The 56,172-nt window shown below is 42.4% G+C and overlaps 5 protein-coding genes across 6 annotated transcripts; 1 reads left to right on the top strand and 4 right to left on the bottom strand.

Moving 5' to 3' along the window:
* Window positions 1–3,806: 3,806 nt before the first annotated feature.
* Window positions 3,807–6,449, top strand: ch25hl3 (cholesterol 25-hydroxylase like 3). Its single transcript, XM_047592239.1, has 2 exons — window positions 3,807–4,439; window positions 5,321–6,449. Exons 1-2 carry the CDS (start codon window positions 4,009–4,011, stop codon window positions 5,694–5,696), a joined length of 807 nt encoding a protein of 268 aa, XP_047448195.1. The 5' UTR covers window positions 3,807–4,008; the 3' UTR covers window positions 5,697–6,449.
* Window positions 6,450–9,290: 2,841 nt separating this feature from the next.
* bmp10 (bone morphogenetic protein 10) lies at window positions 9,291–12,891 on the bottom strand. The gene is made up of 2 exons (XM_047591031.1): window positions 11,846–12,891; window positions 9,291–11,571 (listed from the first exon to the last, which is right to left on the bottom strand). Exons 1-2 carry the CDS (start codon window positions 12,252–12,254, stop codon window positions 10,496–10,498), a joined length of 1,485 nt encoding a protein of 494 aa, XP_047446987.1. The 5' UTR covers window positions 12,255–12,891; the 3' UTR covers window positions 9,291–10,495.
* Window positions 12,892–14,807: 1,916 nt separating this feature from the next.
* arhgap25 (Rho GTPase activating protein 25) lies at window positions 14,808–25,273 on the bottom strand. Of its 2 annotated transcripts, XM_047590786.1 has the most exons (11): window positions 24,781–25,273; window positions 22,004–22,206; window positions 20,606–20,693; window positions 20,373–20,486; window positions 19,201–19,405; window positions 18,048–18,180; window positions 17,870–17,943; window positions 17,592–17,713; window positions 17,041–17,195; window positions 15,843–16,381; window positions 14,808–15,383 (listed from the first exon to the last, which is right to left on the bottom strand). In XM_047590786.1, the coding sequence occupies exons 1-11, from the start codon at window positions 24,839–24,841 to the stop codon at window positions 15,182–15,184; spliced, it is 1,896 nt and encodes a 631-aa protein (XP_047446742.1). In that variant the 5' UTR covers window positions 24,842–25,273; the 3' UTR covers window positions 14,808–15,181. The 2 variants fall into 2 exon arrangements, with proteins under 2 accessions (XP_047446742.1, XP_047446741.1); XM_047590785.1 differs by lacking the exon at window positions 24,781–25,273 and having other exon boundaries at window positions 22,004–22,307.
* A 207-nt stretch (window positions 25,274–25,480) lies between these two features.
* On the bottom strand, window positions 25,481–42,195 carry cds2 (CDP-diacylglycerol synthase (phosphatidate cytidylyltransferase) 2). The gene is made up of 13 exons (XM_047592416.1): window positions 41,963–42,195; window positions 36,330–36,472; window positions 35,893–35,989; window positions 34,802–34,899; window positions 34,168–34,307; window positions 33,184–33,242; window positions 32,492–32,574; window positions 32,232–32,319; window positions 32,063–32,131; window positions 30,831–30,983; window positions 30,131–30,250; window positions 29,851–29,954; window positions 25,481–28,880 (listed from the first exon to the last, which is right to left on the bottom strand). Exons 1-13 carry the CDS (start codon window positions 42,032–42,034, stop codon window positions 28,745–28,747), a joined length of 1,362 nt encoding a protein of 453 aa, XP_047448372.1. The 5' UTR covers window positions 42,035–42,195; the 3' UTR covers window positions 25,481–28,744.
* Window positions 42,196–49,199: 7,004 nt separating this feature from the next.
* Window positions 49,200–55,166, bottom strand: zgc:65851 (uncharacterized protein LOC321113 homolog). Its single transcript, XM_047592198.1, has 4 exons — window positions 54,281–55,166; window positions 52,010–52,327; window positions 51,723–51,847; window positions 49,200–51,161 (listed from the first exon to the last, which is right to left on the bottom strand). Exons 1-4 carry the CDS (start codon window positions 55,025–55,027, stop codon window positions 50,783–50,785), a joined length of 1,569 nt encoding a protein of 522 aa, XP_047448154.1. The 5' UTR covers window positions 55,028–55,166; the 3' UTR covers window positions 49,200–50,782.
* Between the last annotated feature and the right edge of the window lie 1,006 nt (window positions 55,167–56,172).

The following is a 56,172-nucleotide window of genomic DNA, read 5'->3' as shown; positions in this document are numbered from 1 at the left end:
CTGTTACAATGCAAAAAAAAAGTTATTAACTTTTAAGTACTGAGATCAACTTAATATTGTGTGCAGTATAAGCTGATATTTCTGCATCACTTTGCACTGAACTGGTTTCAAGTTCTGCCAACTTAATAAAATTCACCTGATGACTCAGTATTTTAAGTCGCACTGAACATGCGGTAAAGTCAACATGCAACACAAGCGACATGTATCCTGAACAACACTGATGAAAAGCACATTTCAAAGAAAGTCTAATTTCTTTCATCAATTAATTATACTGGTGTATTTTGGGGCGTTCTCAGTTGTGTTATGACTCGCAGTGCAATAGGCCACGTTATTCATCTTTAATTTGTTCAGCATGTTAATAAAAATATTTGACTGATTCTTGCAAGAAAGAGGACAATTTGCAGCTAAAGAGGATGTTTTTTTTTTTTTTTGAACTATTTTAGGTTATTTGAGGAGTTAATTAACTACATCTTTTGAACATGTTTATTGTTTCCATTCAGGAGCACTCGCCTGCATCATTTGATGTAACATAAGTAGTTTTTTGTTTGTTTTTTTGCCTTTTTTAGTTTCACAGTTGAAATACATTCTACTGGTTTTATAGTTATTTCTAACAGATTTTGTTGTTACTCTTACTCTAAAGTAGTGGTATGAATTAATTCAGCATAGCTGACGGTCTGCAACATTTGATTCTTCCCTTTGTGTTGTCTGCAGAGAAATAAAAAATTGTAATGTAAGCCTTGATAATATCTTTATGGCCAAACTCGATCATTTCACTCCCAAAGATCATTTGGAAAGTGATAGCGATTGCCATAGCTGGTCACCACACCCCAGGATCTGACTTCAAAACAGCAACCACTGACCACTGTTGAAGAGACAACATTCTTGGAGGGAAATGATTTTCCAAGATGCTGTGCTCTGCTGATGGGCATAATGTATGCTGTGGGCCTTGATACGATTTTTAATCACGAATTGCTGATGTTGAATGAGCATTCAACTGGAGGGTCTTTACTGCAGTTTAACAAATTGTTCATGAAAGTTTTACACAGACAACCAAAGAGCAGTTTATAAATACAGCTTTTATAAGTTCGATACTGTGCTTTTCAAAATGTTTGTATTTCAGTTGTTTTTTTGTAAGTATTGTATTGAAATACTGCACTTTAATAATAAAATGTTAATTGCCTGAAAACCTTGCAATTGAATCAATTTATTAATTATATTTATTCATTTGTCAATTTTACCCCGCTCATAGAAAGGCGGTGATCCCACCCTATTGAACAACCACAGACCCATTTCTAACCTATGTATTTTGGTGAATGATCAGATCAAGGAGTTTTTGAGTTTGGATAATATCTTGTCTCACCATCGGTCTGGATTTTGGAAGCAACATAGTGCACTTACTGCTTCCATGAAGGCTGTCACATATAGGTCTGTCAGACCAGACCAAGCCATTGGCTGGTTTTCAAATTATGTCTCCAACCGTAAGCAATGTGTGCAACTCAGTGGTCTCTCCTCCGCCTTCCTTGATGTTACTAAAGGTGTGCCACAAGGTTCTGTCTTAGGACCCACTCTGAGATTTATCACAGGCCACAATCCCCTTACGCATTATTGCACTTTGTATTCCTTAGTTAACTGGCCTTCACTGTCTATGCGCAGACTTTTCCACTGGTACAGTTTTATCCTTGGTCTGCTACCCATGCGCCATCGTATGACACGTGAACAGCCTATGTTTTCAGGACTTACTTTCATTGTTCCCTCAGTCTGAAAAGAGCTTGGAAGAATGGTATTTTCTTACTCTGCCCCATCAACTTGGAACTCATTGCAGCATTATTATAAGCTCTAACACTTGATTCCCCCTGGAGACTTCACATTATTTCTTAAGTGCCTGAAAAGATCTTAGATTTAGACTAAGCCAAACTTTAATGATCCACAAATTGCTTGGTCATAGTAGCTTAGTTGTTACAAAAATGTGAGCTGTTTTATAGCTGGATAGAGTAAAAGAAGTTCTGTAGTGTTCACTATGGCAGTGGCGCTGAGTCTGCTGAAGAATGAGCTCCTCTGTCCCTCTAATGTATGGTGTAGTCATCTTTCTGTGTTCCTACACACTCCACTTCAGTACAATTATTCAGTGGAATTTAGCAAACAGTCAAACAACTTCCCAGAAACGAGTCTTGCCGTTACACTAAATATATTCGAAATCAAGCAGACACTGACATGACCTGCATTACTAAAGGATAGATAAAATGCACCGTCACTGGCAATGGTCCGCCAGCTGTGGTTTCCTTCTGATCTGCTTGAAAAGTACGGGCCCTGGCCACAAATACAGGCTTGATACAGGGATGAAGAATGTACTGTGGTAGCTGCTGACTGTCAAATGTAATATCATCACTGCATTTCTATGTATGTTTTTTTTTTTTTTTTTAAATGACTTCTAAGCACAGCTGATCTACTGAATGTTCACTGAATTTGTACAACTGTATTAAGTTGGACCACATTTTCTGTATATGTGTGTGTAGCACTTGTTTCATTTTTTATTCACGCAGGGTTACATGTCAGGGCTACATTTGAATGATTTCAGATTAAGACTAAGGCTGGGTTTCATCGTTCGTTTTGATCATTCAAATCAATCTCCGTTTCAAAGATCTGTCATGGGATTATAAAACCCTCTGATCAATTTGAAAAGGAGAGAAGAAGAAGAAGCCATCTCTGCCTTCCCTTGTTGGACATCTCGCTGCAGTTTCGCAATGTTGCTTTCACAAGGTGGGCCTTGTGAGACCAATACACTGACATTAATGTAGACTTGAGGGACATCCACAACATGACGAGCTCCAACTCTGAGAGCACCGTAACAATACCAAGCCCTGATTATGACACAAAAACCTGCCTTTATGGGCCAGCTTTCATAACCAAACTATAGCTTTCATAAGACAGATCTTAGCTGTGAAACTGTATCATGTAAGTAACATTTGCGGGATGCGTATGTGGCGCTGAATCAGTCTGCTGAAGAATGAGCTCCTCTGTCCCTCTAATGTTTGGTGTAGTAGATGGGATGGTCTGTCCATGATGGAGAGCAGTTTATCCAGTGTCCTCCTGCCCCTCACTGAGACAAATGACTCCAACTCCCTACCAATCACAAGCGTGGAATGTATACCTGTCCTAATCTCGGCACTTTCAACTCTGTGTTAGATTTGTAATGTTTATTGGGGGAATGTGTGTCTGTCTGCATGAATAAAGGTCTATTAATAATAATAACAATAATAATGATAGAATTACTGGGCGGCACAGTGGCTCGGTGGTTAGCGTTGATGCCTCCCAGCAAGAAGCTCGAGCCTTTCTGGGTGGAGTTTGCATGTTCTCTGTAGGTGAGTGGGTTCTCTAAAATGGACTAAATTGACCCTAGGTGTGCATGTGAATGGTTGTATGTCTCAGTGTTAGCCCTGCAATAGGCTGGCAACTTGTCCAGGCTGTTCCCCGCCTCTCGCCCAGTGCCAGCTGGGATAGGCTCCAGCAACCCTAGTGCAGGGTTAAGTGGTACAGAGGATGAGGTGAGATAAAATGATTCTAATAACCCATATGTTTCCTGATGAAGACATATGCCAAAATATTATTAATTCAAAATAAGGAGTCACATTTAAATTATGTTTGATTTGGAGGGTGATCCTGAAGACCTTAATGGTTCCTGGAAATTCCCCATTTCGGAGACACAGGGGCCCTCAGAGCTGTCCTTGGCTAAGCCACTCCTGTGCCCACATAGAAATCCCCGGCATTTCCACACGCCCGGTAACACACACCGTTCTTGTGCGTGAAGCTACATTCGAGGAGTTTGCATATGTTAGGTAACACAGACGATTTCAATTAGCCTTGTATTAAGAGGGATGCGGAGCCCCTCCTACCCATGAACAATGAAGAAAACTCGATGAGTGTATGCAGGCAAGATCACTGTGGAGGAGTACTACGTAAGTAAGAAAGTAAGAAAATGCTGGCGACGGTAGAGAGGAGGTGAACGTCGTGATGAACGAAACTACCACAGAGGATGCAGCACCTATCCTGCAGGGACTATGGGAGTATGTGAAAGCGGGGCAGGAGGACGTCTTATGCTCCCCTTACCTGCCCGCGTCCTGCGCCTTCTTGACGCACGTCCTGCTCTGCGCGCCTTTCCTCGTGCTGGACGCGCTGGGCAGCGTCTGCCAGCGCATCAGGTCGTGGAGGATTGCAGCAGGATCGGGACCACCGCCGTCTCTCCGACGATGGTTTAAATGTTTTTTGAGAGTCCTGTACAAATACACGTGCGCCGTGCTCCCCGCAACAGCGTTTTTTCAATCTTTGCGGAGCCCCAAGTTGCCGGAGCTCGCTCCGTCCTGCTGGCAGCTCTGCGTAGAAGTGACAGCATGTTGTCTGCTTTTTGACACGTTCTTTTTTATTTGGCACTACACCATGCACAGGTTAGCAGCTTTGTTGTGTTGATAAACTCACTCTCTGGCGTGCCTTGCCCTCACCTGTACTGCGTACTGTTGAACCGTGTTGCTGCACTGATGGAAGTCTTATTGAGTTTCCTTGGAGTTATATTCTTCAGTTTTACACTGATTCCTATCCTGCCAAGAGCAGAAATATGTTGTTGTATTTTGGCATCTTAATGTTTCTTGTTCATAACATTTCAAGTTGAGTGTTTTGTAGAAAGCAATTTGTGCTTATTTCAAGTACTGCGTATTGAAGGCAAAAATTAGTTAAACTAATATGAGGACATTGTTAAGGTTTATAGACAGACAAAAGTTTACAGGTATCATTAAATAATATGAAATAACGTTGGTATTTATTAAAAGAGTCACTGGAGTGGCTTTTAATTTTGACTTGTGGTGAACAAACTTTAAAAGGAATACATAAGCACCACTAATGCAACTCAGCCTATGTTTTAGCAACCCACACTGTGACATCTGTTCAAAATATACAGTTTCAGTCTGAACGCTGACGACATCATCAGGCACATGAGCTGCTGTCCAAAATTGTCCTGACAGCTGTGCCAGTAGTAGTAGTTGCAGTTATAGTGTTAGGGGAGAATAGAATAGAAAAATACTTTATTCATCGCCTGGGAGGAAATTCAAGTGTCCAGTAGCTTGTACACAAACATACATGTTAGATACATCCCATAATATTGCAGTACACGCCAGTTTCCCATCATTCTTAGTTTGCCTTCCCTCTCTTCATCCATTCCCCACACTTATGTAAAGATCTCTGGGCACTTTGAAAGGCTTAGAATCTCAAGTTCTTCTTCTTATTATTGTTATTACTATTATTATAATTCGAGTGTGTGTGTGTTCCTTATTAGGACTCCAAGGTTGTACCGCAGCATCCACCAGGAGCACCACCAGCACCATGTTCCCTTCGCTCTAGCTGCCCAGGATGCCAGCTCAGCCGAGCTTCTGTCTCTGCTGCTGCTGGCTCTGAGCAGCGCCTGGTTGACGGGCTGCCACCCACTCAGTGAGGTCCTCTTCCATCTCCTCAACAGCTGGCTAGCAGTCGAGGGCCACTGTGGCTACAACTTACCGCTGGCTCTCCACAGGTTCCTGCCCTGCGTGGGAGGAGCTCCACACCACCAGGCTCACCATAGTCTGCAAAGCTGCAACTACGCCCCCTACTTCACCCACTGGGATCACCTCTTTGGTACATACCGTCCATTAGTGCCGCCTTCTCGTGGAAAATAGGAAGACCTGGCAGGATACAGTGAAGGATATTTTTTCTGGCATTCATCTGTTCACTAAAAGCTTTTCATGCACACACGTACATGTGTTTTGAACTTCAAATCCTAGAATCAAGACCCGGTGAAAGCAACACAATAAGAATAACAGAAATTAAGTTGATGTAATTCCATAGTAGAATGCATACTGAATTGTCTTAAACTCAAGAAGGTCTTGTGAAAGTGCTCTGGCAGCAGAAGCAAGGGTTTACAGTTGGTCCCACTACAAGTGAATGAATCACAAGAGGAGGAATAATCTAAACATCGCCTGAACTATTGTGCAACTGCTGTTCCCTCCTAACATAAATGTGGACTGTTTTATATGCTTAACATTGCTTTTGTAGAAGGCAGTTACATGCCACAGATTTATGTTGAAGATATTTGCATGTGTGGACATTTCTGGAAAAATGCACTTTTTTTTCTTTTTTTTTTTTTTTGCTTTCCTTCAGGGAGAGGATTCATAAGACTGACATGTCTAAGCACTAATTCTGAAGTACAAGCTCACAGCGGCTCAGTGGCAAACTCATTGATATCAACCTTAGCACTTAGTTCATGTAAAATGTAGACATTTCAGGACAGTAATCTAGAGTGTGTAATAATATAAATGTTTGAAATGAGGGTTTGTCTTTGAGTCACATTTGATGTATAATTTCTACTGTTTTGTTTACATTGGGTTATTCGTGTTTTAAACTAGCCTGAGAATATATATATGATAACAGGACACAGGCTTGGTGTTTTATTGTTGTCTGCTGTGCGGCCGTGTTTAGAGATGTTCTGTTCTGCCACAGTCATCTGTTTCCATTTGAAATATGACTGAGATGTCAAGGTCAAATGTGAACAAACGGCTTTGTGGCCATAACTGTCTTACCTTTTTGTTTTACGACTTGTCATCAACACCCGTGAAATCCAGTAAGAGCACCGCTCTTCAGCTGTGACCCAGCCAGGCGGTTTTACGACTGCCTCTCCTCCGACCACTCGTCTTCTGCTCGTATTTAAAAACAATTTACAGAAGGCGTCTCCTGCACTTCATCACAGCGGTCTCACGCCATGTCAGGTGGATCCAGTTTATTTGTCCCATTATCACAAAATTGCCTCAAGGGGCCTCGAAAGAAATCTGGACAGGGACACATGCAATGTCTTGAAAAAGAAACCAACAGAGAGTGAACGATGAGGATAATTTTAGCTTGTAAACATAAAATATGATCTAAATTTAGACCAAGGAAACTTTCAAACAAAACTTGTAGCGCCGGAACCTTTCGTGAGTCGGAGGGAGAAGAGATATAGATGATAAATATGTATCTGCTGAGTCTCATGGAGAAGAACGAAGATCCAGATCCCAAACATACGTAGCGGTATAGAGAAAACTATTAATCATCTAGCACAGGGAAAAAAAAAAGAAAGAAAAAAAAAAAATAATCATCTAGTACAGAGAAGCCTGAATGAGAGGACATGGCTGAGGACAGAACATGGGGGAGGGAGTTTGAGAAAAAAGAGAGAAAAGCACACAACTTGGACGCTTGCGTGCTCGAGGGATACACTAGTCACTTAATGACTCAGCAGGAAGTCAAATGCAGCACGGTTACAGAGATAAAATTGGCTGCTACCTGTGAGAAAAGTCAAGCAAAACAATAGTGAACAGTATAAACCTGCTAATTGTTAATACTATATTTTTTGAGATTACTTGTAATGAAGAATGACAGCTGAGTCCTTGCTTTTGTCCTGGCTTTCACTCAACTCATTTTCCTGAGAAATCTCTGAGTGCACTATTCCTTGGCATGGACTACGCTACACATCTGTTCCACATTACAGACTCTTTCAGTGCGCTCTCTGAAGTTTTGCAACACCGAATGCAAATTGTTAAAGGGTGCGCGGAGATATTTTTGAATGTGAACATCAAGCAGCGGTTGAGCAAGCGACGCTCTTCCTGGGAAATGAAGAGATCGGAGGATTTGTGCTGGGTGGTGGAGATGCTTAGAGATGGAACGATAAACATGTGACCCAAAACGGAAACAATCAGGCCCCATTACAGACCCCACGTCAGAGTAAGGGCGAGTCATGCAGCTTCGGACGCCACACACCAAAACACACGTTCACAGCGTCGTTCAGCAGCCGACGCCGTCGTGATGTCAGTCGGTGGAGACTCCAGGATCCTGAAGCAAACCGTCTGTACATTGGGAACTGCGCAGATTGTTTACTCGCCGGTTTGGTGCACTCACGTAGGCTAAATCCTTCTTAAACTGCAGCATGAAAACGTGTTCTGATCCAAATGCTTCTGACAGATGAAGCCAAGTCAAAATAAGCGAGAGTGCAGTAAGTATAAGTACAGAGCGCGCTCCAGCAGTTCTTATCACCAGAGCAAACACTAAAGACTTCCCATTTCATCATATTCCCTGAGAGTCTGCAGTTCGGTGACAAAGGCCAGATTCATATTTCTTCCACAGTTCTGTAAATATTCAATTAGTGAGCTCTACATAGCCGAAACCGCCCGTTGTCACAGTAACCTAGGTTTTTGCTCTCTGGTCTGCTACCATTTTTAGACGACCTCAGCTCTCATCTTAAATGAGAGGTCAGTCAGTGTCCAACTTGTTTGCTCTCTGGAACCTCAGTGCACTTGTCATTAGTGGGCTGTTGCCAAAGACTTATTTTAGGAGGCGGTAGTATATTTTTCTTATAAAAATAGCACAGTAAAGGCTATCAGAATCATTGCATAATTATTATTTTATAACAGTATATTATAGGTTATACGCATCCCAGTCCTTTTACCTTTCTCATGCACAAAGCTATTAATGATTAAAATAACTGCGCTTATATTTGTCATTTGTTGCAGAGGCTTCTCAGATTGATATTAGTCAAATGAAACAGCTAGATTGACTCTGTTTGGGTGTTGTTTTAACCAGTAAACACACACTTGCCACAATCCCGTCTTTATCCTATTCGGCTCATTTTGATACACAGCTGTGCGCCACATCAGAGCACCAGTTTAAATGTGGGCTTAGTTACATGTGTACACTGGTTCATGAAAAGAACAACACAGTGCTCTTGGCACATCCAGAGACATTCAGCTGAGTACAGAAGAAGATTGTTGAATCCATGCCTCTGTTTGCCTTTTGCATATTTTCTCTTCGACAGGTTTTCCATCGCAGCTGTCTGCAGCCTGGTAGACGTCAATGTGTGCAGCAGGCCATCCATTCCGATCATTAGCCGGCCTTCCACTCATTTTCCCATGGTTCTTTGTTTGTGTGTCGTATATGAACTATGACCCGTGAGCTGATACTGCTGGCCTGAATGATTTGAATGTCAGCAATGCATTGTGTCACTGGTCTTGCAGCTTCTTCCTAAAGTGATGGAAGGAAAGATGCTCTGACACACTGTCTGTAACATGGAAAATAGATCGTGCACAATTAGCAGTGAAAAACAATGTCAGAGAAGCATTTTGACTCCAAATATTTACACTCATCTTGATATGAGATAATCCTTTTTGACAGGATCCATTTGACTTTTTTCATAACACGGTGTGCAAAACCAGTGAGAGCCAGTGATGAATTCATGAGCAGACTTTTGATTTATGAAGGAATTGTTCTTTATTGTTTTAGAAAATGTTACCATTTCTCTTCCCAACAAAATTCATTTTGTGCTGCAAATGCTTTGTCACGGTTACAAGACCTGGTCTAGACTAACTTAAAAATGTACATATATAGTTATCTACTCTGTTGTAAAAATCAATAAATTAGAACAATAAATAGTCTTTTATTTGACGGAAGCAGCAGAGGTATCAAAAGGCTTTAAACAAAGGAAAATAACTATATTTTCTTTGGGTATCTGCAATGCAACAGTGTGGCCCCTTAGAGTCAATGTTCCAAAAAGACCATTTTTACCATAAACGTGATGAATGACTCAAGGACATATGTCACGGGCAGAGGGTGCTAGGTCAGTGAGTTGAGCCCGTTAAGGTTGTTTGTTGCCCAGGAATGTGAACAACCCCTGCCCCCCTCTTGTCCTGTCCCGCTACCCCCTCACAAAAGTTGCCCAGAATGGCTTCAAGTTCTCCAAGCCTGAGCGGTGGCACTCATGTTTCTCAACCCCCAACACCTCGCTATCGCTGCAGCTCAGGGGAGTGGAAAAGAGGCATGTGAAGTGGGAAACAGGGTTGACAGATAACCCCGCCACTGGGAACCCTGCACAGCGCCCACGTATCAGGGGGCTGCAGGAGGCAGGAGGTGGGCCTGGAGAGTTCATGTCTTGTCAGGTTGCCTCAGGGAGGTCATTTCACTGCGCCACGGCACATGAAGTGCTGATTAGTGTTTGCATCCAGCGGGGAGGCCAGAGATAAGTGGAGAGGAAGACAGATGTCAGGGGAAAGGAGAGGGAGGGAGACAACTGGGCCCACTAGTTCCCACCAGGCCGCGCAGACTGCAGAATGGGTCTGGCTCTTTGGAAAATCTCAACGCACTGATGTTACTGTAGTTCTGCTGCACACCTCTACAGCCTCCCCACTGTCTGGCACTATCACTGCATGTGTTGTATAAGTTGCAATATTTGTTTCTGTCTTATGGTACAAAATATATATTTGTCCACACTCATTCATATGGAGTGCACATAGTTTCATGAATAACGGATGCACACTTCCAGTATCACTGAATAACGCCTGCAGAGATTCCAACAATTGTCCTTCTCTTATGGTTGATCTCCTTTTTCAGCTTCATTAGTTTTGTGTCCTTCCTCTGACTGTAAGACTTTACCAAGAGGTTAACTCTTTGAAAATATGGACTATCTGCAGCCGCACTCAGCCACCACCATGCCTTCAAACTTGTACTTGTACGTGACCACTCCTGTGTCATCCAGGTACAGCAGGGAGATTGGGTCCAGCTTGGTGGGCACACAGCAGGCTCGCGCTGCCTTCTGGGGACTGTTGATGTTGACCAACGTCTGGACAATGGCGTGCTTCGTGGGTGTGACATGCTTCGTCAGCGGGAAGGAACAAATGCCACTGCACTCAAAGGCATCGTAGCCAGTGGGGGCCAGGATCCAACTGTCCCATCCAATGTCCTTGAACTCTACGTAGAGGGATTGTTTTTTGCAGTGGTTTCCTTTGGCATTGCGACGAATCCGGGCTGCTGTGTCGTAGATCAGATTGGAGCGCATTTGGATAAGGTCTTCTTCATCTGGTTCACCATCGTCATCTCCCTCCTCCCTGTTCCTTCCAAGTTCCCCCCACAGCCCGTTCAGGCCAGTCCCCAAGTCCCCAGCCATGTTAGAGGTTTCATGGTCAATCATCTCGTTCAGCTCTCGCTTGTCGTCACGATGATCACTACTTTGATCATCAGAGAAAACGATAAGCAGAGGTTTGTGTTTTTCCTCTGGGCTGGTGTCAATCTTCATGTCACCCTCAGGTGTAATCCTGTCTTTGTTATCTTCTGTCATACTTGGGACACCGTTATCATTAGCAATGCTGGCGATATGCACTTCTAACCGATGCGTCGTGCCGGAGTCAGATTTGCGCCAGCGCTGGACTGCAGCCGTGAGGTCAAAAGCCTCCCAGCCGTTATCGGTGCCGTAGACCTGCCGTGAGGCCAGTTCCACCAGCTCTATCTGTTCCTCTGCGTTGCTGAATGCGTCTCCTCTCTCTGTGTTCGCATCACTCATGTTGCCGTACTCATTGTGTGATTCCAGTTCATAGATGGTGACCTTGCGGTCGACACCAGCGTAGAGGTGGCGGTCAGTTTGGACCAGAGTGTAGAGGCGAAGCTCAGCCGCTGTGACGCGTTCATGATGGGGGACTGACACGTTGAAGAGGAGTGGGTGGCGCCTCACCCCTCCAACACCAACAGCACTGGGAGACAAATCTGAAGAACAGAAATACGTTTTCAGTTTAGAGTTATGCAATAAATCCTCATCCCAAAATACAGGGGATATTAAAGTATCATCTAAATCATAAAGCAATTGAGACTGAGAGAAGTGTCAGAGAGTGTCATTTCTCCAAAATCCTTCATGGATGCTAGAAAACCGTTATTCTCCACTATCTTAATACTTTAACCTTGCGGACCAGACCTTGTATAACATGTGATTGCATTTTGATAATTAAAATGTCATGTGAAAAAAAAAAAAAAAGAGCTCTACCTTCATTTTTGAAGCTGCGGATGATGTTAGCGGTGGGCATGGCAGTGCGGTCATTAGCAAAGCGGTTGTAGAGCTCCATCATGTATTCAGGCGGCTCCTCTCGTGTACTTCCAGGAGCCATGGGCGGAGGGCCCAAGCCAGACAGGTTGAAAGTGCGGAGAAACTGTTCCTTCAGACTCTCCACCAGGCTCTGCATGTCCACGTTGGTGTCCTGATTCAGGAATGAAGGATCCACCACCCCTCCATGACCGTCCCCGAGCCCTGGAGCGGGGCGATATCTCTGATGGGAGCTGGATATGGGGCTGCTCTCTCCACAGAGAGGGCCCCGGAGCAGCAGGGTGGAAAACAGTAGTAATAAAGTCTTGAAGCTGCAAATGGTCCACAGTTGAGCGGCCCAAATGCTCGCCATGGGAGAAACAATCAGCAGCACTGTAATTTATGCACCCTGGGGTTATCTGTGGATGAGTTCATGCAACAGTAACAGAAAACTATTATAATCTCTGCTCGCCTTAATCCAAAATTAATTTTAGTCGTATTCAGTTCATCTGTAGCCTAAGAAAGTCCTGGTATCCTGGCCGGAGCTGCGACAAGTTTCTGACCCTTGCACTGAAGAATGTGAGTCTCTCTGAAGGTGTGTGTAATCCTGATGCTCTCCTCCAGTTCTCACAGCATTTATTTTCATGCACACCTTTTGATGTCCTCGGCGACAGGGCTGTAGTTCCGCTGGCAGGGTGGCCGATTCTTGTCTTTGTCTGTCCGACTCATCTCTGTTGTGTCCTCTCCTCTGTCAGTCTCTCTCTGTACCCTGCTCTCTCTTCCCAGCTCTTTCTTTCTGTCCCTTATCTATGATATGGTGGTGCTTATGGTCTCTTTGCTGGTGTGTGTGTGTGTGTGTGTGCGTGCGTGCGTGCTTTCCCTTCAACTTTGTGTGATGCACATGAGCGTGAGTGTGTTATCTCACAACTTCCTTAATGAGGATTTTGTAAACACTGTCCTGTAGTCTCTTCCTTGTGGAAGGGCTATTTTGTTTGGGTGGGTGCTCCAGAGTTGATTTTCTTCATTTGTTTATTTGCTTTGGAAATGGTGGAGTTCTGCGAGCTGCCGCCTAGGCTCAATGACCGTTTCTTTTTGACAAAATACACCACGGGTCTGTTGATATCGTCGAATGTAACAGGATACATCTATTAGTCGACACTCGTCAAAATGAAATTGAAATGCAATGAGGTGTGAGGCCTTAATGATAGAGGATGAAAGATACTGAGTTCACTTAGAGTCTGGAGAACATTTTAAGTAGTCCATGGAAATGACAGGGCAGTACAAAATAACCATTCCTGTTCATTTCACAAATTAACAATCAACCAGAGCGGTTATGCTAGCTCAAATGTGTTTCCCCTGCCATGTTTAATAAAATGCATGAACTGGTCACCAGAGGCTTCTTAAACGTAAGAAGAGATGAGTCACGTTCACAAGGTCACAAGCGGGGGCTGACAAAGCTTTATGGAGACATTCCTCTCAGTTAGGTAGACAGTAAGAAGTCAAAGGTGACGGCTGCGGAAAGTGGGCGACCCGTGGCTTCAATCCAGAAAGTCATCCTCGAAAGTATTTACATACTCTACATAGTGACGCAGACTATCACAGCTCTGAGGCGACATTAATAAGACTTGAATAACTGCTCCGTTCATCACCTGAGACTTAATCCCGCTCCACAGCCGTTCTTCATTCCTGAGCTTCTTTGTGTGACCTGCAGATACACTCCTGATCCTGGTGCCTCACACAGATGGGAAGGAATGAGCTTTTCCTGCCTCTGCCACTCATCTGCCAGGCTGACAGTTGACAGACGTGCTGTTATCTGTTGCTTTGTTAAACTGCTGCTGCAACTATCACATCATCCTGATGGCCTTTAGAAGGCTTGATAGTGGCAATGTCCTTCTGCACACACAGCCAGGCCCCTCCATATGGTCTGCATTACGGGCCTCTGGGAGGATTTATGAAGGCCACAGTTCCTATTTTTGGACTGAACATTCTAACAGATAGACAATAGTCTTTGTCAATATACAATTTCCATAATTGTATGATTTCCATCTGTTTGGGCAACAATGTTTCGTTTTGTTTTTTGTCCTTTTTAGGATGATAATACATAGAAAAAGAACACACTCCCAGACTAGATGTCGCAACAAAATCCTAGTTGTGTTTAAAACCCAATATACCCGAACTGGACTTCTTTTCAGCTGTAATCAAAGCACAGTTGATTCGTTTATTGGACATTCGGGTTCAGAATCAGAAGTCACTATGGTGACACTGTTAAGCAGCAGATCAAACAGCAACATTAACACTGATTTGTATTTGACTTAAGTCCCATAATTCATCTGTTCAACACTGGTTTTCTGGTTCTAAATGCACATCTACGGTATATTCAGCTTTCTCTGTGATACTGGATAGTTAATGTACAGTGAGTTTTTAGAGGACAGCACTAAACCAGAAGAGCGTAGGACGGACAGTGAGCTGCAGCAATATGACCGCTACTATGTACCACACCTCTCTTTTTAAAAAACTGAAAGCTACGTGATTTTTGTTGCTGTTGGTGTGGCTCTAATGGAGTGGCCCTTTTTGATTGCTGAAATACCTCCTATCTGCTGTCAGTCAAACACAGACCCTGTCCATCGTGTCAGCTGAGCATCTCTCATATTCCGACCATGTGCAACTGTTCTTTCCTCCTCTTAATAATGACACATTTATTAAATATATATCTATATATATATATATATATATATATATATATATATATGTGTTCTGCTGTTTCTTCTCATGGGTTTCCATTTTCTACCCGTATCTCAGCTTTTGATTCATAGTGAGATCAGTTCATTTAGATCTGATATACTTTAAGAAGTCATCTATTTGTATGTGCTGGCATAGGAAGTTTGTTGTACCGAATTTTTTTTTTTTTTTGCATTGACAAAAACACTCAGATTTGCAGTTTTATTAAGTTACCACTAAAAATGAAGCCTCAGATGATGTTGTCCATGTGACGCATAGTATTTGTATTGTCCAACATTATTGTTATAAAGCCCAGTTGTCCTCTGGTCACAGCGTTTGAGCACAGCTGACATTGTAGTTCATTCACTCCTTTTAACTTGCGTTCGATGCCCATAATGTGAATAGTGACATTGAGGACTATTCTTAACAGACTTTTCTCATACAACAGACACAAACTTGCAATAATTTATCCTCTGAGGCCACACAGAGCTCAAACGCAAACAATCCAGCGTCAGGAGGGTCACGATAGTATTTTCCATGACCAGCTCCTCTGAAAATAACTACAGAGACAGACAACGGCATTTAGGTGGGAGCCTGTTTCTCTCTGGTGAGGAACCGTTGAATGTCTGTTTGCAGCTCCTTGTTGCGTTTCTGGGCCTCATCACGGCTGAGCTCAGCATTTTTAAGGCAGATCTCCAGAGCGGCCACACGGCGGCGCTCCTCTTCCAGAGCAGACTGGAGCTCAGCCACAGCGGCCTTCAACTCCTTGGTCTCCTGCTGCAAACTGCAACAGACAATGAGACACAGAGGGTTCCGATTAGAGCAAAGCTGGCATGTTGTTTAGCAGAGAGGCTGCAGACCAAATAAACATCCCTTCCTCACCATTCCCTTTCCATGCATGTAGAACAATATATTATAACCACTGCTTCAAAGAAAAAATGTAACGGGCCCTGTCTGGATCCAGTGTTTGATTCATATGTTCTGGGAATCACGAAGGAGCAATATGTCAGACTCCTCCTATGCAAACATCAAGGACGACACCAGACATTTTCCAAGAATAAAGCTTAAATTAATTGGTTGAGTAACAATACATTGACTGGAGGCTTGTCTTTAGGTTGCAAATAACAGCATCTACAAAACCTGGACACAATGAGTAAAAGAAGCACATTTAAAGCCTTATCATTTAATGTGTGACACTGAACGGTTGGTTAGTGTCTTCACAGCAGTCCTGAGTTGAACTCACCTTTCTACAAGCTGCTGGTTGTCCTTCTTCTCTTCTGATTTGCTGTTGACCTGTGGACCTGAAACACCCAGAGCGCCTGCACTCCTTTGATGAAGCAGCATCCGGATGGGCGGGAGGTCACTTTCAGGTTTTGGGGAGCTAGTGGTAGAAGAACCTGTGTTGTCGCTTCCTCTTCGGGCCGTCAATCTATTCTCTCCCTCCTTGTTACTCGTCTGGGACCCCCCAAACAGCGACCCCGAACTCTTCAGGTCCAGGAGCTTAAAAATGTCCTCGGAAAATGTCCCGCTCTTCTCCTCCGTGCTCTCCTGGATGCGACTCCACCTGTTGAGGGCTTCGGCCTTGGCGGCCATCCCGGTGAGGGGGCAGTTGAAGGTGGGCAGGGTCTGAGTGCGTTTGCGTTGACCCCCGAGCCAGTCGTCTGTAGTAGGAGACTGAGGTTCCTTCACGGGTGTTTGGGGGCTGCAGTCTCCTCTAAGGGGACCTGGACTCTCAATATCCTCCTCCTCTTCCGGAGACTCAGACAAAGATGCATCACCCATCTGATATGAACACAGATGTGAAGATTAATCACAGATAAAGGTGCAGAGGTCTTTTGTGTGTAAGGGGGAAATTTTGAGTCAGAAGAAATGGAGGCAGAAATTAACCGATAAGGAAAAACCAACAGCTGAATCAAGGAGGAATAAATGAAAACTGATTCTGAACAGACATTAGACAGGTTGAACACAGTGCTCATTGTCAGATGTGTCTATTTAATAAATTGTAAATAATATTTTCATGAATATATTGTCCATCCTAAGACCATGTCACCAAAACATTAAGCTCAAATACACTATAGTTATTCAAAGTAGTACTTAATTTGTACTCAGTGCTTTATTTAACACACATATTTTTGCATATATTTGCTGATTCACTTTGTTGACTTGACTTTCTTGACTTCTTGATTTAGGTGATAGGACTGATGACAGTAAATTTAAGTCAGAAGCCAGTTTAGCTTCTTAGCATATAGACCGGAGATAAACACTCTGAGCTGTTTTGTGTCAACCTAGCCTGGCAGTTTAATTAGTTCAACTGTTACTTTTGAAACCCTGGTAACTATACTGTGTTAGGCTGGGCTGACAATAGATGTTGTCAAATCAACACAAACAGGACATGAAACAGCACATTGCAGAGGGTGTAGTACGTGGTCAAGGACTCGTACCTCTGCAGACTCCCAGCCCACGAAGCTTCGCGGAGTGTTCTTTTGGCTTTCGGACTTCTTGGAGGGAGGGGAGTGAAGCACGTCTTTGGAGAGAGGGAACAGAGCCTCGTGCTGTCTGATCAGCACTGTCATCAGCTTCTGGATCTGAGGAGTCGCTGCAAAGAAAAACACACACAAATGTGAAAAGAGGTTCAGTGGAAATTGTTGGTTTGCTTGTTATGGCTTTTAGAAATTCAGTAGGGCAGACATACAGGGAGGCTTTTATTAATGTTGCTCTCCCAAAGCTGTCGATCAAATAAAGTGACTCAAATACAGATTGGATTGTAATTCTGTGCTTAATAAAATTAATAGCAGATCCAGGATGTGTGAGGAGTACAACCCTACTGAGGAAAAATAAAGAAGTAAAACGTGGTATTTTAATACGGTACTTTTATGTCTTTGCGGTGTCTCATGTGACATTAGAGGGCCCAGTATGTTTGATCAGCTCTTAGAAGGCTGCAGATCTGTTCACAGGCTAGTTCAGCACACATCAGTGAACGTCGTGTTCTCACCCTTCATCACAGTGATGGGATCTTCTATCTGAGGCTTAAGCAGGTTGATCCCCATCACAGTGGCCAAGTTCTCCACATTCATCTTGTTCACCTTGGAGTGCAGCTGCACCTCAAACAAAAACCTGAACGCAAAAAGAAGAACAGGGACTTTGTGAAATGTGACAGCTGTGCAGTCAAATGTGTTGCCCAAGGGCACGCTGAGTGAACAACAGTCTTTCCACATATTGGCGTCGGCTCTAACCACTAAGACACCTGTGTTTTTTGCGGCTCCCACTCACCTGCACACATAACTGAGAAGGTTGTAGTTGCTTCTGGGGAGAAGAGCGATTTGTTTTTCCAACTTTTCCCAACCCTGAGAGAACACACGAGACAAGAGCGAGAGATTTAAGGACGTGCACACAAATGTGGATGCACTCCTTTTCTCAGATTATTGAAACTCTGCTAAGAGTAACATACCTCTTTACTGTTATAGTCCAGTAGGTTGGTACAGTCCAGGAAGTCTTGGTACTGAGTCCAGGGCACCACAGGTTCAGGAAGCTCCCGCAGGTAGAGTTTGAGTAGTGACGCCACCGTGTGGACGTCTGTGTCACTGTTGCGTCAACACATTATTCATTATTCGGTGAGCGTGCACCACTAGTATAACCGACACTTCTGACACACCCTTGAACCCTTGCCTCCAGATGGGCCGTACATTTTATAAAAGCTGGAACCTGCCCTCTACACCACAGACAAAAGACAGTCTTTATGGTCACCCTTGACCTGATACAAATCTAACATGAGCTCCATGGATTCTGTTTAGCCTGGCATTTTAATGTTGCTGGTATTGTTGAACATCTTGTACTTTGTTCACTGCGGGTCTTTACTGCTTACCAGGAGTACCCATCTTCCTCTCTAGCACAACAAGATCTGTGTAAATATTTTTCTGGACTGAAAAAGCCTTGACATGGTGGGTTATAGAATAAACAAGATATTTATTTTTTTGCAACCTAATATTCACCACTGAATACAACGCCCTCTGTGTTTTTGTGGGGTTGTTTATTTAGCACCATCTTAATATACAACTGAAGGCCCAGAGGTCCAGAATATACACAAACTGACAAGACTGAAATCATGGGGACAACAACAATTATTCTGTTTCTTTAGGTTTGTGGCCTGAACTTTGCATCTTCCCGAAGCCCTTGTGGGAAAGACATGCAAACATGTGCCCCTCGCTGAGGCTTAATGGGCGTGTTAACCGACGGCGCTCAGTCAGAAGAGCTAATGTTGAGCAACAGAGGCCTCCTCCTCCTGTGTGCCTACCAGAACAGGATGTGGTAACACCTCCATCTCTGAGCAGACAGAAATCAGCTTCTCTGCATCTATCTCATCTGTCCTAGCTTTCTCAGAAAAAAAATGATGCTGCTGCTTTACTCATTCCTTTTATGGCTATAAAGCTCAAACATTTTTCAGTCAGATTTAAAGGAGACTTTAAATGACTTTGGAAATGTTTCTTCAGCACTGTTTAAGTCCTTGTGATGCCACTTTACATTCCCTCTGAGTAGCACTTCTTCATACACACTTTACACCACATTCAATATTAAAATGAATTGTAATTAAACTGCTGGGCTACCTTGGGAAGGAGGGCCTCTCTCCAGCATCAAAGGCATCTCTGAACTGTTTGACAGCGTTGTCTTGACCAGGGAGACGGAAGATACCCTCCTCCTCTAGCCCATGTTCTTTGATGAACTCCACACACTTCTGTACCAGGATCGGCACCATGTGAGCACCAAAGCGCTGCTCATATGTTACAGTGTCCATGAGACTCTTTCCAAACACTGCCGAGACACAAAGAGGGAAGATGGTTGTTCATGAGAGTTTTATTCAATTATTTTCAAATCAAAATTTTGGAGGAAAATCTGACTGATGCGGTCTATATGTTTGAGTCCATAGGAGAGCTATGAACATTCAGCTTACACCTTGATAGCTTAGCTTAGTGGGAATAGCTTAATTTAGCATATAGGCTGCAGACAGTGGCAAATGGCTAGCCTGATAATGCCCAAATTTAAGTAAATCTACCTTTAGACGTTGCTAATCATCACTGTCACATTTTTTTTTTTTTTTAATTCTGTTTTTATAGAAGGCTTATGTGTTGTCTGTTATCCCTTGGCTTATGCCTTATGTTGTTTTGTCTGGGTAGTCTGAATGTGAAATGTTATTTGGCCCCTTGTGTCAGCCCAGTGATGGACTAGAGACCTGTCCATGCAGGTTAGTACTAGGTCATGGATTAATTGGTTACAATAAGCTAACCCGAGACTGGCTCAAACACTTCATATAAAGATAGACTGTAGAGAGCTACAGGGTTTCCTGTAGAGTAATTTTGTAGCTTAGCGTTGCTTCTCCTTTTATCGCTATCTTAGATGAGCCTGAGTTACTAATTCAAATATGGTCATAGGCTCATGGAGCTGGAGTAGGCAGCTGATGTTTGGGCAGACAGTTATGAATACGGCCTTAATTACCTTATTACAGTTTACACAGGTGAGTTCAAACCTGTTCAGATTTCATGCATATGGAAATGAGCTACAGCTACGGCCTTTAGAAGACCTAGAAGGGCTTAATTTCTTAATTTAAAGGGCATATAAGAGAATTGTATCACTGATCTCACACCTTGCAACACAGTGAACGAGTGAATTTATCAATCTGAGCAATTATGACTTTAATTTATACTGTCTAATAAGATTATAGAGTTACTATGAATGTCATACATAGGCTGAGCTGCCATGACAATGAAAAGTTTCACCCAACCTCCACTTGTTGGTGCTCCGATGACTCTGCGCAGAGTCCGGACCCACTCCTCCATGTCACTCTGGGAGTTCGCCATGAACACATAGGGGCATCTCTCTCTGTCCCCTGTGGTACCTGTGAAACGGTGATTATTGTTTTAACACAAAGTTGAAAGGAAGGAATGATGAGATGGTACTGACGGTACTGAAAATGACTCGCTGGACAAAACTATATTTAGGTGCAGAAATACTTACGTGGTATGATCTCAAAGAGGTACTTCCCAGGGTCATCTGAGTTTGGAGGAAGTTCATTAACTTTGCTAGAGCGAAGCTGGATGATTCCCTGCAGACCAACATTCATCAAACACACAGACGCAGATAAAATATATAGTCCACGAGTCCTTTCAAGTCAAGAACCAGCCAAGCATTTTCACATACCAACCATATCCACATCTACAGAACATGACGTCAATATCAATGCAGTAAAGTATTGGCATAAAATGCTACTATTTTTTATTTTATTTAAGACATACGTTTGATGCAGCTATACAACATGCTGTGAAATGCAGACCCACAGCAGATTTTATTTGATTTAGAGTGCATTAATTTTTACTAATCATGTCAATGCAAATACGATAGAGAGGGGTTTCACTTCCTCGATAATTCACACATTCTCTCCACCCACAGTCCCACTTAGTCTTTTTTAAAACTGTAGTCAAACGTACGAATGTTTTTTTCAACTAAAGGATTGCTTCCTTATTCTGGTACAATTAATGAAAGTAAGGGATAAAAGTGAAAACATGTGGGGAAAGAGGTGAACGGGAGCCAACCAGACAACACAGAGTGGTCATCACATTTTAAACCAAAGGAAACAGACTGACCAAAGAACCAGGGTTGTGCTTTGTTCATTCATTGCTATATCGCAGACCAATATGTTCGTCTCATTTGATCTAGTTCTCTGAATAGATGGTCCGGTTAGGGGTTTGTCCTTCGCCACCCAGGAAATCACAGCTACAATGACACTGTGATCTTTGTAAAGTTCGCCCACCTTATTTGCGGTGAGGATGGCTCTAGTGTAGCCGCCTGGTTGGTGGATATTACCTGACATGAACGCGAGGCAGTGGATCAGAAAACAGATGAGTGACAGGAGGCCTTGCGCATGTGGCTTCAAGCATCATTTTTGTTTTGCGCACAGGAAGTGTGCACAGCTAGCCACACAGCTTAATGATTGTGGTGTTGATTGGACGTGATAACTGTCGTGTTTTCGCACAGCTTATTTGTTCATCTATGAATTTAAGACACATTTAGCACATATATATACATGTGTCATTAACACACACATATATGTGTGTGTGTTAAAGACACACACATATATGTGTGTGTTAATGACTATACATGGTAGTTATAATGCAATGCTGGTTTTATTACTTTTTTGCTGTCATAGGTGTAGAACATCAACATAAAATAAAAATAAGTCAAAGCACAGTGCTATGCAGACACATAAATAATTTTGAAATTACTTTAAAATTTGTTGCATGTGTATGAACTGCTTTGGAAGTAATGAGCACGCGTGTTTTATGCTAGTACAGGACAAAATATGACAAAAATGTAACATAAATGAAAAACAAAAATTGCATTTCTAATAATTCTCACCTGGACAGCGGTCTCCTTGTCATCTTTGTGGTAGGTCAGAGTGCTTCCTCTCAGCACAAAGTAGCGCTGCTGCCAGTTCTTGACTAAAGACCTCTGTTGTTTCTTCAGCCAGCCAGCCTTCAGCGGCCTCTCCATGGACCTGGAGGAGCGCGTTGAGCCCGGGCTGTGGGCTCCTTCTCCCGGTATCACACTTTTGGAGCGCGCTGCCAAACACCAGAAAGAACCGGTCGGTAAAAGTAAGAAATCTCCCTCATGCTGTGTCAAAGCTGAAGCTGTGAAATACCACCAAAACATCAACACCACTCAACTGCAGCAGAGCACTTCCTTTTTTTCTTTATGAATATGCATCAGCCTATCAGATATGAGAGACGACTCGTGGCAAGCTATTTTTGTTCCTCATCTGCCTTTTCTTTCTTTTCTTTTTTGCAAGCTGAAAGGAAACTGCTGGTCGGTGCTGACCAGTTTCCTGTACAAGGTACTTGAATGTGGCAGTGATTGTTCTGTATAAATAACACACCGATCAGCAAGAGACTGAACGTCTAACAATAAACTGTAAAGGTCAGAGATTTGAGCTGGACCCAAAACGCTGTGCTATTTTTTTCTTTTTCAACCAGCGGCTGTGAGACTCTGCGGTGTGATGGTTTCATGTTTGAAGTGATGAAAGCAGAGAAGCCGAGGTGTACGTGGCCCAGAGAAGGCAGAGCGAGACAGAGACGGTCAGACTAACACGCAGGGTGGTAGGACTGCACAGATAGCCGGATTGAGATTGGGCCCACTTTCTCAGTTGTTCTTAAATTCACCATGTCTTGTTAGGCAAGATGACAGAGGAGAGGAGAAGAAGAAGGGCAGCGCTGCCATAAACAGGAAGCAGCCAGCATCGTTGCCGGATGCCCAGTGCACTTTGAAGGTCTCCACCTACAAACTTGAGAGTCCTTTGGTCTCATTTCAATAGTACCACCCTCCCCCTGATTAGCGCAAAGTTAAAGTGCTGTTGAGGAACTGCGAGCCCACACACACACGCACACAGAAGCTGATGTAACACCACACCCTCAGCTGACAAACACACAGTTTCTTTAAACTCATCTCAAAAGACGTCTTCATTGACTGCCCACAAAAAGGGATTTACGTCAAGTGCCGCATTTTCACGTCAGGATGGTTGCATCCAAAATGACCTAGTTTGCCACCAAACAATGACCACAAGTCATATCATCAAAAAAACATTGCTGGGACTGAATTTCTGTGATCCTGCATGACAACTGATAATACAGCATGATCACAGTTTGGTTTCTACTTCCTGGTGGATTGTGATGAGGAAGCACACTAGAATAATATTCTAACATATCTTTGGATTTAAAAGATTAAGTTTAATACATTACATTAATGTATTTGTCTATATAGGTAGTCCGAACTTTTGACTGATAGTGTACTTGTTGTAGCCAAGAGGTATACATGAATATGTTCAACAAAGCTAGGCTAGCTTGCTGCTTCCCAGGCAGGCAGACGTAAGTCGTATTAATCTTATGATCCAGCTCAGTTAGGTTCTGCATGAAGAAGCAGATCAAAGGTTTTTTGAAATGGTATTCAGGTTGTTTGATTATTCAATTTGACATTCTCACTGAAAGGAAGAAGGAAGGAAGGAAGAAGCACTATGACTGTACAAGCGTCTCAAAGGCCCACACATACAAATACTGCAAGCAGGCAAAGTTACACGCAAGCAGCCGCAAAGTCAGAGCAGAAACTGACTTTGAATCAGTTTCCTGCTGAAAACCTGCATCACCACAGTTCCACGGCAAAAGAAAAAAAAAAAATAATAAAAAAAAATAATTAGTCACTTATCATGGTCCACAAAACATCTCAAAGGGTCGTGAATAGATCACTAGACATGAGGAAGTTGTTCTTTGGTACATGTTAATAATAGAGAGTGATTTCCAGACAACATGAAGTAGATAAAATGGATGCACAGCCACAGCAGGCAGCTACTTCCTTCCACAGAGCTGAACAACCAGTACAACTGATTGTAAAAAACGATTAGTGCTCAAGCAAAAAGGATGCAAGTCAGGAGCAGGTGCAGAAACTAGACAGCTCCTCCGGTCATAGCCGGTGTGTGGGCCAGCTGTCATGTGAATGTTGCAACAGTTGTGTCATGCCAGCTCTAGAGGAAACAACACCTATTAATGCACTGATTCCACCCAGTGCACGCGATACTGAGCCAAGTATTATTTAGGTCTTACCGCCACACAGCAGCTTCAAAACACATGACTGCACATACAGTAGATGCATACAGGTTGCTCAACTGCTGAGAGTATTTTGAGAAATGCAGGTGTGTTCTACTTCAAACTCTGCTTAATTGTGGAAGTTCTGTATTCAGTTTTAGCCAACAGTGATTGGTAGTGTCAGAAGTAGGTTAAAAAGCACCTCTGGTTATTGTCATCACACAACACACAACCAAAAACCCACAGTGAGAAAACACACATAGAATCCATCGGTAATTACCTCTGTTCAAAACCAATTTACCAACACGATGGGCACCTCACATACACTGTATGCGCACCACACATTTAAATATAAAATGTAGTAATAACTGAAGAGAGTCAAAATGTCTAAAACAGACAGTCTTTTCTTTGACACCATCCCTGGGTGCAGAGAAAACTACTTATATTAGCTGCACTTTGGAGGAAAACACAAGCAAAATGCTCAAGCAGTTTGTAAAATGTGACATGTGAAGGAAAGCATCGCAAGAGACACTGGCTGTCAGTGAACGCAGCACAGTCACCCACCTATTCGAGCTGTGTCACCCTTGAAGGTGCTGAAGTCCCAGTTGCGTAGTTTCAGAGACATTGTCCTTAACTCATAGCACAGGTCAGCGGTTCAGTACACACATGCCCCCCACACGAGCACCCACACACACACACGCATAAATACACACTCAAACACACACAAACTCACGCACACACAAGCCGGGGATATCGCTGATCACACTTCCTACTTCCTGTGTGTTAATGTTTCTTCTTCTTTTCAGCCCTCCACAACACGTTCCCTCATGCTGCCTTTACGTCCATGTTCATACTTGTCCTGATAGAGCGCTGCTCACAGTGTACCCCCGTCCAGGTTGATTCACTCAAAGGTGCAAGGCTCCAGGGCTGCATGTAGTGGTGAAGCCTTCAAGTGACTAATGTTCACTGATGTCACAAGAAAAAAACCACCGGCGTCTTCTTAAAGGAAATGGGCTCGACTGTGTGAACTGCGTTGCTTCACAGGCGACTGTGAGACAAATGGGACTGCTGCAAAGTATTTACAAAGGTGTTGTGTAAGGTGAAAGGTTAGGCGTTTTCTAAAGGCCCAGAGATTACCCTCAGCCCAACGCGTAACCCTAATTATAACCACCACTACAAAATGGATGCAAGGAAATCAGCCGAATGGGTTTCAAAATGGGGAACAAGATCAAGAGGGAAGAAACCAGTCACACAGCCAGCCACATGTTGTTATTTTTTTTTTTTTAAATATCTTTATTTTACTGTGAAACAAGGCGAAGCACATTTCAGCATCAAAGAACATCTTTTCTCTAGACAACGTACAACTGAACACAAACCATTGCACTTAATTCCATAATTACATACTGAAACCTTATAGCTTTGTAAGAGACTCTATAAGCACAAAATAAAATTGTCCACAAAGGGGAGCCTACAGTGTGGGACAGTCACAACTCCCATACATTCCTTTTCTCCTGGCTGGACAGGATGCATGACAGCAAAGTGGCACCGTGTTGATTAAAAATGGCACAGATGTAAACCCTAAGTGCCTTCAAAAAAAAAAAAAAAAAAAAAACGTCAGGTTTCTTGTTTTATTTATTAGTGGTATGTTATATTCTGTGTCTTCGTGAGCAAATCTAAAATTATTTGGAATGTATCAAGCAGCAGTAACAAAGTCGTTCCTGCATCAGTGGTACAGTCGACATGGGCCAAGCACACGAGCTCCAGCTCTCTCTAGTGGTCGTGTGGAAAACCCGCCAGAGAAATGGCAGTACACAGCTGCAAACTGGAAAAAAAAAAAAAAGGATATCGACACCAGTTCTCATTCTGCTTTTCTGCTTTTTGGAAAAAAATTAAATAAAATAAAATAAAAAATCCACAAATAACAAGTGTCCACCTTGATTGAACTTGCTCTGTGTTGCAGAAGCTGACACACGACAGCTAGCTAGGAGGAGGCTAGAAACATCCAACTGTACTTAAGTTACAGAAAGAAAAATACTTCTCTGCTATCTCAATACTCTTTTCTCTATGGCAAAAAATACTAAAGGACACTCAACATGTTCCTAAACATCTTCTTAATAAATGTACAATATAATAACTTTGAAAAGGTTTGATTTCCTTAGTGGATAAAATAAATAGTTTCAAGAAAGACAAAATTAAGACTGGCTGGATGTCACACAAACCTCACGAATGGATTGGCATCGATAAAAATATGAACGGCATTGAAATATAGGGACAAAATGTAAAGCCATGATGAGGTTCATTTCATGATTAAAAAAAAAAAAAAGTCTTTCAAAGTAACAGCCACAATGACGTAAAAGCTAAATCCAGTCATTTGCTTAAAATATAGGTAATACTTTGAGGACAGTATGTGATTAGAGGAGATTTATGGTGGGCAACTCATTTCACAAAGATTCTGTGAAGCTCTAATTTACCGCACACAGAAAACAGCACAGATACAGGTCGTTTCTTAAAGGCAGCACAGACGCTTCACACAGTACTGACCTTCACATCCCTGCTACACTGACTACTGTATGAATGTTCATATTGCTGCTTTCTCATTAAATAACGAGTGCACCTTTATTCAACCTGCACACACTTCATCTGGCTTCACTGACAAGGACAGGTCTCATAGAAACAAAATAATGAAATGTGCAAAAATAGTGCTGATTGGTTTATTAATGATTTTTTTTTTTTTTGGAGGATTAGGTCCAAATACATTTTCTACAGCACCATATCTCCACAACGGCTTAAATTCATTTACAGATCATTGAGCCTTTTGGCATCTACTTGAAAGCTTAATTTGCTTCTGAAAGGATTACAGAAAAACTCTTCTAACCGATGCATGTTGCAATTTATCAACAACTCACTAGGACTGAGTTCAAATGGAGTCAATGGTTCAATCAGAGGTGAAAAAAAAAAGGCAAATTTGAATAAGACTTTGCAGAAAACCTAATCCGGAAAAACAAAGAACTACTGCAAGAGTTCACTTTTAGAGAAAGAGTTCAACTTGACAAACTGCATTTTAGAAGCTCAGACTTCCACACAAAATACTGATTAATACTTCCTATGACACTTTTTAAAACACCCGCCAATGTAACTACACACCGTGTATGAAATTAGTACAGACGACAGGACAAAAAAAAAAAAGAAAAAGGCAAAGGAACCCAGCAGTGAAGAAGCTTCAGCTTATATATTTTAACCAACAGATCCAACACACACTTGTGATTGGCATAAATAACAAAGAATTTTACTGTAAAACACCTGGAAATGAACATTATATGAACAAAGCCCAGTCTGAACAAACATGTACACAACAGGCCAATTTACAACAAAGGTTTTACTAGAATAGTAACATAGGCAGTGGTTTTGCTCTGAAGCCTCAAACACGTCCAGGTCACACCAGAGACGAAGGCCATGTTGCCGTAGAAACCATCGCTGTGCTCTACATGTACCGTCACAACTACTGAGCCCCCTCACTCAACACATGTGAAATCAGAAACAGGCTCCATGTTAAGAGACAAAAATGAACCTTTCTGTTTCTGCTAAACACAGCAGCTACAAGAAGCTGTGGCCGATGTGCTAAAAACAGGGGCTGGAGTTTGTTGCACTGGTTTTCAGTAATCTCTTCAATCATCTTAAAAAAAAGCTTGTAGCATTTCCAAACCGCAAACCGTTGGGAACTAACAGGTTGGATTAAGCGTGGTCCAAACCCAAATACTTCAGTGTAATTTAGTTGTTCATCTGATGAATATATATATAAATATATATGTATATATATCACGTGATTCAATGATGCGGCCAAGCATGAGAGGCTTTGAAACGATGGAAGGCGATTAAAAAAAAAAAAAAAAAAAAAAAAAGACACAAAAAAACAGCGGCAACACAAATGAACATGGCATCTGGCAAAGGTGAAATCAGCCCAAATAAAAGAGACACATCATTAAGATATAATAGAACATAGCAAATATAAAAACCATCTATGTATAAATAGAAATAATCACAACTAAGGAAATTAAAACTGAACCTTGGAGGGGAGCTGAAGTAACAGGGCTGAGAGCAGTGCATTCAAATAAAAAATAATAATTAAATATTAACACACATTAATAGGTATATAGAGGTTATCCTGCAAACAGGTAGAAATGCACAGTTGACCAACATTTTGTTTAACAGTGTTAATAGATAGAAGCTGGCTATAATGGAAATGTGTACAGTACAGTAATTCACAAACTCAACCTGAAAACACTGGTGTCAGAAACAAGTTTCACAGACCGGATGAACAAACACGACTCTCGTGACCAAATCAAACGGAATGACCCAAGGCTGTCGGGTTTTTTTTTTTTGTTTGTTTTTTGTAGTTTTGTTTTTGTGGATGTGTTCTTGCTCACACACAGCGCTGCCAGTCCCCCAGAGCTCCGGGCCTGCACCGAGCCCCTGGGGGCTGCCCTCTGCCTCCGTCCCCCCACCTCACGGCGAGCTGCTGTACGTGGCTCTAGGCGGCCGCCTCCTCCAGGGCTGGCAGGAGGCCTTTCTCCATCAGGTGAGCCTTCAGGGAATTGAAGATGTGGAGCTGCTGATCCACACGGAGGGCCAGGAGCTGTTGGATCACCCTGGAGGGGTTTGGGCCCCTGAGAGAAGAAACACAAACCTTCTATTATAAATGAAACACAGTGAACTGGCAAGACTGAACTATAGTGGTTTTGCATGAGTCATGATTCACTGACAAACACTATGAAGAAAGTCACATTTTAATGAAGGAAGGAAGTTCTGAAAGCCACTAAACACAATAACTAAAAACATTTCTCCTTATTGTCCAAACTTCTCCTATCCACCAGTACATGTTTGAGCCAGAATCTCATCCAGTATGAGAGTGGACATCCCAAACATCTGCAGCATTATAACAGGACAACTCCATTTGATAAACATTACACTCATTACCTGCATATTTTATAATAGAGCCAGCACATCAGTAATAGTCTTGAAGCTGGCCCTGGATACTGTCTTACTCTAGGCTAACGTCACTGACTACTTCCTACTTAAAACTACATTTACTCTTACCTGACACAGCATTACGTTTCAAGCACAAGTCCAAACATACCTGCCAAACTAAACCACCAGCCACCACCTCTCAGTAACAACAACCTGTGAGCTGCAGCATCCACAGCAGGAGGATGTGGCCTGATACAAAACACCGGCTTTGCAAAAGAAACTGTGCAATGTGGCCCTGAGCCCCAGGGTCCTCAGACCTCAAACCAATCCAGTATATGCAGGATGCCCCTGAGAAAGCCTGATCCACTGTGGCCCCTCCCCTACACCCACAGGACCCTAGAAATCCCACTACCAACACCCTGGTAAAACACACCATAGGAACTCATTTGAAGATGTGAGGGAGACTTAAACAATATGAGACGGACCGTTCTCAATGACCCAATGTTCAAATGGAGGCACAGGAAAAAGTTTTTGACATTAAGAAAATCAACTTAAGTTTTATAGTAGTGACCTTAAAAAATATTGTGTAGACTTAAAATATTACTTCCATTAAACGCCAATTACAAACGTGAGAATAAGTAAACACAACATGTAGTGTTGTGAGTTTACCTGATAAAACTAGCGATGTAGACGTTAACGAACGTGGCCATGAGGTACTGGCAGTCAAACCTGTCCATGATGCCACCATGACCTGGGATAGTGTTGGCGAAGTCCTGAAAGAAGAGAAGACGATACACAAGCAACAGACGTTAAAGATTAAAAAAAAGCTAAACACAAAGAACACATTCATGAAATATGTAGCCATTACACACCACAGTACATGCCACAGAGTTAGAGAGAGTGGGCTCATACTGACGTGGGTCCTGAGGATCCACGGTCACGTCCTTACCTTGATCTTAAAAGCTCTTTTGAAGCCGCTGGCAAAGAAGCCGCCAAAGGGTCCCACGATGGAGGCGAAAGAGGAGAGGGCAATGCTGTGGATCTGGAACGGATAGAGGCGAACTGTTGTCTGTGGAGACAAGAAGGAAGTGTTACACTAGTAACATCCACATTTAATGTTAGCACTGCAGATTTACGGGCATTTCTCAGTTCCATTCTTTGTTCGAGCTGAAACTACTGGTTTCCAAAAAAGTGAAGAAAATTTAAACCCTATAATTAATTGACAACAGTAGTGACATAACAGACCAAATGTTGAAACTGTGAAGCTCTGTTGCTCTGTTAGGAATATGTGCTCACTTAGGTTCTGCTGCCACAAACAGGACAGTGTTTACAACACATCTGTTGACACACAGCCTGTAAGCATTGGGTAACCTAAACACTTCTTGTCAAGGTTTTTTCTTTTTCTAAACACTTCTAAGCCACCTCTGTTATGTTTTCTACCTCATCATAACCAAATAGTTTCAACAGGCGGCAAGTTTCACTAATTAAAATGAGGTCTCCCCCAAGAAGACACTGCCCAAAACACGTACTTAGCGCCTTCATGAACATACAATTTTACAGTACCTTTGACTGCCAGTACAAAATATCGTTTTTGAAATGTTTTCTGTCAGAGACAATTTGAGAGCAACAAACTGCGGTCTGAGTCGTACCCATCCAGTGACAGACTCCAGGATGCCGGGCAGGGCGTACTCCTGGAGCTGAAAGAGATCTGACGGTTCACAGTCCACCTGGAAGCTGTTGGAGTCGTTGTTGAACTCCACTGGACACACAAAGTAGCGGTAGCCGGCCATGACGTAGGACAGCTGAGAGGAGAACGAGGTACAGTCATGTTCACTTTTATTTATCGAACCTTAATACAAACTGGAATGAATTTCAAATCTGAATTATTGGATGATCTCTGTATTTGCCGTTTATTTAGATTCATTTGAAAACATGTGCCCACATTGCCTCAGCTGCAGTTAACTTTTCTTTACTAACATTTATGGGTCCTTAGTAAGTTTCTTCCTGTTAAAGAGAGTTTTTCTTTTGCTACTATCACTTATTATTGCTTGCTCTCTGTGTGTTTCAAGCTCTGGGGTCTGTGAAGTATATTAAAACTATACCAGTAACACTGAACTGAATTAACAAAAGCCCGATTGGCACAGGATTAGTTTTACCTGGGGAACTACGGTGATTTGATTTGAGATTGTCTGTGATCGTGATCACAGCAATACTGAATCTAATCATCCATGTCCGTGATTTGTGAAGAGGAAATTACACTGCAAATAACCATAATTCTCATAACACAGAGGTTCTCTGATAATATTAATCCACTGTGAATCGACATCTCTGTGATTGAGGGTTGAGCTTTTACCTTTTCATGACTTTTGTTTGATTTGGGGCTTTTTTCTGCCTCTTGTCAATTATGTGCTATAGGATATATGTGCTATAGGATATATAGGATGTGCTATAATTCAAAATTTGGACAGTTGTCAGTTGAATTGTTGCTGAACTATTTAGATGGATGAAACCATTAAATCAATCACTACTGTGTTCATCGGGAAAGGTGGAACTGATTTAAATACACTCCAGGTTGTTGGTAATTTCTTCCCCGGGATAAATAGTATCAAAAACATATTTTTATCATCCATTATAATTTGCAAAGTAATTAAAACTGTCTCTGACACACAGTGGAGTGAGGCTGAAAGTAGCAGAGACATAACATCATTTGAATAAAACCCAGAGTTTTTTTCCCGTGAGAATGCGCCACACAAACGTAGGGGGTAATATTTGCATCACAGGACGTCCTCAGATAAAACTAATCCAGTGTGAACAGGGCTAAAGGAGTATCACAAAAAAAAAAGAAAGACGACTCAGGGTCTAAAAAGATATAAAAACTTACCATTATGCCAAAAACAATAGTGGAGAAGAGTCCACCAATGAATCCCTCCCATGTCTTCTTAGGTGACAGCTGCAACAAATTCAAAGGATTAATAAACCACCATGTACAGCATGATATTCATCATGTCATATATTTCTCATTAAAATCGAATCTTTGTCAAGACACTAACCTTGATGAGTGGCGTTCGGCCGAAGAAGAAGCCAAACATGTAAGCCATAATGTCATTACAGATCACACAGGAAATGGGCACAATGAACCTAATCAGACAAAGAGGACAATTATCACGTGGTAAAGTTCTATTGATTTGATTAGGAGGAGATAATCAAGATAATGTCATTTCAAAATAATTCGATTTAACGTTGTGATTAGACATTAACAAAGATGTTTTAACTGTACAGTACCAGAGGATGTGAGGCCCTGTTTACTTACCAGATCATCCCTTCAAACAGGTTGTGAATGATAAGGTGAGACTGAGTCACCACAATCAGCAGAGTCACATGAGTCCAGCCAAACTGTGGACACAACACAACACGACACAGTATATTTACACTAAGACAGGTTAACATTCACACCTTACTATGCTCGATAATGACAGACTCTTTCCTTCACAACAGTACCAACATTTTTTTGAGACTTATAACTCCCTTCATGTGAATTCTGTGCACAGAGAGTTTCATCAGAAGAAAAGCAGCAGCTAAACAGTTAAAGCGTGACCAGATAATGACCTAGTTAAATCCACACACTGAGTGGAAAATGCTGGTGATGCAAGTATCTCTTCTCCATAATAAGAACTAAACTGGTACACACAATGTGTGGAAACATTTGTGAATATGAAGCTGAAAACATTTCCACAGTAGATGCCGAAACATCATTGTTTTTGTCTTGCGTGTTCATGTCATGTGTCGTAAGTGGTAGACAGTGTTTTATCCACACAACTGATGTGAAGCAGGAGAACTCTCTGGTTAATGCAGCAAACACAGAAAGACTGACCCAGACATTTTCTATCAGAGCAATCCCTGGCAAGATTCTCCATTATCTTGAGGGCCAGTAATTGAGAACAGCTCATTAATAACTCAGTGGCCTTGAGGCAGGAGGAGAGGGAGACGGGGGCGTCTGCTTACCATGTAGAACTGAAGGCGGTAATGCTTCTTCACCAAACTCAGCACAAACATACAGAAACCTGCAACAGCAGAACAATTCAGGTATGAAACACAGAACTGTGGCAGCCACGAGAAGGAGAATTAATTCAGGATTCAGGTCACTGGTGGTCAAATGTATGATTCAATTCAGATTGACCTAATTCCCGGTTTAATGTGCAGCGAGTAGCTCAGGACTGCTGAAGCCATTTTCACATGAGGTGAGGGGAAAAGGAAGCAGAGAGGCAATCAAAAAACGACTTTTAGTGGGTGAGAAGGAGTCGAAGCAGACAAAGGCCCAGCTTCCTGGACTTAGATGTAACGCAGACAGCGTGACGCTACTAATGTGTACATTCTTTTCACTTCAAGGTGTGACACCGTTAGCTTCACAGCCTCCGTGTGAGAAAGACGTGAAAAAGCCATTCAGTTTCACCCTGAATCTAGTAGGCAAGAGGCAGAAATAGTCGGTGCGCTTCCTTCCTCCCCACATCCTGTTTGGCATCTGCCAGAAGCTTTAGTGTTATAGTATTGCAAACATAGAACCTGCAATACAGGAAGTGGGACGTCTCCTGTTCAGTTAGGGACTGAAATCACCTTATAAGTAACTACAGTGGTAAGATACACAGCTTGAGTTCCCTGAGGCTCATTTATTAACGGTTAATTGGACATTTATACTTATATTCAAAGTGAAAGCCTGAATGATGCATCATTGTCACCTGCTGAGAGAAACCCGACACATCCTGATGCAGTCTCTTCTAATTAGATCAACGTAATCACTAGACGACAGCAGCTCATTTATGTTTGATATGAATGTGATGTTAATAACACAAGATCAAAATCTGCAACATGACTCCGTAGTGAACAACCTCCATCAATAAATTATTTGTAGCCAACAGGAACAGTGGTGACAAGGTCATTGAAAGCTCATCATCAGGGTTTATTTTTTTGTTTGCTTCACAGTGTTTGTACCTGTGAGGTAGAGGGCGAAGGAGATAAAGCGGTGGTATTTGCTGAGGATGCGAAGGGGCTCCTCTCTTTGCACCAGGGAGAAGAAGTAGTCTGTCACAGTCTCACCATAGAAGAAGTAGTTAACACATAGCAGGAAGTACCTATAGGACAAAGGCGTTGGTGTAAATGTACACATGTCGATTTGTGGTGACAGCAGCTCATCAATTCAGTGAGCCAGCAGAAAAACCAGCAGGGCTGAGATATTCACAAATAGCACAAGGAGGCTAAATGTTTTCTCATTTCATATTAGCAACTGTACATGGAATATCTTTTTTATTATTTTCCAGCAGGTTTTTCAGCCTCTTGGCACAGTGAATATCAAGACGCTACTATCTATCACACTACAATGTACAAAACTACCACTAAAATCAAAGAGCACTAAGGATTCACAGTATTTCTGCTATGATGTACTGATTGGTTTAGTATTACAGAGGACATTTAAGATCCAAAACAGGCCAGAAAAACAAACCTCAGGACGTCTGCAATGAAATAAAACATGATACAAAACGATAAGAGAGACGTCAACATGGATATCTGCTACGTTCATGACACCTCTACAAAACGTGTGACTGCTCATGTCTGTGTGTGTCCTCACCAGCTCAGCGTCCTGAACCAGGGCAGGTGGTAGGAGTGATACACACTGTAACCGATCGTGATGATCTCTTGGAAGCACTTGATCTGAACACAGAGGACCTGCACAGAGAAACACTGCGTCACCAGGGAACAAAACTACTGGAGCATCAGGGCTCCGTGTGTGTCCTACTGACACAAAATGGCTGACAGGCCTATTTTCAGAGAACTCCCAGATGACAGGGGCAGTAATGCTGCACGTTACTAGAAAGCCAGGATCCCCATAAGTCCAGAAGATTTGCATTTGTGTGGGTTCACCTGAAAGTGTTGCACAGAGGAACTGAGAAGCCGAATACATCCTCAGCACACGGTGAGTGAAAAAACGGACACGTCTGTACCTCATAGTAGGATTCTCAAAGATCTTCATTTAAATACACATCTGTCACATCTATTGCTTCATGTGTTAACAATGGGGACTGAGCCTTTGGTCCACTGATAAAAGTGGGATAAATGAAGGATTATCTCATCTCTTATTATTTAATATATTTTCATAACTGTTAAATCTGGGTCTGTGGTAATATTGCAGGAATAAATATTAATTACGTCGCTGCTAAAAAAAAATCCAGAAAAGCCAAATTGTCATGAAACGACAGACTACACAGTCAGATTTTTGCAAACTGGAACTTTTCTACTGCAGCAGCTTTACAGTAAAAGTATTTAACTTAAAAAAACACATCTACTTTTATTATGAAGTGCTCAATTTGTCTACAAAACAAGACGACCGTTGTTTCTGGAGCTGCAGGCGATAAGTTGCACAACCGAATCCTTTTACCAGAGCTTTACGCAACCTCACGCCATGTGCCACATGAAATCAAATCACAGTTGATGGGGGTCACTTTTAGACCGACTACTATTAAAATAGCATTAGTATGTTTAACTGCCCCCCGAACACCGTGAGCTGCTATTAAACAGCATTTTATTTAACCATCAGTATCTACTGGACTGAAACTGCAACTGCATTTCAAATTGCCACTTAAATATTAAGAAGAGAGAATAGGCAGTAAATGATTTCGCATCCTCCGTGGGGCAACAAACGTCTGCACAATTTGCACTTACGATCATCATGAGCACCATTGGGCCCAGGTAGATGATGAAGAAGAAGAAGGAGATCATGGCTAGTGTGAGGATGCCTCGTACCCACCAGTTCTTCCATCTGAAGAAAACACAAAGATTCTGTCAGCTCAGAGGAGAATACGGTACACGACAAACAGTCAACAATGGTAAAAGAATAATATGGCAGTTATGTTCATACTGTTCATCAACACACCTTTTATGTGTAGACCATTTTGTTTGTGCCATTGTGATCATGTGTTTTCAAAAATGCGGTAGTGTTACAATACTGAGCAGACAGTGAGTGTTGGACATAAGTTCATGTACTACATGATCAGAGAAAACATCTTTATGTTCAGACATCTAAAAAAATCGTAAGCTTTTATCAGTGCACACAAAACTTCTCCGTATGTTTCTCTTTTTTTCTTCCACACCAAGCATACCTGGATGACAGTCCAGACAAGGCTTTGTTTAGAACCACGGGGGTGTCATCGGGAGGGACAGGAACCTCTGGGACCCCTTGATCTCCCTTGGACTCGCTGTCTGACACCCCGTCCTTTTCCACCTTCAGTTCACTGTCTGAACTCTGACAGAAAGAGGACACATGAGGCGATAGCATCAAGCAGAGACATGATTCTGTAGAAATAGAACAGGTGTAAAAATGTGTCTCATCAGCCTTTGGCTGCGATACAACAAGTCGATGGATGCCTGTTGTCTAGTGTCAAGTCATCAGCGCACGTCTGTGTTTCTGTTGTGCAGCGTCAGTTCCTAACTTAGTCTCCCTCCAGCTTCTATGTCTTTTGTGCAGGTGCAGAACGTTCTGTTTGTGCTGACGACCTGTCGGCTGTAGTGTTTGAAGTCTGTTCACATGCTTTCTGAACTCTTAGCTAGACACACGGTGACGTCACAATCAGTTTTTGTAGTTCTTAGATGTTGATTTGAGGTGTCACTACTTTTTGGATTGAAAAAAAACAGATTTTGTCTCGTTTCATGGTCGATCTTAATGTCCCGTTAACCAAGAATATGGGACATGACTGTATTCACATATGACGGGCAGCACAGAGGTGGAGGAGCTGGAGGAATGTAAATTATATTATTTACAGTCTGACTCTACATAGACTGCATTTACATGCTGACAAGCCTCAAAACTAACTCACATGATGTGGTATCTAGGTTAGATGACTCTTGGTATTTTGTGTTTTTTTTTACGGCTCAAACAAACAACTCTCTGACTCTATTCCCCACAGCACTTCATTTCAAGAACAGCTTTTCACAGAATTTCAAGCTTTTCAAGAATATATCAGCGGCACTTTACCGAGAAATATTTCACTTCTTTAGAGACAAGCTGAACTTTGAGTTGAATTTTATAATGACATCTTCAAACCCAAAAGGGTCATGAAAGAAGTAGAGAATTGTGGCTGAAATAAATACTACAGAATGTGAACAGCTTAATTATGAGCTTGGTGAATGCTGGCACTGTATAAATGAACTAAATGAAAAATACAGTATTAGAGCATTGTTTGATCGTTTGGCTCGTAACTACACATGATGTTTTTTAGGTCACCACACTGCATTTAATTTTAAAGAGTAACAGGTGCAAAAAAACAGTGGACTAAGTCGGTGATACATTAACTGAACATTGTTAAACTGTCTCATTTTGTTACAGATTCAAACCTAGAAAACTTTGCCATCTTCCCAAATCACTTACTGGAGATAGTGTATGTATAGTGTATGACTGACAGACAGCTATCAAATAAACACTAACTCAACTCAAAACTGTTTCCACCAGCTGACTTTAATGTTTCCAATCAATATCTGTTAAAACTTCAAATATGTTCAGTGTCTTAAATGCGCACACAAAGGCTACACATATCATATGACGCTGCAGAACGTGAGCTAGTCAGTAAGGAATCAAGAACTGGGTCCATTTGAGAATTAAAATGATCAAAGTACTAGTGTGTGATCCTTTGGAAAAGCTTAACCAGTGTTGCTGCTAAATAAATGTTTCTATTACTTAACCTAACCCACTAACTAAACATTCTGCACATGGCACGAGAGAGCGTGGGTGTGAACACGGCCTTGGCAGCCTATTGTGCCACTAAATTGAAAGCGCATTAATATTCTGTGTACTTTAATTGATACGTACTCAGACAAACATTAAACAGCATCAGCTTCGTCCCAGTCGGGGTGGACACATTGTAGTAGGCAAACAGCAGCGGGGCTGCCAGTACAGGGCTGCATGTGGGCGGCTAAACACTGCACCAGATCTCCAGCCATATTGTTGATTTTTCAAATCCATCTGTTCACTGATGGACGCCTGCTTAAAACACACTGATCCTTGCCTCTCGTCAGTAACAGCACTGACGAGAATGGATGCCACCGTTACAGTTCCCACGGTTTAAACTGTGATTTTTCTTGAGGCCAGCTTGTCCTTTCACTTTTCACCCCCCCGTGCTCTCCTCTCTGCTGCTGGTGACCAAATTAGGCTCGGAGTTGTCACGTCACACTCACGGAGCAGATGGTCGACCTGCTGGTTTCGTGACCCCCTCTCAGACTGTCACATTAACAACTACACCCTGCTACAGAACCGCAGCTGGATATTTTTCATGCTAAATTCGTAGGTTATTCAGCTTTATCTTAATACTAATAATAGATAAAATATATATTAACAAATAAGTAGTGTAGAGTAACTGTCAGATATTTTATTTAAGATTTAGATCTGGTGGCTGTGTAGTTCAGCTAGCTATCTGAGAATAATGCTTAAGACGGATAAAGTCCAGATGTAGCTATTAACACTGCTAACATTCAGGAGCAGAAGGACTCCAACGCTTGCAATAATATTAAAACTAAAGTGATGATGTATATCTGCAACTCTCCCTTCTCAGATTATAAACACATTAGCAGAGGCACTAAACACACTGACCGATTTCCTGTAATAATAGCAGATGATACAGTGTTTGTGGGCATCTGTTCCAGTAAACAGAACAAAACATTTTATACAAAAGCAATACAACTCGGGCTGACTGTGAAAGAGTTACAATTTTTTCCTGTGGAAAACCTAACCTGTTTAATAGTTTGTATTTTGAGGGGCCAGCTGCTGAATGTCAATTTGAAAGTGATTCAAGTAAACAGTAGGTTTACTGTACTGTTTTTCATTCACATCAACAATGAATCATTTTTTCATTGTTAAAATGTCTAAATTTCACCTTGCAGGTGCAATAAAGTCTACTTTGATCTCATAAAACAGCATAGTGCTGCATATGAATGAACAAACCTTCTTTTTATAGGTTATATTGTGCTTGATGCTGTTGCTTTGTTTTAATAAAACGCTACATGGACAATATTCTGTTGTAAAGTGAGAAAGACCTGGCTGAAAACATTCTCACTTTAATAAAATGAATTAAACTGACACAAGAGCTGTGACATTCAGCGTTTCTCCATCCGTGTTCCTGAAAAAGACTGTGATTAATGAGTGATTAATTTGTCTTAAAGAAATAAAACATGTGTTTTCCAAAATTTAAGAAATTCCTTCGCTGTAGCTGTTTACTTTAACACTAGAAGACTATCACAGTGGCCAAAGCCTGCCAGCTGAGGACAGAAGCGCACACAACACCGCACACACATTTTCCATCCGCTGGTTTCTATGGAGACAATATCCGTCATTCAGGATGCTTGAGTTAAAAATAGACACTCCTTTCACATAAACACTCCTCCCCTTTCATGTTGTCTCCAACACCAGAGGCAACAGTGTCTCTTTTTGTTTAGCTGTTTTTTTTCCTCCTCTCTAATTAATTCGAAAAAGCTGCGTCTGTGATGTGTTGAAGGCCATTTTACCAGGATTTTAAAACGTTCATACCCAGTGTAGTGGGACTAGTGATGTGGATGCCGTGCTGTGCAACTCTTGTGAAATATTTTGAATAGCCTGATAGTGTGGTCTGATCGTTTAAGATGGGTCTCCTGACACACTGCTGGTCACAGCCAGGTGACGCAACGTAGCACTGCAGCAACATTTTGAGTCATACTTAATGTCTATGTAGTTTGATCAAAGAGTGACTCAGTCAGGTTTCTGATGTGAATTTCGTCCCTCTCTCATTTATAAAAAAAACACCTCGTCTAAACCAATGTCATTGTCTTAACAGCATATGAAGCTGATCTAAAAAAAAAAGCAGAGCTAGTAGAGATTTAACTGTCACCTTTCACTTGGTTTTATTGAATCGCTGGTCGTTCATCCTCTGGCTCAACTAAATGTCCTGCAGGAATAAGCCTCGTCATGCAGATGGCAGAGCAAAGTCATTTGTGTTACTCACTTCTCTCCGACATACCGCGCCGTTGCCTGAATTTCCATGTGACCTTATAAGGCTTTTGTTTTTAGCACACATTGCTATCTCGGTTTCCACATGTGCACCCTCATCTGGCCAGATATTCCTGAATAAATCCCATTTCTGATCAGCCACATTTACTCGGTGGAGGGACGGGATATATTCCCTGTTCTTTCAAAACTCAGCTGGCCAGACTCTGCTTTACACTGTCATTAATTCCTCATGTGAGTTATTCTGTTTAGACGTGTGAACAAAGTCGCCAAACTACTATAAAAAAGGGTAACAGGAAAAACATAAAAGTGTCTATATCCAGCAACCGGCAAGATGAAACCGTCAACCACTGTAGCGCTTGCACCTCAACCTTGAACATCCGCTGACTTTCTGACAACCTCAGCATTTTAAGTGTAACAGTGAGTTTTGTCTGTTGGTTGTCATCAATGTCTGGGAGTCGTCATCTGCTGTTTTTCAGGCAAGAGCTCAACAAGAACAGATGCTAAATGCAAGCGTAGCGGCACTTCTTTCCAGCGCATTCACAAGTTGTAAGCAGGTTGTTTCTGTGCAAACAGACCTATAAACACATATTCATCAACATTACACTCTAAGTGGCCAGCCCTGATTGGTTGCACGCTTAAATGATGACAGAACTGTGAGAATATTACATAAATGTCACAATGCCGCAAGGTAACAGCATGACCTGACACATTAATGGGACAGAGTAGGTTGTTTTAAAACACATCATGACCAAAAACAAAAACAAAATAATAATAATAATAATGATAATCAATCAATCGCACGTTTGCCTAAAAAGTCCTAGCACTGAGTGGGATTTTGTGGATAATTGGTCTGCTACATGTGGAGCTAATGCATCTGATGCTTTTAGTTCTTGTCTAATTTGCAGTCACCGTGTCTCCCTGGTTCGGTCCCACATCCACCACAGCAGCATCACCACGCCCCTTTCTGGGCCCCGACTACTCTCTGGGACAACATCTCTTACATCGACGTTGACACAGACGTAGCTTTTATTTCCGTTCAGCTTGAATGCAAACACGAGATAAACTCAATATCTGGCAGCGGTGAGTGGTTTTTCATAATAGCAGTGAGACCAGCCAGGCTAGTGCTGCTACACTTGCAGAGACCATGTCTGCGGGTCGTGTCTGAAGCTAAAGTAAGCATCTAACTTTAGCTGACTCTTCTTCTTAAAACACATATTCAACAGCAACACACCCTTCATCAGTAAAGAGAGGTGACACTCAGAGCTTCAAGCGATTCAGGCTTTAAAGGCGGCGTATGAGACGAGCTGCAAAAAGCCATAGCTTAACATTTCATAATTTACTAATAGCTTGCTCAGTATCCAATTGAAAAAACAATTAAAATACACTTTGAATGTTTTGCTACATAAGAACAGCCATTCGACTCATATATATATGCAAAATATGACAGATTTTAGTGCAGTGTTAACTTTTGTGTTTGGCTTGCCGTTGTTTTCTCAACAAACGCACACAGGAAGAACCGTAAATAGCATCAGCCAATCGAGACTAATACTTGAGTCGCTTGGCGGATGATTTGTGTCGGGGTGTTACAAGCGATTTAAGAGCTTTCAAGTTAGAGTAGCTGGCAACTCTCCAAGCATGCCGCTAAGTGAAAGACGACGTTAAAATGCCAGTCTTTATTAGATTCTGCCATGACTTGTTTTCCAGCCCCAGGATAATACATGTACCATTTAGCTGGCTAGCTAGCGTTAGCATCGCTGTCGTTACCTTGTCCTCTGACGGCTGGTGTTGTAACGTCGGCTCAGTCTCTTTGGCCACACGGTGCCTTAGCTCTGTCATCTTAGCGACAACAGCGAAGCTCCTGTGGCTCCGACACACAAACTAGTTTTTATTTTTTGATTGACAGACCTTCTGCTAAGCTCCCCAGCTAGATTTTTCTAGTAACACTTCACTCGAAGAACCCTGTAATCATCACCACAACTCCACCACAATAAACACGAGAAAGACTTCCGGTTTTCACAATACAATTATTATTGATGATTAATGTAGAAAACTAACCGCGAAAGAAAGAGAGAAGATGTTTAGATGTTTTATTGAAAGCATAGACACAATTTTAAACAAATAACGCACATGTACCTGGAAGGAAGTATACGGTATAAAGATGTACTGTATATACAGTACATAAACATTTACATCCGGATCAGAACTTTCCAGAAGCACATGTGATGAAAACAAAGACAGACAGTGATGGAGGACTTTTAAACACTGGCTGTTGAAGCATGGACAGTCTGTATTTTTCGTTATAAACATTTTTCAACGAACGCTTATGTGTGCTTTTATTGCTAAGCTATAGTTTCCTAATGTTTGACTGTATTCTGGCTAACTTGACTGTGCAGCCTCTGACGTAATGGGGGGGCGTGGGCTACATTCAAGAAAAATACTGTTCAATGTCTGAGTGTTGCAATTACAAAAAAAAGAAGAAAGAAGCAATACAACAACAATTTAAAAATACCAGTTTACAAGTGAAAGTCCTAAAATACAATAAGTATTACCTGCTAAATGTATTTAAAGTATAAATCGTAATGGACTCTGTCTGTAGTATTGTATTTACATGACATACTGTGGAGATGCATCAAAGCAACCAGTATTCATATATTGCAACTGACTGAGGCCGAACTGATTACTGTCAATATTGTTTCATGATATTTGCTGTATAACAGTCAATGCTGTTTAATGGTTATAAAGCCAATCGGCTCAACAGTGAAGTAACTACGGCTGTCACATGAATCTAGATGAGTAAAAGGGACAAGGTCACAGCTGAAATACAATCTATTCAAATAGAAAGTAGCATAAAATTAAAATTAAATTAAAATTGTACCTCAGAATAGTACCTTAAAACACTGCTTGAGTGCATATATTTTGTTGCTTAACATCACTGACATTTATGTTTTCTATTTCGGTTTCTATGGCAGTATTTACCAAATGTGGTAGGTAGGTAGGTAGGTAGGTAGGTAGATAGATAGATAGATAGATAGATAGATAGATAGATAGATAGATAGATAGATAGATAGATAGATAGATAGATAGATAGATAGATAGATAGATAGATAGATAGATAGATAGATAGATAGGTAGACTTCAGTTTACTCCACTGCACTTGTCTTAGAGAACATTCATTAGACAAGTGTGTGTGTCTGTCGGTTTAATGTCAGCTAAAGTCTACTTATCAAGTCCCTCTAAAAGCTAGAACACTTGATTGCAGATTCAGCCTCCTGCCTTTAGAATTATCTGTAATTTGCACCTTTAACACCAAGTGGCAGCAAACGCTCGCTGTAAGTGTGTGTCTGTGTGTCAGCTCTGTGGCCTGACAGCAGCCAGCAGTTATAAATACTTAATGACTTACCGCTGTTGCAGCACCAAGGAAAGGAGGATGAACACTGCAGCCCAAATACAACAGCTCAATAGGATCTGACATGGCACCGTCGGGTGTTCACTTTCTCTTTAGTCACTGATGGATGACCTTAGCAAGCCTGTGAAATGGAGTGGGATAATTCAGGATCAGCAGGGAGAGACAGCTGTCACCAATCACTCAGACAACAGTCTACAAAACCTGAGACTCATCTTTAGGTTACTTTACTGCTTTATATCATTACCATGTACCATGCTACCGTTGCTCGACCTTTAAGTACGACTGAATGCCTCACAATGTCTTTTCATTATCAGGGATAAGAGATTAAATCTAAATCTCTTAATATATTCTGCTTCTGTTCACATTCTTCAGCGTAGTCTTGCTTTGATGCATGGGGAGTTTATTTTTATCTCCTAATTTGGTTTAAGCCTGTAAAATCCTCTGATGTGAATCTTTTTAATATCATCTAATGGTGTCTTTTCTATCTAGATTTAATATCCACTGCCTCCTGTATAAATGACTCTGTTGACAGTTTCCTTTTTATTTTTTTCCTGTTTTTATACTTACTGATTTTATGAAAATAATTAGTCCGGATGTTTAATCTCTATTTTTGTTCTGTATTGTCTCTGTAATTTGCTGGATGTTTTTGTGATCGATTAACTGAGAATAAAATTGAATGAACTAATTCATTAATTGCTGCCTCAGGGCCTCGTTAAATTCCGTTTTTATTATTTATTTCTGTTCTGTTCTACATTCATTAGTAGCTTCCTTTGGCATATGTAAAATAGATTTCAACTATTACTGTTTGTATAGACTTGGTGAATCAATATTTGGTGTATTACTTTACCAGCTGTAGTGTTTACATACACCATTTACATACATCAATCTAATATTGTATAAGTCTCCCTTGTGTCTCTAAAAACAGTTGTGACTCATCAGAGAATGGACATGGGTCTTCTGAGGGCGTCCTGTGGAGTCTGGTAACAGGATGTTATTATTGGGGGCCTTTAGGTCCTATGGGTTGAGAGGAGGGGTCTCTATGGATCATCCCACAGATACTGATCAGTTTGGGATCTAGTGAATTTGGAGGCCAGGCCAACACCTTGTGTACTTTTTTGTGCATTTGAGTTGTTTCTAAGCCGTTTTGTGTCAGGCTGCATCCTGCTGGTGATGGCTGCTGCCATCAAGGAGTGTCATTGCCATGGGGTGGGGGTGTCTGGTCTAGTCTGGGTGGGTGCTACATGTCTAGTAAGTTACATCCACATGAATTTTTTATTTTTTTTTTAACAAATTGTAGACAGAAAACTGCGTTTTGAAAATAGTTGAAAGCATTATGACTGTTTTTGCATTTGAAGGTTTGAATATTCGCTCTGCATCACTGAAGATTTTTTTAATGTCGAAATGACGTTACTTTTTCAGCAAAAAGAGTAAAAAATTAAGAGTGGAAGAGGAATGGTTTAAAAAAATTAGCATGACATCACACTCACATAGCCAGAGATTAGGACTGCAGGGTTTTGACTGTATTCTTCACTTTATTCTTGCTGCAGTGTGATGACTACACAGGCGCTGTGCTCTGTTCAGCTCTAAATGCCCCGTCCTCTGGTGCACAGTTAGGCGGCTATTTCTCCCCGCCTGGCCTCCATGTATCAGACAGCCAAAAATTTTGGCTGGGGCTCCTCAGCAGCTCCTTTCAAAACTGCAGGGCTCTGGGACATCTGCAATGCAGAAGTCTATATATAGCATTGGAGTTACAGGGAGAGAGAGGGAGGGAGAGAGAGGCACAAAGAGACAGAAGTGTGAAGGGAGACAGAGACGGAGGGAAACAATGAATTAAACGAGTGATCACTGAACTGGAGATGTGCTGACAGAAAACATTCAGCTGTTCTCTTAATTCAATTTTCTGTCTTTTACCTGCAAGTTTTTCAGGACAATTGGCAGCTGTGAGACACTTGTTTTACTTAAGAAAACCCCCGAACCACCAACCCACTGTCTACTCAGGTTGTCAACGACACTGATGAGTTTGTTTAATAGTGCTACAGAATGTAACTCACTTAAAAGGGGAAATGTAATTACATGCTTGTGGCAACAGGAACAGGGAAGTGTGGTGTTAAACGCTGAGGTTCAGTATTTATTGCTTTATCTGGAAGGCTCTCAGGAGATCAGTGGAGGAGGAGGAGGAGGAGGAGGAGGAGGAGGAGGAGGAGAGCGGTTCAATTATGCATGCACCTCCACAACAGCAGAATCTGCTGACAGCAGAGTTCGGCACGCACCCAGCAGCAGCAGCACGGCCAAATCAAGGACGTCTCCACGCTCCGGCCAGTGATCCAGAAGCCTGCAGGGCTGCTGTGGGATTGATCGGGCTCCTGAATTTTCAATAAATCTGCCCTCTGACACACTCCCTGTCTGCATCTGCACGACAGAGGTCCATGCTGAGTCATAACTCTCCTTGTGTCACCAAGGCAAGGAGAGGTGAACATCAGTCATGATGTGTTCAGAAAGAAGAGAGAGCAGCCAGGACTTTACTCACAAGCTTTTCAAAGCATCAAACAGTAACTTTAGGTTAAATTCCTTGTTATCTGCATTGATTCTCAGTTATGGAAGAGTTCAGAACATTTAAGATATTGTAGACTCTAACTAGTCTGGCTGTTTGTTTGTGTAGCTTATTTCCATCGTTTCAGTCACAATAACATCTGCTGGACATAGCTTCATATTTACAGTGCCTATGACAAGGGTTTGCCCAATGGGGTGTTTTCCCCTTTTATTGCTTGTACATCGATTAACCATTTATAGGGCACTCACTGAAATACTTGGAAGTTCTAAATTTCAACCCCAGCATGTTATTGTAGAGCCTCACAAGACTTTTTACTTTTGTGAAAAATTTCAGAATTTCTGATTTTCATGGAGAAAAATCAAGATTAATGAATTTAACATATATGGTTCCTTGCCTCTAAGTGGTAAACAAATGTATTTAGACCATTAGAACGTAAGTGCTGATTCAGGCATGAGCGATAACCACATGCTTCTAAACCTCACTGAGAGGCACAGGGACGCAATTTAAAATGTGTGCTGAAATGACCAAATGTGATTCCTTGCCCCATAAAGGGTTAAATTAAATATTCACCTCCTTTAAGTCAGTGTTTAGCAGGTGCACCTTTGACAACAATCTCAGCACTGAGTGTGTGGCTAGGTCTTAGACACTTTTTTAGTCCATTCTTCTTTGCAAAGCTGCTCAAGCTCTGTCAGGTTGCATGGGTTGACGGGGTGAATAAAGTCCAGCCACAAATTCTCTGTTAGTTTGTGGTCTGGGCTTTGACTCGGCTGCTCCACCTGGTTGTCTTTAACCCAAGTCTGTGTGCATTTGGCTGTATATGCTTCAGGTACTTGTCTTAAATCTGCTCCAAAGGCATAGCTCTCTCATTGACTTGCTACAATTATTTTACTATCTACTTTTTCAAGCATCCCATGAGAAGCATTTCCACTGCATGATGCTGGCACCTCCCTGCGTCACAGTGGAAATGTAGAAAAAGATTTTTGTACATTTTTTGTCAGAAAAAAAAAAAAATAATTATATTCACTATGATTCACTTCTAAAAGCAATAAAAGTTGGTTCCTTGTAAAAGCAAATTTAACAAAAACTTTCGCTATGTGGTTCACACAATTACTCAGTCATGTAGTTTTGACATTTGGAAAATAACTTAAGATACAGATACAAAGACACAGGTATGTGAGAAACAAGAAATATGCTGAAAGATAAACTAGACAGTACGCAGACAGTGATATATTACCACTGTTCTCTGTTTCAAATAGCGTCTAATTTAGCCTCCCATTGATTGTCTCAGTGAAGGCGCATCACAATTTCCTTTCCTGAAACTCACATGAGCTCTCTTTCATTGAACGCTGGAGTCAGAAATGTCGCTCCGTTGGCCCCTGCTTTCCTGACACTGGTATTGATTGTCACTTAGCGCTGATAATGTTTTTGCCGCTGTGCTGATTCTCCCTCCCACACACACACTCAGACAGGGAGTAGTCTGTCAGCTGGGAAACAAACAGTCTCAGGTTGTGATGAAGTTCTTGCCAGTGATAGCTCCTGGTGGGCCAGTGTCGTCCATCTTAGCCGGCGTCATCTTTTACCTCTGAATGCAGACAGGGGTGAGCTAATAGGAGTACCCATCCTGAGAGTTTCACCCCTCTTCAGGCACTGAATGCAGACTAAAGGATAAGAAGGCTGCAGGCAGAGTCTTTGTGTGGATGAACACTTTTAATAAAAGATAATGTCATTTAATCTCTTTTAATTGCATCCCACCCCCAGTTATTGAGTCATGTTGCCATGTAGTTTTTAAACAAGAGCATAAACTATATTTTACGACCGAGGGTTAAACTGTAAGACTATCACACATAACAGTATGACCGCCTTCCTAATATTGTGTAGGTCTCCCTTGTGCCTCCAAAACAGCTGTGTCGGTGGTTTTAATATTCTGCCTGGTCGGTGCATGTTCCAATTAGAGTCAAACAAAGGAAAGCACGTCGGTTTAGGCATAAGTTTTGAAAGCAGCTCATACGTTGTCTCAAATGAGTTGAGATTTCAGCTGAAATGTCAAAAGCACTCACCAGTCTGACAAGATGCAAATGTTAAAAATAGTTTCAGTGTTGTTTGAAGCTTAAAAAATGTCAGATAAAGAACGAGCAGTGGAAATACCTTTAATACAGGAATTGTAAACTAATGTGATCTAAGTTGAATAGTGCAAACTGAAAGCAAATCAATCTGTGATATAATTCAAGTATCTTGAACCTTAAAATAAAAACCTTTAAAGTAGTAGGTAGGCAGGTTTAGGTATGGACATACATGTAAAAAGGGGATTATGTCAATAATAAATAAAGCTTTCATTTTTATTTTTTATCTTCATGTCAGAGTCACCTTGTTCTTCAAAGATCATCACTATCATAGTTTATCACTTCCAACAACCTTTCCACCTGAATAATTTGTCCCCATCAGCTTTTTCTAACACAGATAGATTGAATACCCAGTTTTGCACTGAATTCATTTGAAATTCAAGCTCCACGCCTCTAGACCCTGGTTTATCTGAACATTTCCTATTTTGCAGGTAAAATTTACTCAGATAAATTAAATACTGTTCCATTTCACTGCTGTTTAAAGCACAAGACAATTATAATAATCATCAGTTATATATGTTCATGGTACACTAGTGAAAAGAAACTGTCCTGCTCTAAATCTTCATGAAGGTTATGGTATTCATTTTCATTTAGGAGGCTGCAGTTTGTTGTACTATTGAATTGTATTGTGTGGTACAATAACAGGAACACTTTGGTGTTTTTAATCCAGTTTAACAGCACCACAATCTACATTGTCCAAAGTGGTCATACTCTTAACCTTTGTGACTCTGTTTCAACATAAACTGAACATTAGAACCATCATGAAGGAGGATTGAATGTGTTCATGTAGCTTAAATAATGAACTAGCGAGTGTAATTCTTTGTGCGACATTAGCCTTTATTCAGTCCTGAAAGAAATCAATGTGGCTTGACTTGCAACCATTAAAAAGATTTCGTTAAAGTGAAGACAGGGAAGCAGCAAGTGTTTGGTTAATAAATGTCTTTATTTGGCTTTGAGAGGAATATCACTGCATGAGATAGCAGCACGTACAGTCACAGTTGTATAGCAGAACGGTCTGGTGTGTGTCAGAACTCCTCGGCCTCCTCAGACACATGTGAGATGCAGGTGAAAACATGTTTTATTTTAACTGTTGATTATGGTTAAGGCAAGTTTTTTTGTTTTTTTTAATTGAACACACAACAAGCAAAAATCTATCCCATCCAGCAGATATTCAAGCTCTGAGAGTCAGGCCATGCATTCATGCCCGTTGGTTGATTCATTTGTCATAAAACCAAGGCCAGGGGGAGAAGATGATGAACGACAGTGATTGGAAAAAAAAAAAAAAAAAACAATCAGGGCAAAGTGTCAGAAGAGGTTAGGGGGAAAATAGCCCTTATATGTGACTCTGTACCATATAACCATGAACCCAGCAGCATCTGCCCCACCTGCCACACGCAGTCTGAACTGAGGGCCGTCAGTGTCACCTTCAGCTGGCAGACTCTGACAGCGACACTCACCTTCTCCTAGCTTCCTGTTTCCAGCTCTATGAAACAAAAGCACCACAACATCTATGCGGGGAGAAAGAAAACAGGTTGGTTTCACCCGTAAATCAAGACATGTGAGATAAGTGACGAATGAATCAATCAAAGAGGGGATAATATATTCCCAAAATATATATAGCAGCGATTTAAACTCTACATTTTTTCATTCCCAAAGATGCACTTCCTCGAGGAGAAGCTGCAGCACTTCTCATTTCTGACATCTGACAATACCGCCCACTCTCTCAATACATTTGTATGTACAGTTCGTATGACACTGCAGAAAATTAAACAGGGACGTAATGAAGGACTAAGTGCGCAACAGTGGAAAGGAGTGGAAGCATTCACCTGCTGTGCTAAATGTGTGGATGTACCCCGAGTTCAGACGGAAGCAGTTTCTCCGCTACATTCCTGCTTAGCAAGCTGACATTCAGGAGTGAGCTGGTGGAGCTTTGTTCAGTGGTAATGTGTTTACCTTCAGGACTACCCAACTTTTATATGTAAAAATCAAATAGCACCTTAAAAGTTGGACTGGCTGTTTCTCATGCCCAAGGATCTGTGCATTTATCTTAAAAGTCTGTGTGCTGACAAAATCCCTACTTTCAAGATTGTGTTTGCTGTTACAGTGGCTATTGATCGTCAATGGCACATTTATTGTTGCTCATATGAAGAAGAAACATTTCTTTTCCAACGTCATTGGACTTTTGTGGCGTCATGCTAGTTTTCTGTGCTCCTCTCTGCACTGCTGAGCAGAGTATGGAAATAACTGATATTCTTCTGCTGCCCACTCTGTTCCTCTCTAAAGCTCCCTCTCTGCCTAATAGCGCTCGAACAGATCACTTCTGACTTCCAGAGCAAACAGAGACAGAAATACTCGGAAGGTGTGACGCAACCGGAGTGTGCAGAGTTGTGTGTGTGTGTGTGTGTGTGTGTGTGACACAGAGATGTTGTGAACAGAGACCAGATCCATGAGTGACTGGTGGGATGTGGAATGAGTTTAATGAAGATGACGAACATGACACGAGCAGTTTAGCTCTTGCTGTTCTTCCCGGTGGGGCTCTCCTTCTTCTTCTCTTTCTCCTCCTTCTCTTTCGGCTTCTCCTCCTCTTCCTCCTCCTCCTCCTCTCCCTCTCCTTCTCCCTCTCCCTCCTCCTCACCCTCCTCCTGGTCATCTCCCTCCTCTCCCTCCTCTCCCTCGTCTCCCTCCTCTCCCTCCTCCTCTCCCTCCTCCTCCTCTTTCTCCTCCTCCTCAGCCTCTTCTTCCTCCTCTTCGGGTTTGGCTCCGGACCTCCTGTATGCTCCGAGGGTGTAGGTGCGGGCCGACATGTAGGAGAAGCCGGGGTAGCCGGACTGGACCATGGCGCCGCCCACAGAGCTCAGGCGACACTCCTCGCCTTCCAGCAGCTTCCTGCACAGACGGAGACACAGAGAGTGGTGTCACCTCCTATTCTGGTTGTGTTACTTTAATTATCTCACCCTGTCTCTCAAGAGGGATCTAATGTCACTATCAGTGGCAGCACCACTGCTGTTGTGGCGTGTTTGCGGAGATCGTTGTTATCGCATTTGCTGTGTCAGACCGTTATACAGTTTCACCTCGAATCACTCCCCCTTATATGGGTCGCTACGAATGGACGGTCTTCTCCGTTTCATAACCACATTCTGGGACATATTACTGTGTGGATGTAGTTAGGAGTTGTCAAGCCTGGATCAAACTGGATCAAACTGGAATGGGGCTGTTTTGAATTATGTGTCTTAAACTAGGCCACTAGACGCCCCACAAGAGTTCTATAAAAAAAAACAGCCTCAAAGAAAAGCTGGAGCGGATCTGAAGCTCTCTAAAAAATATTAAAAGTTGTTAAAAGGCTTATGGCAGAGACTGTGACATTTTGCGTGTATTTGCGTGTCTTATATATGAAGCTTGATTAAATCCAGCAGAGTGGTTCCTGTTATGTTGTCTAGTGTAACACACCTGTAGGCAGCAATCTCAATGTCCAGCGCCATCTTGACATTCAACAGGTCCTGGTATTCACGCAGGTGACGGGACATTTCTCCCTTGGTGCTACGCAGGGCAGCCTCCAGCTGCTGGATGGTATCCTGCACAGAGACACAAAATTGATTAGAAACAACAACTCATTAGCCAACTTTTGTCCTCATTTTTGTTTTAGTTTTTGCTTCGGGCTCTTACCCTGGCTGGGTCTCCCTAGCATCAAAACGTCAAAAAGTACAAAACCTCCCTACCCCATATCAGTTGCGTACCTGCATCTCTCCGATTTCATTATTATGGCGATCCTCCATCTCAGCAATCTGCCTCTCCAGGGCTTCGTTGTGGCCCCTGAGGGCTTCGATCTCCAAGGTGCGAGCCTGCACCTGCCTGCGGTACTCACTCAGCTCCTCTTTTGAGTGCTTGATGGCATCCTGGTTGCGGGCGGCGGCCTCGGTCACATTGGCAAACTTGGAGCGGTACCAGTCCTCAGCCTGGGCCTGGTTCCTGGCAGACAGGTTCTCATACTGGGCCCGGATGTCCTTCAGGGCAGCAGCCAGGTCAGGCTTGGCCATGTCCATCTCCACTGACACCTGGATGCAAAAATAACAGCACTGACGTTTTAATATGAGTAACTGTTATGAATGAAGTCGCACACAAAAGTTACCTGTAAATAAAAGAAATGAGGTTTAAAATGTGAGTGTGTTTAGAAGTGAGAGTACATTTAGAAAACTGCAGATTTCTCCACTGTCCAAATGTGTAATTATACAGTTTTTATGTGTTGTTAAGACCTCATCTGAGTTCACAATGTTCATTAAATGACAACATCAAAATGGCCTGTATAAAAAGACAAAATATGTCTGGGGACGTTTGTGACTGACAAGATTTAAAGGAACTGGTTTTAAACGTTGGCAGAAGTTGTTGAATTCCAGGTGTCTTAATTATGGCTACATTCCACTCAGGGGTGGTCTTGTTTTTGAGCAGTGTGTTCCACTGAGACACTTATTGGGACTGAGCCATCATAAACACAGATGTGGTTTTCCTGCTGTAACGAGTCAAATATTCTGCCAATAAGCAGGATGGCATTTTTTCTTTATAAGTTTCAAAGATATCAAGCAAAAAAAAAAAAAAAAAAAAAAACTGAGTGCATACAACAATTACATGCATGCATGGTTTGCAGGTGAACGCTGCCCTCTCAGGGTTTTTCTGTGCTGCGGTTACAGTGACACATGCATAAATGTATACGGCGAGTAGCGTGTCGATGAGCTGAGTTGCAGTCCAGTGAAGTGGACTGCTGCAGGACTGATGAATCGACTGCTGACTCAGGCGCCTCCGCTGGGGGGAAGCTTTGCTGTCAATAGCTTGCATGGCAGTAATATTCCCAGCAGAGCAGCTTAGAAACCCTAGAGAAATCTACCCGGCAACATCACTGCGTGACTTAACACCACTGCACATCCGCTTAAATGTTGCAGTGAAGTTTGGAGCCTGCATCGTGAGATCCCTCAGAAATAAAACTCGGAGTAACTCGAGGAGCTTCAATATTTGTACACAAATCGATTTTATTAATGGCATCGTTGGCGAAAACTACTCGCTCAGGGCGGGACATAAACTTTATTTATATATATATTTTTTTTAGTTAAATTTCCTTTTATTTCCACTGTTGTGTCGTTAAGGGCTTTAGCTGCTTGAAATGCATACAAAGCATGTGGTGGTGTGGGCTCCCCTGGGACGACCACACCCCTGGATTATGCGCTATTTCTCCGCATTTTCCTCTCCCCTCTGCCCTCCCCTCCTCGCCCCCATCAGCATCACCTCAAATGGAGGATCTTAGAGCACTTTAACTTTCTAACGAAACTGCAGGCTGCTAATAGTATTTATTTATTTATTATTATTTTTTTATCTGAAGCAGCACCCCAGTAATAGACCGTAATGCTCATATAATATTCCAGTGGATAACTTTGTCATTCTACACAAAAAGGCATCGACGTCCACTACTATCAAAATAAATAAATAAATACATATACAAACTCCGTTAGTCTTTAAAGTTTTTAAGTTTGCACGGGGGCGTGACGGGACACTGCAGGTAGGCTCCGCAGGAGCCCGTTACTTATGAGAGGAGGAGGGAGGGACAGCGCGTGGTGCTGAAACGGAACTGCAGTGCCATCAATTTTCCAGTGCGCAGTGCTCAGACTGGGAAGGACGCAGCAAGGCGAACACAAAACACTGCAACTAAACTTTATATTATTATACTAACTAAAACTTATTAATAGCTACCGAAAACCTATATATATTTTGTAAACAGTACTCCGTGGACCTGGATATTGGATTGAATGTTATAGTCTGTTAAAACCATAAAGGAAATTATAATGACAATGGGCTGATAAGTTGAGTATGATAGGCAAACGAATTCAGGAGTATTATTATGTTTCTGATAATATGACTTTTAAAAGTGGGGGTGGAATAATGCTCATAAATCTGACAAGTGGACCTGACTCACTGGTACCAACTGTGAGCCTGTGCGCGTCAGAGCCGTGTGGGACACGTACCTGTGTGGCCTGCAGGGACGTCTGCAGCTCCTGCAGCTCCTCTTCGTGAACTTTCCTGAGGAATGCGATCTCGTCGAGCAGCGACTCCACTTTCTTCTCCAGCTCCAGGCGCGCCAAGGTGGCGTCGTCCACATCCTTCCGGTAGCCCTTCAGGGTGTTCTCCGCCTCCTCGCGCAGCCTGCTCTCCTCGTCCAGCTTCTCCCGCACGCGCTCCAGCGTGTCGTTCATCTGCACGCAGTCCAGGTGCATCTGGCTCTTCTCGTGCGTCATCTCCTCCACACGCGCCCGCAGCTCGCGGATCTCCTGCTCGTAGAGCTCGTGCAGGCGCGAGGGCTCGCTGTGGCGCTGCCGCAGCAGCGTCACCTCCGCCTCCAGAACTTTGTTCTGCTGCTCCAGGTTGTGCACCTTCTCAATGAAGGACACGAAGCGGTCGTTGAGGCCCTGCAGCTGCTCCTTCTCGTTGGTGCGGATGATCTTGAGCTCGTTGGTGACCGCGGTGGACTGCGTCAGGTCCATAGAGGACTCCTGCATGGAGGAAAAGACGCGGCCGGGCGCCGTCGTCCTGCGGTAGGTGGTGGAGGACACCACGGAGGGGGACCCATAAGTGCGGTGGCTGCTGCGGTATCCCGCAGAGTGCAGGCGGGACGGGCTGCCGCTTCCCAGACCCACGTTACGACCGGACCGGGGGGCATCTCCGAAGATCTTCCGATAGGAGCTGCTGCTGTAGATGTCACTGGAGTAACTCATGTTTCCTTAAGTTTGGTGGAGTCCGGCCGGTGCCTCTGCTCTGTACGGGATAGAGAAAGAGTGTGTGGAGTTCAGGAGTGAGGGTGAGTGTATGTGAGAGAGAGAGAAAGTGAGATGCGAGTGATGTCTGGCCAGGACAGGTGCTTTTATAGCGAGGGAGCCGGCGCATCATTTGACGCAGTGACAACAGAAGATGAGGGGAAACCTGCAAGCTTTAGCAGAAAGCCTCCACCCTCTGGGGAGACACGAATTCACTCATGCAGCTCCGCTTTTCTGCCCTGTAGCTCAGGCGTCACCATCTACAACTATGTTTGAAGTGACATTTTATACATTAGACGCGGTTAAACTAGTCCGACTCACTGATTTCTTTCGTGTTCGGGCTGAATTACATCCACATAAGACCCCTGTAATCTCTTTTCTTTTTTTTTGTTTTCGCAGTACATTTATTATGCCAGTGGACTGTGTCATGTTACCCCATACACACTGCCCGCTGTCATTGCAGCATTTCTTTGCTGCTCCAGCAGAATGTCAAATGGGATCGATGTGTAGAGCCGTGCGCCACTGTGTGTTTCGGTGCCGCAGTCTGCACCCAGCCGCCCTCATCCCTCCGACCTCCGCAGTATCGGAATACGGGATGAGACTCGGGACAGTGGTCTGATTCTCTCACACCCACGACACTGCAGTTTCACTCACAGCGATGAAATGTAGAGACGCCACTTTCCCACATGCAGATCAGATAACTCGCTGTGACATCTCATTATGTTTCGTTGAAAGTGGCAATCTTTATCTCAATATTCAACAACTATTCACTTAAAACAAGTCACAGCAGCAACTGTATTCACTGATACGATGCCCGCTTAAACAAATTTCCAAAGACAGACAAAAGTTTATTCCTTCGTGAGTATTTAAAATGCGTGTTAGGTGCATACTTTCTGATTCTGTCCTGCCTGTGTTGCGTTTAGGCGCTGCGCAGAGCTGTCTCTGGCCTTGGTCCTGAAGGAGAAGGAGAGGGACAGAGGAGACAACCACGCCCATGGCAAGGAGAGGACACCCACCCACCCACGACTGCAACAGATCCAAACACCACACAGGGCGCCTCCAGTGCTCTGGATCGAGCTGCCTGTCTCGTATAAAGCCCAAACAGA

This window comes from Mugil cephalus, chromosome 8 (assembly GCF_022458985.1).
Source record: "Mugil cephalus isolate CIBA_MC_2020 chromosome 8, CIBA_Mcephalus_1.1, whole genome shotgun sequence".
Lineage (NCBI taxonomy): Eukaryota > Metazoa > Chordata > Actinopteri > Mugiliformes > Mugilidae > Mugil > Mugil cephalus.
This window is presented reverse-complemented; position numbering and strand designations above follow the sequence as displayed.

Coding starts and splice junctions, on each gene's coding strand:
- ch25hl3 (XM_047592239.1), top strand. CDS start 4,009: ATGAACGAAACTACCACAGAGGATGCAGCACCTATCCTGCAGGGACTA. Junction 4,440..5,320: donor TGGCACTACACCATGCACAG/GTTAGCAGCTTT, acceptor GTTCCTTATTAG/GACTCCAAGGTTGTACCGCA.
- bmp10 (XM_047591031.1), bottom strand. CDS start 12,254: ATGGCGAGCATTTGGGCCGCTCAACTGTGGACCATTTGCAGCTTCAAG. Junction 11,572..11,845: donor CCGCAGCTTCAAAAATGAAG/GTAGAGCTCTTT, acceptor TCTGTTCTTCAG/ATTTGTCTCCCAGTGCTGTT.
- arhgap25 (XM_047590785.1), bottom strand. CDS start 22,297: ATGTTTTGGTGGTATTTCACAGCTTCAGCTTTGACACAGCATGAGGGA. Junction 19,406..20,372: donor CGGAGCACCAACAAGTGGAG/GTTGGGTGAAAC, acceptor GTGTCTCGGCAG/TGTTTGGAAAGAGTCTCATG. Junction 15,384..15,842: donor AACCAGCAGCTTGTAGAAAG/GTGAGTTCAACT, acceptor TGTCTGTTGCAG/TTTGCAGCAGGAGACCAAGG.
- cds2 (XM_047592416.1), bottom strand. CDS start 42,034: ATGACAGAGCTAAGGCACCGTGTGGCCAAAGAGACTGAGCCGACGTTA. Junction 34,900..35,892: donor CAATGGTGCTCATGATGATC/GTAAGTGCAAAT, acceptor TTCTCTGTGCAG/GTCCTCTGTGTTCAGATCAA. Junction 34,308..34,801: donor TGGTTCAGGACGCTGAGCTG/GTGAGGACACAC, acceptor TTTGTCCTATAG/GTACTTCCTGCTATGTGTTA.
- zgc:65851 (XM_047592198.1), bottom strand. CDS start 55,027: ATGAGTTACTCCAGTGACATCTACAGCAGCAGCTCCTATCGGAAGATC. Junction 52,328..54,280: donor CGTCCCTGCAGGCCACACAG/GTACGTGTCCCA, acceptor TTTTGCATCCAG/GTGTCAGTGGAGATGGACAT. Junction 51,162..51,722: donor ATTGAGATTGCTGCCTACAG/GTGTGTTACACT, acceptor CCGTCTGTGCAG/GAAGCTGCTGGAAGGCGAGG.